The 72,089-nt window shown below is 37.7% G+C and overlaps 1 protein-coding gene across 1 annotated transcript; it reads right to left on the bottom strand.

Annotated features, from left to right (window-relative positions):
- Window positions 1–23,769: 23,769 nt before the first annotated feature.
- On the bottom strand, window positions 23,770–49,137 carry triqk (triple QxxK/R motif containing). Its single transcript, XM_028461303.1, has 4 exons — window positions 48,978–49,137; window positions 44,908–44,982; window positions 37,498–37,583; window positions 23,770–26,933 (listed from the first exon to the last, which is right to left on the bottom strand). The coding sequence occupies exons 2-4, from the start codon at window positions 44,966–44,968 to the stop codon at window positions 26,832–26,834; spliced, it is 249 nt and encodes an 82-aa protein (XP_028317104.1). The 5' UTR covers window positions 44,969–44,982; window positions 48,978–49,137; the 3' UTR covers window positions 23,770–26,831.
- Between the last annotated feature and the right edge of the window lie 22,952 nt (window positions 49,138–72,089).

Genomic DNA, 72,089 nt, shown 5'->3' with positions numbered 1-72,089 from the left:
GTGTTTCTGCACATCTTATGTGTGATTCTCAATATCAGTGTTTCTCAAATGAGGGTACGTGTACCCCTGGGGGTACTCGATGTCACTACAGGGGGTACTTGAGAGAGAGAAAAAGGAAAATTAACAAATGAAAACATTCAAATATAAGATTTTATAATGTTTATTTTAGTTAGAATCGATCATCGTACTAAATATTACCAGAAACTCACATAACGTCAACAAAAACACACAAAATAAGAGAAACATATACTGAACAATAAAAAGAACAAACAAACGACAACAAAATGACACCAAATACACGCACTAAGAAAGAAAAATAGTTTACTATTACCAGTAACTCACAAAACAACAACAAAGACACACTAAATGAGAGAAAATACACAAAAATCACAGAGAAACATACAAAACGACATAAGAAACAACCAAACGACACCAAAAACACACAGTGAGAGAGAATAATTTAAGTAATACCAACAACACCCAAAAATGACAACAAAAACACACAAAATAATAGAAAAATATACTGAATAATAGAACAGACAAACAACAACAACAAAATACATTAAATGACACTAAAAACACACAAAATTTCAATGGAAATAATCTTCATTAGAATCATATTTGTATGTAGTTTGTATATTTGTATTATCATTATTATTAATCTTATTTTATTTTTACTACTGTAATGTGTGTGTATCTGATCCTTATTTTTTTTTAACAGTTTTTTACTTATTTATACACTTATTTAAATATTCTTTCTTTCGTCTTTGTTAAACATTTTATTCTTTTATTTGTGATTTTTTTCTTAAGTGGCTGTAACAAAAGCAATTTCCCCCTGGGATTAATAAAGGAATTCTGATTCTGATAATGCTGTAGTTGGACACAGGGGGTACCTTGGTTTGAGAACCACTGCTCTATGTGACAACATACTGTACGTGTATCTGCCCACACACACGCACACACACAGTAGAATGAGGAGATCTAGCGCCCCACAATGTGCAGGCTCTTCACCAGCTGTGTGGGCCCAGTGGAGGAGGATGTATCAGGGGGTCACCAGTTGGCAGCTGGTAGGGAGGAAGGGAGACCAGCTCTGAGTCTGGAGGCACAGACATTAGGAGCCACTTAAACACACTGCCTGTGTGTGTGTGTGTGTGTGTGCACCTAAATGTTTTGATTATTACATCAGATAAGCACATTAACACATTACCAGCGATGAAACTTTACCCTTCCACCTTAGGGGAGCTTCTCCCAGCTGATAGTTCCCAGTTTGTGCACATGCCCAGAATCCAGTGTTGAGTTAGTGGTCTTTAACACCTCCTGAGTGTCTGCTTTTCCTCCCACGCTACTGATGGTTTTAACCTCTGGAGTGAGGAGGTCACATACACATAAGTCCCATGTGTTGTTTCCAAGGACCACAACAAATCACCACCACACATCTGACAACAGACCAAAGCTTTTCACTGACACGTCCAAGTCACGTGTACGGCCGCTCACACCCATGATAGGACGTCAGCTTATAGCAGCACAACACAGAGAACCATGATTACACAAGCATGGAATAGATTAGATACCACAGTTCATTTATGGACTTTAAACTTTAAACTAAAATTGCTCTATTATGGAAATTACATTACATCATTTAAACTATTAAAAATGAGGACTAATTTCTCATTCAAACTACAATTAAAGTAGAATCAAATCTATTTAAATCCTAAATGTAACAGGCGACTGATTTTACATTTCTGATAAACAGTATTTTTGCTTAAAATTCACAGAGACCATTCAATTTTGGTGAAGTTGATTTAATAATACAAAATATTGCAAAATTCCCTATTTTTAGCATGTGGCTACATTTCTAAAACTCATATCTCCGTTAGATCTTTGAAAGTTCAACATTTTGCAGGATGATGTAAAGCTATGACACGCAACATCTGACCAAACTGGATCCGGATCCGATCCAGATTGCTGACTCAGCGATTTTTGGAAATTAACATTGCAAAGCCCATTTTACGACTTTCAAAAATTCCTACACAGTTTAAATGAGCTTTGATTTCATTCAAATTTGGTGGATTGAGGTCGGGGTGTGACCTCTATCAAAATGTCAAAACAGCTAAGAACAAAATTGGGCGTTTTCGAAAAGTCTGCGCTGCACGAGCGCTAAAGTCTGTTTGTCTGTGAACAACAGTCTAACTCAGTCACTACATATTTTGGTGATTTTTTCAGGACAAATACGAAATGGGAAAAGGAAGAAGTGTTTAAACTTTGGAGGGGATCCGGATCAATATACTGATTCTAGATAAGTTTTAATCATCAGTGATTCCTTGTGTTCAGCTCTTTCAAATGGTTCTATAGCACCGCCTACGCAATCTCAAAAGCTTCCCTCATATTAGTGTTTCTCAAATGGGGGTACGTGTTATCCTAGGGGTACGCAAGGGGTACTTGAGGGAGAGAGAGTGAATAATGAACAAAGCATTAAAAAGACACACTCAAAGAGAGAAAAACACACAAGATCACTACAAAATACACAAAAATAACAGAGAAACATAATAAACAACCAAATGACACAAAAAAACACACATACAGAGAGAGAATAATTTGAGTAATACCAACAACACACAAAAACGACAACAAAAACACAAAATAAAACAAAAGTATACTGAATAATAAAAAAGAACAGAAAAACAAAAACAAAATGACAGAAAAAAAAAAACACAAAAAATGATAGAAATGATTAGAACATGAAGTGAAAATACGAGGGTCCGTCTTGGTCCCACATCTGGAGGGAGATGAGCGTAAATGAAGAAATAAATATATCCAGGAATAACTATATAGTTTCATTCCACTTAATTACAAAATGAGATTCTTTAAAATGTGTGTATTCACTACACATTCTATCATTATGCTCTATAGATGTTTTTCACAAAAATTTGAGCAAAATGTGGTAGTAGGACAAAGGGGGTACTTGGATTCAAAAGTAAGAGAAAGAGGGTACTTGAGTTTGAAAAAAGTTTGAGAACCACTGCCTTATATCATACCTAACATACTCCTGGCTTTGCTGTCAGTCCTCATAAGGACTTGGTGTCACTTTTGGACCAATAGCAAAGCTCTTCAAATCCAATTACTTCAACCACATTCTTCTGGGTTCCCTGTCTGTAATGAAAGTGATGAAAACAATGCGTTGTGTGTTACTCGCTGTGCATGATGAGAAACTGTAAATAGTAGTTTCATCAGTCTGTGAATAATAAACCAAATCCTACTTTGTATTTCAAAATGCTAACTAGAACAAGCCAGTCTAATTAGAGTGGACTACATCTGATGATTACTGTCAGCGACTTCCTGAGATTGATGTACAGTAATGTGTCTGTGTTGCTGATCAAATCTCCGTCAGCTAGCAGGTCTAGAAATATGCTGCAACATCTGTGAAGCTACTTGGGGTCCTAAAATTTCATTCTGCTCTCAGCTAAAGTAAACAAGGGGAAACATATTGAGAAGGAATTAGGAACAGATTTGAGACAAGCTTTATTGTTAAGCCTTCACCACTGGCATGTATGCTTCAATTAAGCGTCAATTGACAGCCCAACCTGGCAACCGTGTTATGTACATGGAAAACTCAGCCAAGATTGGGTCATTCACAAGTCAAAGTCTCATAATAACAACGTGGGAGATGTGAAGAGAAAAAGGACACGAGACCTGCCACTGTAGTTTAACATAGAGGAAGACGTTTCTAAAATCCAATCAAATAAAAGCTGGAATCACATCCACCCATTGGCTCACACACAAATACTTTCACACACTAAGACCAGCAGACAGATCAACACCCCCCTCATTTCTACAATTGCAAGCTGGAAAAAAAATAATCCAACAGACGCTGGCTTCTCCTTACGGCGTGTTTCAGGCCGTGGCGGCGGTCGCGGTGGTTGGCGGCAGCACCAAACACCCAGCCAGATGTCCCAGAGCCTGGAAGGCAGGTGGGCCACGATCTCCCCCCACCCTCTCCCGCACCACGAAGGTGCTGGCAGCTCTTCAGACCTGCTGGGTATAACCTTTAATTCACATGCCATTCCTGGCATGGTGGGCCATGGGGCTGCCATCTGCCTGGCCTGTTGTGGCACAGACCAAGAAAAAAGAGAGGAAGTAGAAATAAGAGCAGGATTAGAAGTTCGGAAGAGGAGGATGGTGCAGTGCGTCCAACTTTGTAGCCGACAAGGAACTTCATAACTGTGGTTGTCTTCATGTTTGAGTCGTCTATAGCACATCTGTCGTCTCACACATGCACATCTGAAAACAAACCTTCATTTCCAAATGATTGATTGTGTGTCTATCAAGATCACAAATGTTGAAACCTACAATCCAAACTAAGCAGATCAACCATCAAAAATAAAATAACAATTCCTACAATCAACAATGGCACCATGTGCAACTAGCAAACACATGCTGAACAGATGATTTGAATACAACTCTTGCAACATCATTTGTTCCCAATATCCTCCATCATTTCTAACAGCCGTACCCCTAACCCTTACAACCACTACACAGAGCAGAAACTAATATGGTGTAGGTGTCAAGTTCTAGTTCTAGCTGGTGAAATTAGAGTTTGTTGTGTCTTGCATTTCCTGGTGCTGTGATAGTGTGGTTTTAGCACAAGTGGCAAAAGTGCCAGGATATTTTATATTTTTAAAGAGAACACCTAGTGCAAAAAGAGACCTGCCCACTTAGGATCAATGCAAGTAAAAAGGTCAGAGGACCTTCAACAGGGCAACCTAATGTCAAGAAATGTCACCTGTGTGCAAAATTACTATAAAGGCATAACTCTATGGGGGAAAAAACAGAGATACAGTATGTCATCAACCAAAAACACTAACGGATTACATGTACTGACAATACATAATCAGATAATAATAATAATAATAATAATAATAATAATAATAATAATAATAATAATAATGCATTGGATTTATTATAGCGCTTTATCATAGACACTCAAAGCACTTCACAGAATTAAGGGATTATTCTTTCACTCCACACTCAGTGGTGGTAAGCTACTATTATAGCCACAGCTGCCACGGCAGACTGACGGAAGCGAGGTTGCCATAGTGCGCCATCGGTCCCTCCAACCCACCACCAACACTCACTCACTCACTCACTCCATTCATACTAGGCAATGTGGGTGAAGTGTGTTGCCCAAGGGCACAATGACAGATACCACTGGAGCCACTGACCCCCACTGTTGCACCTGGAATTCTCAGTGGTCTCCCATCCAACTACTAACCAGGCCCAGACCTGCTTAGTTTCAGAGATCTAATGACAGGCTGGTATGGCAAATAGTGAGTAACTGTAATCTGTTACAGTTACAATTTAAATAGTTGTTATTTCTCTTTGACAGGTTTATTCACTGTCTAAATGGCAACGCAATACATTTCCCACAAGTCCAATTGTAAAAAGGGGGTAAAAAAATAAATAGCCCAGTTACAAAGCTATTCAACTGTTTTGACCTGTGTACACCCTTTACATTTGTTTTAAATCATGTGTACCCCTTCTTCATATCCTAAATAACCCCACTATCATTTGTCTATAGTAGCGGTCTCTCCTTAACTCATTACTGTGTCTCAAAAACGGTTTCCCAAAGGCTTACCACAAACTCCAAATAATAAATGTATTTTTTTTAAATGCTACTTTAAAGTGATTACTTGATTAATACTGTCTCCTTTGTAAAAAAAAAAAAAAAAAATATATATATATATTGCTAACTAATTATTGTCTCCTATTGTCAGAAGTCTGATGAAGTGGTCTCTGGAGCATGAATTATTCCTGTTTAAATAAATTAAAAGAAAAGATTTTATTGAGCAACCGTTTTGTTCGTTTGTGGTAAATTTGTCAAAAAATAAATAAAAAAAATAGCCTAAAAAGGAACTAGGAATGCTTTCCTATTATTTTGAAATTAATTGAAAACTGTTTCCGAACACCCCCTGCAATGCAGACTTCACACATTGCATTTAAAACATGATTATTATGAGTACGTGTTATGATTACTGTGAAGTGTAATGTCACATCAACACCTAGAATGTTGTATTTACAATAGTCCTCTTTATTCTTCCCATTGATGGTGGTATTCCTACACTTATAGAATCCAGTTCAATGTGGAAGTAATCCAAGTATTCACATGGCTCATATCTGTATTCTGTAATAGATTACATTATGATAGTATCCTTTCCAAATCTGTGTATACAGTATGTTGTTCCAGTTTGAAGTTATTTTTTTCATGCAATTTTTCACTCTTAACAGAAAACATGGGATCATCCCAGAAGGCCCCCCAACTAAAAATAAAGAGAGACAATCAAAGACAAACAGAAAAAAGTTCTATCAAAGGAAAGTACAGATGAGCAATAAGAAGCAAATGTGAAAGATAATGAATAGAAGGAAAACCAAAACCCAAAATAGAAAAAGGAGGAGGAAGAAACCAATGTGTGTGTGTGTGTGAGAGTGAGGGTGTGTGTGTGTGTGTATGATGTGTGTGTGTGTGTGGGTGTGTGGGTGTGTGGGGGTGGGGGGGGGATAGACAGCCACAGGCCTGCTGTGTGGTGCATGGCGGAGACTCATCATTCAGCTAATTATGATCAGGCTTTTCCCTGCAGGCACAGCAGCACTGGAAAATGGAAAGTCTTTGTTCTCGCACACCCCAATGGAAGCGATGGGGCATGGCGCCGCACAAATGAGATTCACGTAGACACGCACGTATATACACACACACACCCCAAAATACTAGCAAGCAGGCAGTCCTCGTTAACACTACACACACGCGCGCACAGTGTGCTCACACCCACACAAAAGTTTTGTGCACAGCACTAGCAAGAACACACACAATCACTTTCTCTAGCACTCCCATGATGTCTTGTCTTTGCAACACACACACACACACACACACACACACACACACACACACACACACACACACACACACACACACACACACACACACACACACACACACACACACACACACACACACACACACACACACACACTGGCCAGCAAACCTTAACATGTGCAGCTAAGGTAATCAGGTAATGCACAACACCTTGTAGTGAACAGGAGTGAAGCAGCGCTAGCTAATTCAATGAAACCCGCATGCACACTGACAAACAGGAAGTGACAGGAAACTGACTAAGCTAAAGACCAATTAAAACTATGAATATGGTTAGCAGGGGCGTAGCGCCACATTTTAGGCCCTGGGTACAAACCATCTTGTTGGGTCCCTACTGTAAGTTATGTACACTTTTTGTTTTTTCCCGGAAACAATACTAGTCTTATTGAATTATTATATAAGCTTTCTTTTTTCTTCACAATAACCCAGAGGCTCCCAACCTTTTTCGGGTTGTGACCCCAGAGACATTTTATTTTTCTAGAATTATTTTTTGATCATGTTTATTAAAGTGTTACAAATACAGAGTCGCCAAGATTAGTGCACAACGTGACAATTGTGTCACCTCACCACAACAAAATTTAGTCTTCAAAATATATATTTTTTAAAATAATTTTATTTCCAACTAAGACTTGCACTGTTTTACAGGGGGAGGGTGGTACCTAGGACCCTGATGCAGCATGAATAATTGTTTTTAGTGCAAAACTGTGCTTAACAACCAGCTTATTTTCACACAGGACCCATTTCATGCCAACATAAATAATCTAAAAAATGTTTTTAATGCATTTTCATCTATAAAAAAACTGAATTCTGACGCCACCCGCCTTGGACCCTCGGTACCCTTTACCCGCCCAGTCCGACGCCCATGATGGTATGACAGTATTTTGTGATATTACAATATTAGTTCCAATCTGAAGAATGATTGGTTGATTTGGTATGTCATTTTCCAGTGTGAAATTTAGAACAATAGAGCTTGTCAATGCCACAATGTTCACATCATATTGAGTTGTGCTTTGATGCAGAGCATTGTTTCTGGACATATTTTGGTTTTTGGGGGTCTACCATTGCAGCCCCCTGGCAGCAGGCAAAGATCTCTTGGCAGAGCTGTTCACCACTTTCTGCCTTCCCTCTCTTGTTTACAGCACAAACACATCTGCCTTTCACGCATAAGTGGCTCCTCAGAACTGTGCGACGGTAAACGATATCCCCCTGCTCCCTCATAGAGGTGTGTAGCACAGAATAATATCCCCAAAGCTGAGAGGAATTGGCAAAACTATACAGACGTGTGCACGTGTGTGTGTGTGTGTGTTTTTTTTTTTTTACCATTGGTGTTTTTACTGTAACAGCCTTGGCAAATATGTAGTTTAGATAATTTCTACTAAATTATATAGCTTAGAAATGTTTGGTACAATATTAAAGGGTACCTGTAGTGAATGTTATTTACAAGCTCTATCAAAAGATGATGTGTATAATACAAGAGGTTTAGCAAGTTTGTCAAAAATGCTTGTGAAGCAGTACTTTCATACTTTCTGGGGTTCTTTTCTCTGTAGCGACACTAACATAGGATTGTGATTGGCTGAAGTGAAGTGATATTGTCTGATTGGTTGAGCTGCAGTGTTTCAGCTAAAACTAACTAAAAACAAAAGTTGGATTTGGTTTGAATATAAATATACAAAAAACACAAAAGTCATCATACAGATAAAGATAAAACCTTAAAGGTCCCATATCATGCTATTTTTAAACCATCTTCATTTGTTCTAAGAACCCCAAGAACATAGTATTTGAGGTTTATTTTCCCAAACTCGCCTGTTTTCCAGAGTTTTAACCTCTGAAAAGTCACTTTCTGAGCAACTCTACACAAACAGGCTGATTTGTGGCCTACTTATGCATATTCATGAGTGGGCGTGTCTAAAGCTGGACACTGACTTCCTCCTCCCCGCACAGTGACGTAGGGCCAGAGGATGGCCTGCCCTCCTCCCACCCACTCCGTAGCCGAGCACATGCTGCTTTATAAACACGGAACAGAGCGTGGGGGCGGGGCGTTCACCGGTACATACATAGACTGTAGAAAATACATACATAGCACTACGCGAAGCACTTAGGGCACATGTTTGAAGCCCATAGAGCACTGTATCATGTTTAAAGCACAGAAAAGTTAATTTAGCGTAACATGGGCCCTTTAAATAACTTACTGACTTCAGAACAGCCCATTGTCAGCTATACAGAAAACACAGAGGGAGTAAATGAAAACTTAAAAATTTTCAGTTGAGATTTAAAAAAAAAAAACAGAAAAAGATAAAATAAAATGTAAAACCGCAGCCCAGATTCTGAGGGAAACAGAGTACCCAGATTTATTAGCAGATTTCATCACTCCGCTTTTACCTAATTTAGCACTGCTGTTGGGAGCCCATATGTGCAAAACGTGTGTTGTCTTTGCAGATGGCTGCTCTAACAGAGACACCTATAATTTGTGTGCACGTGTGTGTGTGTGTGTGTGTGTGTGTGTTATATACAATTGGTCACCAAAGGCAACAATAGAAAATCCATGATACCCCATTGCCATAAAGTGTTTCTGAGCCCAGCAGTGGCTGCCAAAAGCGTGAAAAGAGCAGGCGATGGCCAAACTGTAAGCAGATAGATGATCTCAGAGCCGCAGAGCTTCCCCTTTATGCTGCCAGCTCTCCCAGTTACCTCCCAGTAGCAACAATGTGGGATTGTTTACAGCTCTTTTTATAGTCCAGTGAATAAGCCCTTATTTTCTCCCAATCAACCCCTGCTGGGAGAGCCAACCCAGACAGTGGGAAGAAGCCCTGGGAAGTCATAATTATACTTGGCAAAGTGTGCAAAGCACCGCGCACACACACGCGCACACACACACACACTTCCATATTCATACAAATGTACATACATAAAGGAGGACAGAGGAAAAGCTAAAAGGTGTTTAATGTTAACCACTGTGTCTAAGATGTGAGTGAGTGATTCTCAGCTCTCACAATTGTCTGCCTATGGTCCGACCCAGATAGCTTGTACGGATGTGATCCACATCAGGCAATGATCCAGCTTTTTGGCATTTTTTCTGGCCAGTACAAAACAGATGTGAGCCTTAAGTGGCCCATGTGGTAAATGCTCAATTTCAAATTCAAAAATCACAAAACAAATATGGCCTCACAGCTATGTGACACACATGACGCTACAAATGTGGGCCAGTTGTCTTCGAACATAGTTGGACCAGTTTTGGTTGAAATATGGCAAATTAGCATCGACTGATCTGGATATGAGCCAAAACTGGCCCACATATAAGGTAAGGAACGTGTCCCAGCTACCTTAGAAAATATACATCCTTGGTTAAAAAGGCAAGTTAACATTAGCATATTTGTTTTCTTAATCAATTAGCTTTATATTATGATTGTTACACATATTTTTAGAGTTTTTTTGTACCCTGAACACACTAAACATAACAGTATTTGTTATACCACCACTTTTGAACAATTGTCTAAAATACATACAAGCAGCTACACAACAATGATCATGGCCATGGTGGTTAAGGTTACGCTCACACTGTAGCAAATGGCGCCCATATCTGTTTTGTTATTGGTTTTTTTTTCCATATATTCAACCTGTATACGATCTGTTAAAGACATGTATGAACAGTACAAATCCAATTTTTTCAAATCCGTGGCCCTAAATTATTTTGCAAAACTGCCACAGGCTGAACAGTCAGGTCGCATTTATCCAATCTATACGTCATTGAAGCGCGATAAACGTCACAAATATGTGTCCCAGGCAGAGCGGCGAGGGATAAAACAGCCATGGCGGTGAACAGAGAGGAAAGTGGAAGGAGAGTGAGGTCTTAATACATATTTATATATTTTACAAATTATCAGCGCTGCACGTAAGGGTCGCGTTCAGTTCTTACTCTAAAGAGATAGAAGTCACGTTTAATGTGTAATGTGAACAACCAGACAAATTGTAATTTTTCTTTTATTTATTTTTTATCCAAATTGTGCATTACACTAGCACACCATTGAACAATCAATGCATTTATCCACCTTATATTGTAGCTATGCGCCATTTACATTCTCTAAAAGCCATTTGTTGTCATTAAAGGTTATTTTTCATTAAAAATGAAGCCAAAATAAATACTGTACACTTTTTAACAATGTCTTAAATACCATCGTGAACAATAACCTTATTCTATGTGGTTTTTTTTTTTCCTGGACAGTCAGGGGCATGAATGTAAGTTAGTAAAATAAGTATTTATCTCTCCAAGTTATGTGTGAGATACATTAAGGAAAGGAAAACATTCCCTTGGATAGCCTTTGTATAAATATTCCTACAGTTTGAACGGATACACCTGCACTGGGAGTGTGAATGAGTCCACTGCATGTTACAGCTCTTGCAGAATAAACTGGTTTGTTAGAAGTACTTCTTGTGTCAGATTCTCAAATGAGGGGTCACGGCAAAATAATAGGAACAGTTATTGAAATCATTTTGCTCTTCCCTGCAGCGGCAGTTTCAGGGGTCCTCTTAAGTGCTTTTTGTGTCTGTGCAGTACGTGTGAATATGCCATTATCCATTCCCTTTCACAAATGCAATTCCACCTTTCAGAGTAACAACGTTCAATGAGATGAATAGGCTATCAACTGAAGAAAATTTGCAATGGAGGGCAGTACACAGCACCAGCAGAAAATTATACAGAACTGCAACTGGGTGCAAATGGCTTGTATTCTGTCTTGGCGTTTTCAGTTCACTGTTGTATTTTTAACAAAGAGGCTGGAGTTAATGTCAAAGTATGGTAAATATACTAGAAGAAGCAAAAAAAAAAAAAACAATATAAAAAATAAAATAAAATGAAACATCCTACTGCTATTCTGTGGATGCTTTTCACAACACAATAGGCTTGAACAAGTCTGAATTGGATGATTGCTCTTCAAGGAAAGCATCAAAGCACTGCAGGAATCCTGCTTATCTGTATAAAGGAGAATTCCTTTCTCGCATTTAAATTTACATGGACAATCCAGGTTCAATAACTTATTTAAGTTGTTGCTAGTGCAGCAATTTCTCACAGTGCAGAAAAATAGAGCGTTAAATGAAAACAGCTATGTAACATGCTAAAGGGCTTGGTGTTGTGCATTGTGCAGCAATGTGCAGCCTGTTGAACTGCAACATAAAACATGTAGCGATTAGCTTTGCTTCATTATTAGCATACAAATAGTCTAGTATTCCCAAGTTAAGTTATCCAACAAGTGCCAAATATCTTCTTTGCCAAATATTCACAGTTATCTAGATCAGTAAAGGCTTGGAATAAATTTCTATCTCCATTAATAATAATACAGTAGGTCTAAATGTGTGCGAACACCCATACTTTGAAATGCGCAATTCTGATCCAATCCGGATGAAACTTGGTGGGTTAATTGAGCAACCAAGCCAACATAAATGAGCCAAATTTCATAAAGATTGGTCAGTTATGAATCGAGATATGATTTTATTTTTATTTTGCCAATAATGAGAAATGGAGATTTTTCATTTTTAACCTGATCCAGATTCATTATATTGATCTGGGTTTCTTCCATTATTTAATGGAATCTTTCATGGCGTAAGATCTTTCTTCGGTTAAAAATTTGACAAAATCCATTTAGTGCTTTTGTCATAATCCCGCTAAAAGACAAAAATAAATAAATAAAATAAATACAGGTGAAAATATTTTCTCGTAAGTAACGAACATTTATTTATTTTTATTTATTTATTTATTCAGTTTATTTTCGACATGGTTACATTCACTTTCACATTTACAATTTTTTTTTTTTTTTTTTTTTTGTACATCCCGAAAAAGGAGACGAGAGAAGCAAATTGCTTATCTAAGTCCCATCCCCTGTTTTGAACACAGAAAATTTACATGAAAGCTTGTCTCTCTGGTCAAACATTCTTAGGTTGTTCTGAACACAAAAACATTTTATTTTTTTTTTGTCCTTTTTTGAGTAGGATTTATTCTCATCTGTAGTCAGTGTTGTCTTTCTTTATTCCTCCTCCTCTCTATCGTTGTTCGTGTCGGCCTTGTTCCCTGCGGATTTCATTCCCAGACGTTGTTTGCGTTCCTCCAGTTCAAAAGAAAAGTTCATCTTCTCTAAGGTGGGATTTCTATATTTCACATCCAATGAACCAAATCCACAAAAGAAATACTGCTTTCCAGTTTCACTTCAGCTGCACATTGTGAGAAGTTCTTGTAAAATGTCATAAAAGGTATTGATCTCAGCATTTTTAAAAGACTATGAATCGGGCCAACAGTGGATTAATGCTTGCTGCATGTGGCCAATGAGTTTTCATTTGAAAACTCAAAAATCTAAGCAGCCCTTCACATGACCCTTAAAACCCTTTAGATTAAAGTAATCCTGCTAACAGACAAATTAAAACAAAAATAGTAATAAAGACAGGTGAAAATACTACCTTATATACTGTAAATAATAACTTCTTGACAGAGATTAATAGTATACATGAAGTGTTGATGGGGGACAAGAGGAGAAACAAATATCACAACTACGGTAATTAAAAATGTCACACAATGACCAAACTCGGATAGTGAAAACTAACCAAAAACCACCAAACTGGAAAAAAAAAGAACATAATGTGAGGAGAGCTGAGGAGAAGTGTGGAGCCCAACTCAGGCTCATGGATGAGTCAGGGGGCAAATATGTAAGGGATGTTCCCTGGTACTGCTTAGTGTCAAGGCCTGGGATCCATCTGACTCACTATATTTTACACTTATATCTGTTAAGGGAGGAGAGGTTGTGTCAAGGCTAAATGTGCGTAATGGGTGGGGGGCTTTGTGTTCTTTAGAGGTAATATATTCCATGTATGACGAGCAAAGTAAAGCATTAGTGTTGATCGTAAAATCAGACTTGATGGGATGAAACAGCCTTGTCGTTATTTGACAGGAAGAATTACTTCCAAATAATATCTAACACGCTCTCACATCTCTCACTTTAACATTAGGGCAGGTTGACAATGAGCTGTAATTGAAAACAAGCATTTACAATAACATTACAAAGTACCAGGAACCAAGATGGTAATGATGAGTAAAGCCAGTTAAAATACCATAAGGCTTATTTACCTGGAGCAGACAAAGATGGTGAAGTCATCAGATCCAGCGACATTCATTTTATCTTCTTTTTTAATAGTATGTTAAAGCTGATATCTGGAGTTTCTGAGAAATCTATGTTTATGTATCATTCTTTTAAAATGCGAAAAGACCTATACCAATGCTACCCGATGTGACCTTATTATGTTCCGCGATGCACGTGAAGAAAACTAGAGGCGTGGCTTCTGGTAGATTGCAGAGGCAGTGGGAGGAAGTGAGGCTGTTTAGGGTGGGACATCGAGACCTTTCTCAGAAACTCCAGATAGCAGCTTTAAGTTGAGGTTTCGTTGATTCAGACAGAGTTTTTCAGGAAACATTTTATCTCCTGTCATGTTTCGGCTGTCAACTGCCAGTCTTCGTCAGAGGAGTTCTGCTGATCGCCTTTGATAAACGAAACCTCAACTTAACATGCTATTCAAAAAGAAGACAAAATGAATATCGCTGGAACTATTACACGGAAGTCACGTAAACTTCAAAGGAACCATCAAAGGTGATCAGCAGAACTCCTCTGACAAAGACTGGCAGTTGACATTCGAAACATGTCAGTTTAACATGTTTCGACTTAACAAGCTATCAGGTTATTGTCGTTGGTCTGGCATAAAAAATTGACAACTCTTCCAGTCTCTCACAGTCACAAGGATGCGTTTAGGTTCTGAAACATGGTGCCATTTGATTTTACGCGAATCGCTACTCAGTAGTACAGAAGGTGTTCGGTCGGTACAGAATTTTTGTACCCATTCCTATCTTGCATAAGGCCCTGACCAAGTTAGAAACCACTCTGGTCTCACCTAATTTAAATTTTATCATCAGGCTTTATCCCCAAATAGCAGCTTTAGGACCCAGCTACAGGAAGGTACACTGCAGAGATATACTCATCACTTTGTACAGAAAAAAAAAAAACATTAAAATAAAAGCCTTCAGAGAATAACTCTAATTACAAATTACAGTAGCACTCATCCCTGCATTTATCTATACGTGTTCGCTCTCTGGTTAATGAATCACATGTGGCCGCTATCGTAGGAGGAATGTTTTCCATGGGCAGATGTGTGATGGATTCTACTGGGTTTCTCTACACTAAAGGATTTAGAGGATACAAAGTCCACACTCAATGTAAGCCTAGCAGTTCGTATTAGTGCATAGTAGATCACTGACCTAAGAATTATTCAGTCATTAACCCAAATGTTTACTGATATAAAGGTAGAGAAATAATTTCAAAAGGCAAAAACAAGTTCTTTCAACACAATTCAATGTCATAAAAGCAACATCACCTATATATATATATATATATATATATATATATATATATTATATCTGCAGAAGAAACCCAGCATCTTCCGAAAAACAACAACAACCCAACTATGGTTATATTTTTCCTTGTCATTTTGGACGTTTTTATGTTCAGAGAGAAGTTTCTGCTGAATGGCTCCCTTTCTTCCTCTGATGAACCCCCAGACCGAACAATATCTGCCCTGACCTTTGTTGACCCCAGGCTTAGAGGGACAACAGAGGGGAGAGAGAGAATGTGGACAGTGCCGTGCAAAAAGAGAGTTCTGTGTGAGTGTTTGTGGAAAACGAGAGGGAGAAAGGAAGGAGCCTGTTTCCCATTTGCCCTGGGGTTATTAGTCTTATGACTCTGCCTTCCCTAAATCAAAGTGAGGACACAGCTGAAGTCTTTGAAATATGATGACAATCCTCTTATTTACCTTTAGAATGCCCCAAGCAAGCCAAGCTGTCTTTCTTTTGCAACATTTAGGAGTGAAGAACAAATAATGGCTTTTAAAGACAGAAAAACATTAAGAAGTCAAGCAAAAAAATATCTACTTGATTCAGAAAGTCTCAGGTCACTTTAAAGCTCATTACCCTTGGGTCATGTGATATGTGTTCAGGTTTGTTTCATCCACAGTGGGAACAACAGAGGCAGGATGGAGAGGTGAATAGAGAGATTGATAGCCACTCTTTTCTTGGACCATGTATCATCTTTCATTGTTGCAGTTGCCAAAACACAGTGATGCTGCTTCAGCCCAGTGAAATACCAAAGCTAATGATGTGGGTTACGCTTCTAATGAAACTAATGAGTTGTTCCTCCGAGGCTTGGCACCCTGCAGAGGTCAACTCAGTGTTGCTAAAAAGAGACATAAGCGGGTGGCTAACTATGGCTGTCAATTATGCTCTGGTGGTTCAATTGATTGGTGGAAAATGTGAAAACACGCTTTTATATCAGTGATTTAAATGCTTTACTTTATTTTCACAGATTGTTTTACTGTTTCTGGGCAATATGGATTTTTTTTTTAAGGAACCCTCCATAGAAATGGGCTTGACTGAACAAAACAGCATTATACATTGTAATCTGGGAAAACAGTTTGCAATTTGAGTGCAAATAATAGGCATTAAAAGTTACAGAAAGAAAAAAAAGATGTACACATAACTTAATGCAGGGCTCACCAATTTTTTTGAACCAGTTTGATAAACACATCTTAGAAAATAATGAAAACGAAGTCTTTGTCTAATTAGAGGTCAAAATAATGAAGACTAGCAGTAACTTAATAATGTTAAGTTTAAGTTTAAACATGCAATCATTTTTTCTTAATTCATGCAATTGTTTTATTTCCATTACTTTTCAAAGAAAATCATCACATTCCTCTTTATTGAGCCATTAACTTACAACGTTTAACCAATCCTAAAACATGTAATATGTTTGTACAATTAAACAAATGTGTAATATTTTACAAAAATCTACTTTGCGTATTTTATTTTACTTTTTTAAACACATTAAAATCTAAACATCACATCTGCAGCATTTTTAACAAAATCACAAGCTCGGCTCTGATGACATCTGTATTTATCTTTGTGAGTTTAAAACCTGGCGAATAAATTAGATTTTAGACGGAGTTCATTGGTGATGAGAGCTCCTGTTAAAAAAAGGCAAGAGGGGTATAGGGGTCTATTTTTCTCCCGTCTGGATTTGAGCGCTTTTTACGCGCCTGCACTTACGTGCTTCTCTCCTGCCCGTATTCTCTGGTCCACGCTCCTGACACGACCACCGCGCTAAAGTATTCAATTCGACATTATTTATATGCACAAAATACAAACAAAGTCATCTCAAAGCGCTGAACACAAAAATATAAAGCCCATAGTAAGAAAGAAAGAACCCATCAAGATCCACATGAGCAAGCATTTAGCGACAGTGGGAAGAAACAACTCCCTCTGGCAGACCAAAGTAGACCAAAAGCGCGTAGTCTGTCAATGAAGGCGGTCTGAAGGAAAGGAGGCGGACTGGGCCATGATGTCATTTTTTTTGGGGCCGTCAAGAAATCATGGAACATGGAGTTTTCTCAACGCTTGTAAATCTCAATAAAATCCTTGAAAAAGATATAGTTCACTTTTATTTGAAACGCCTTCATTGGTAAACAATGTAACAGGTTGATTTGATAAGATTATTGATCAGATTATTGCAGTGTGACAAAGGATCGACAGCTTGTTTCACTTATTATTTACTCTGTAGTGGATCAAACTGTGGCTTTACGTTGGACATAGTATGAAGATAGTTGGATATCACTGTGACTAATGTGGACAGAAGTCTGACGTCTTAATCCAGCAGCAGCAGCCGAGGCGCAGGTGAGCACAGCTTATCAGCTCCACAACGCACAACCACCGCCTCTACAGAAAAAGAGTGGACGGCATGGATAAAATATAATGAAATGTAACACATTTTGTCCCGTCTAGAACTGGTAAATGTTAACATATCAGAAATGCTGATGGTCAATCCTTTGGCGTGCTTGTGTGACCCTCCCACCCCCGTGACAGTGTGACAGTGTTACTTTGGATAATTCTTTCCGGGAGTTTTGCAATAATATGAGTCTGTGTGGCTTAAATTGTAACTAAGTCCAAACTTCTAGTGCAATATAATGTTTCACCTTATCGGGGTACAGCACTTATACCAGGGATAGAAGCGCGTAAAAGGAAAAGAACTTAAGCAGACGGGAGAATGCGCGTAAGGCCAGATTGGAATGGGAACGCCCCTATTTCAGGGCCGCTCCACCCAGAGTACGTAACTGCGATGGATGCACACAGTCAAAAACAGCGCCGCTGCATGGCTTTTTTGACTTAACCGCATGGGAGAATAGACTCCATAGTCCTTGTGGGCCACCTGGTGCCCACGGGCCCCATTTTGGCGACCCCTGACTTAGTATAATTGGGTTTGTTAGGGTGAATTCAACTCAAGTTACTAAAAGCAACAGAAGTAGCAAAGTGAGAAAACTTTGCAGTACAGGTTTAATTATCAACAAGATAGACCTCAATATTATTCACTTGACTTATATTATTTAAATTAGTCTATGTTGTGTGTTGAATGTGTAGTCTGATGATGGCTGAGAAGCAATCAAGCAAGAAAGTACTTGCTACTTGAATGCACCTATCATCTTGCCCACTCTCTGGAACAGTGATACACTGAAGGAGAAGGCAGCCCATATTGCCTTACTTCTTTCTGTAAACACCACAGCTATCCCATAAGAAACAGAAGAGGATTTGTTGACGTTGCTCCCTCTGGTAATTCCATGCTCAATAGCGCATAACTAAGCAGAAAGTCAGCAACGCACCATTGCCGTTTTGCCTGATAGATTCAATGTTTACTTTCTTGGGGGGAGATGTTTGCAACATTCCAAAAAAATCTGTCAGATCTGGTTTCAAATGGTTCAAGATTAACAGTGAAGTGTTCAGTGACGAGAAAAAGGATCGGAAGTGATAATTTTAGCTTATGTTCATAATTACGACACTTCCTCTTGTAAACGCCAAATATACAAATGTTTTGATGATGCAGATGATAATGCAATAATGGTTATCTCAGGGAGCAAAGAAAAGGAATTGCAATGAAAAAAGCAGAAAAGAGATTTTGGCTGATTTGTTTCTGGGCTGAGGGTTCAAATAATGCCTTGATTATGGGCCGAGCTCCTGGGGCAGGTAAGACACACCCAGTCCAAACTATAAAACTTCCAAAGAATAATCTATGCTATGCTAGCTGCTCATTACCCACTATACCTCTTTCTATTCACAATTCTCTCAATCCAACCTACTCACCACAGATTGCAGTCGACAGGTGCCAGTTTTTATAGGAGGGGCGGGGCCAAGTTTGGTGGTTTGTGATGTAATAAGCCCCCAAAACTCACTAACCACCATTCTCAGCCAATAGCAAAATTAAATTGTAATAGCTGGGTTACAACCCATAGAGGGCAGTCACTCTAACATTTTTACAACAAAATACACCAAATTGAAATAGTTTGAGCAACACGACTTCACACCAAATGAATTTGTTTTTTTGGCTTTTGTTTTTTCATCTTTAAAGTAAAGTATTGCCTAATTGAAAAAAAATTTAAATCATGTTTTACTAGCAATAACAACCCGTAACTAACGCTCAGTGGGTGTAACCTGGGAGAACTCTGATGCATGGAGCAGCTTTTGTTGACATGGTTTGAACCAAACTTCAAACGAGGAAAAAAATGGAGGCTTTGAAAGATCAGCTATAGAGACCCCAGCCAAAGTACCCAATAGATGTCAACTTAATGTGCTTAGTGGAGTACTTAGTAAAAACATCACTCTTATTCTGCAGTTTGATTTCCATCCTCAAGTGGATCTGAGTTGGATGGTTTAATCAGGGTGTTGAGTGTCCTCTGGGAACTACAGAATCGGATGTAAGCTGTAGTTTCAGCCAGGAACAGGAGCTGGCTTGGTTCCAGAGCTTTTCCAATGTGCACTGTCAGACGGCGGACTGGGCAACAAGCCCAGGTGCGGCAAAGCGCAGGTGTTCTTCCTTGAAGAACACAATGAGTGTGTGCAAACATGGATGGACAGCCAGGCAAATGCAGAGGGATAGGTATCAGACAGGACACCTGTTGAGCACCTGCCCTTTGCTACGACATACCAAACATAGGACACAAACACACACGCAAACATGACCACAGCCAAAAACACAATCCCATCTCTTTGTCTTTGGGAAAGTATATAATCGTACAACCAGAGTCAGTCGCCTTGAACAAGTGATTCTATCAGCAGTCTCTTTGAGACGTACTCTTGAAACAACTTCTGAATCATTTGCAACTTTTCCATCACTTTATCCCTGACCTTGCTGGCTTTCTCATCTCCTGCCGAGTTCTTCAGTCTCTGTGTCATTAGGCAGCGCATCAGGGATTAAGAGGGCAATGGAAGGATGTGATTTGCAGCAGAATTCACTAAGTCTGGCATTACCACACACCTCACAGAGCACAGGGGAGCTTCTAATCCACCGTAAGGCACAATCCCGCTAATGCATTCATATCAGATTCACAGACAACTTAAGTCTGCTGAGAATCAAACACCAAGAGCATTTCTGTTAAGTCTAGGGGTGACCTGTGCTGAGTCCTGCATGGTGTTTGACCATTTTATCGCGGCTCTGCTTGAAGGTTAAAAATGATGTAAGCAATTGGTTAATAATTAATGGGTCAGTTTTTCTCATACCTACTGTTGACTATTGTTCTCTGTTTGAGTAACATCACTTAATCAAGACTTTTCTAACATTCCACACTACAAAATAAGTAATGTATTTTTTTTAATTAAAGAAAAGAAAGAAAGAGAAAAAAAAAACAAATTAAAAAAAAAACAATTCATGCTGATTTCGGATCAATATCGATATTGGCTGATACGCAAGGTTGCAATATCGGTATCATATCGGAAATGAAAAAGTTGTATTGGGACATCCCTAAGTATAATGCTAAGAAATGTCTCGTTCTCCCCTTCTGTCTACATGTACTGTGCCAGGATTTCTCTGAGAGAAGTGGTCATGTGACCATGTACAGTATGTCACGTTCTGTGACGTGTATTTATGAAAAAAGTGTTTTCTTAGTGCTTTTGCGACACTTTTCAATATCGAAACGTCTGAAATTCATCCTCATGAAAACTTTTTAGCAATATTTGAGCATTTTTTTTTTGTTTTTTTTAATTTGGGTGTTTCCATTACCAGTTTTTATTGCCCTATTTAGATTTTTGCACACTTCCAAGAGTAATGGAAACACCGCTTTTGAGAGTTAAACAATGTCTAGTGTTTAATTCATTAAATATTCTTGCATAGCATGAGGTCATCAGATTAAATCATCAAAATTTCCAACTTATTAGAGGAGGAAGAAGACGAGGAAGGTGAGAGAGATTCTAAACGTGGAAGAAACGAAACATTTGAAAGCTAAAGTCGTAGTTTGAGTTGCATTCTCAGTCTTGTCAACATCTCCCAAATAGTTTGTGTGCAAAGAATATAGACAAGTTGGTATTAGCCAATAACCCCCCCCACCCCCCCCAAAAATAAAAAAACATGACAGCAACTGCATTTCACAGAAAACCCACGGAGTGCATCTGTAAACCTGTTCACATGATGTAAGTGGTTAAAAAAATAGAGCGAGAGTCAAACGCCATGTGTTTATTGATGGCAAATGCAAACACATTCAAGCCAAAGCGAGCTTGAGCAGTCAGCGCACAGCGTCTGGTTCAACTGCAGGTATACAGTAATTATGATTCATTTCTCGGTAAACAGCCATACATGTACGATAACGGTCTCTGTTGCCTAATGTGTGGGAAAGTGTAGCAGCATTGGAACAAGTGAGAGTCGCCGCATTTGCAAGTTTCGGGCAGAGAATAATTACTCTTGGTGACATACCTTACATGACTAATGAGCAGAGTTTGGGCATTAGGTGCTGAGCTAATTTGTCACAGGATGGTGGGTATCTGTAGCTTATTCAGCTCCTGCACATCTCTACGAAGGTCACGCTAAACGCTCATACAAAGCTGCCACCTGATTAATATCCTCTGCTAATACAAGCCAGTGAGCACAGTCAATAGGCAGGGACATGTCACATGGTACAAACTGATATCACACACAGTCGTTTTGTTATTGGTGAAAAATGTGGCCCCCTCTGAGACTGCAGCCTTGTGTAAATAGTGTAAATAATGATTTACTCTACTCAAGTAGTACTGTTGCTTGATTGAAATTGTACTCAAGTAAAAGTAAGTCATACATAAAATACTCAAGTATAAGTAAAAGTACCTCTATTAAATAGTACTTAAAGTAAAAGTTACTAGTTACTTTCACCCCCCACCTTTATTATTGGTAATAAATCTTGCCACGGTTTCCTTGCATACAGTAAACATCTCATGTAGAAACTTAAAAAAAAAAAAAGAGAGAGAAACAAATCTACCCAAAATTGGAACCTAGTTTATGTAATGTACAATTATTTTGAAAGTAAAACAAAACCAATTCATTAAATTTAAAATAAATTGAAAAAAAATCTCAGGCTCTAATTATAGCTACATTTATTAACTCTAAAACGAGGAAGAAAAAAATCACCTCCATTCCATATAAAATAACCTCCATTTCATGTAAAATAAATAAATACAAACATATCAGGCTCTAAGTATAGCTACATTATTAACTCTAAAACAGTGCCATGTGAGTAACAACATAATAGGTAGAAACCACAACCTGTGCCATAGAACGTGGCTTTGATCAAAAATGGCCCAACGAAGAAAATATGAATTATGTGATTGTAGTTTCACAATGTCCGTTGATCATTTTAAAACCATGATGATTTACTCAGTAACGGTTGGGTGTAGAAATGTAATGAATTACGTCACTTTTTTTTCAAATGTACTTAAGTACAAATACCCATAAAAGTAACTCAATTACAGTAACGTCAGTACTTGTAACCCATTACTTTCACCTCTGCGTTTTAGTGTGAACATCGATCAATATAAAATACAAATCATGTTAGCCCAAAAAATGATAGACTATTGAAAACCCAGAACCGCTGAAAGTATAAATCATTGGACATTGTTGTGCATAGCTTGTTATTTATTTAACCAACACTTGCTTTTCAGCACTCAAGTTATAACCATACTTGTTTATTAAAATACTTATCCAAAGCTAAAGGAGAAATACCCAATGTGTTACTATGATATACACCACTTGAGGAGCTTTTTCACTTGAAAAATGATCAACTTTTCTTTCAATTATCATACTACATGCAGTGCTAATGCATACATAGACTTTTCTTTATGAACTACACCCTGATTGCACTCGAGACTATTTTCCTCTGAGTGCTGTAAATCAGACCTTTACAGAACTTGTTTTTATCCACACGCAAGGAGCAATTACCCCAGAACGTGTAGGAACCATTTTATTTCTACAACTATAAAAGGTTAGAAACATTATCCAGTCAGCACCTTAAAGTTTGCTTTACCTTTTAATATCCTATATGAACACAGGGGCTCATTAAAACGGAACATTTCCTTCCAAATATCAGCAGCGAAGCAGTAAAATTATGTCTGATCCCTTTAAATTGTCAGGTTTTAAAGGGATTTTACAAATAAAAACTGATAAAATGAAACAATTAGACAAAGATAGATTACGATAAATATCACAAAGACAAAGCACAAGCCGTGACACTATTGTAACAATGATATTACATTTATTTTGACGAGTACAAAACTGCTTAAAGTATGAAGACATACATCTGTCACTTTCAACCCATTCAGAACTAGAAACGTTGGATTTATGCGAGATAAAATGAGAAATTATACATTACATTCATATTCAACCCTATAGAATATCACAGTGGAACTGGTTGTCATTAAAGTTTATGTGCAAGAATATAAAGATGTCTCAATACCAATGACAACCAATGAGTGGAATGTAAGACTTTTTCTATTGTGCTGATGTCAAGGCCCTCATAGTTGTTAATGTTGACCTTTGAGATAACAGGTGTCATGTATGAAGCTCTATTAGGCTGAGCCATCTTTTGTTTCACATGTGAGTGACTCCAGGGACTGAGGAGGGGGCCTGGACGTGCCGAGGTGAGATGAAAGCCACTGGGTGAGGGTGCGGTAGTGCACGCTAGTTATAATGGTTTCTTTGACATATAGTCTTTTACGAGAGGTTGTGAGGTCATGGGAGAAATGGGGAGCAAACGCAGAAACCGAAATCTTCGATGGGGAATAGAACAAGGTCAGGGTACGCCCAAGAGATGCTTTTAAAACAAACTAGATACAACAAAACTAGTGGGAATTACATGTTATTGAGAGAAGAAGTTCTAGAGAAAGTGAAAAGATTGATTTATATTTAAAAATCACACGATCAAAACAAAAAAAAAAACAACAACAACTGGATGTTCGTCCTATAAGCAATCACAGCATTTCATATGAATTCTTTCTAAGGAATCAGTTGAACTGTAAGATTAACTGAAGGTCAGTCTAAGCACCGTGAAAAGAAATGCTGATCAAACCAAAACCTTTGTCTCATCCCTCGCCTTTAATATTTAAGTGAACAGAAATTCAAACAAAATAGAACTAAAAAGTTTCTCATGTGAAACATTAAGGCTCATCACTATTCATCTCCATTACTTCCATTCAAAGGAAGCATTAGATCATATTTACAACGCCTACCCCGAGGACGCCGGTCTATATGCAGCAGGTGCAATGTGTTGTTTTGTATTCTGCACACATTTTCCATCAGGATGAGGGGCTTTGTGGATTGTAATCTCACACTTTGCGATCTCCAGATATCTATCGGAAAGGTTTGTGCACTGGAATGTGAGGCAAGGGTTTGTCTCAATTGTGGCAAGAGAGATTTATATTTTTATGTTGGAAGAAAACAGTGGGACGTGACTGTGCAGAGTGGGATCAGCAGAGCTCGGACTTGAAAGTGAATAGTTTCTTTGAATGCATGCAAGCAGTTTTCTTATGTACAATTTGCAGTAGATCGCAAAAATATCAGTCAAATCCAGCTATTCGGCCTGCTTAGTGCTACTGTTAACAGATTTTAAATAACAAATCACTTTAAGGAACTTAGGCCGCGTTTACAAGAGACGGTATTCTCGTGAAAACGCAAAAGTTCTGTTGCCGTGTAAATAAACCACCAAAATGCAATGACATTTTGGTGGTTTATTTACAGCATTTACGGCATTTTTGGTGCTTGAAAACTGAACTTTTTTAAAAAGGGGCTTCAAAATGGAAGTTCTTGAAAACGCTTCCCCCTCCGTCTTCGTGTAAACAGGGGAACTAAACTTTCTGTGTTGTGGGCATGCGCACTGAGGCTGCAGAGCCTCAGATGTTAGCTTTCATCAAACCTACAATGTCAGACCCGGCCCGTAGCCGTCAGAATATGGCCCGAACCCGAATAAACCCGATCTCTCAATATTCACATCTGTGTGTGGCATGCACATGTAAGCAAGTTTCTTTAATAACTCAGCTCTATTTACTAGTCATTCGTTCTGCATACATTACAACTGTAAACATCTTCATGTGATGCTACAGACGCTACGTAGCGGTTTACGTTGCAGCAACACAAGTTATTTATGCATTTTATAACAATTTATTCATATACCAGAGGACAGCCTCCATTCACCTCCTCAGCAAACATTTGTGCGTCATCTTGCGCTTATTCAAACACGTCACCTGATCCGAGTCCAACCAGAGTCCGTGTTAAAAAGATAGAAATTAAGCGGGACCCCGGGTTTGGGCAAATAGCTCTCAGTAGGAGAAAAGCTCTGTGATTGTGGTCAGAATCTGGTGCAGGCACAAAATACGTCTCCTCTGATCCAAGTGACAGTAAAGTAAATCAACGCTTTGTTGGAGAAGTTCAGTTACAGTCCAAAGACTGCACACGACTGCGCTTCTTTTGGTTCATTGCAAAATCATACTGCCATCTATTGGCCCGGCATGAATACTACATCGTTTTTTGATGCTTCCCGCAGTCTCGTGTAAACCGAGATTGTTTTGAAAACGTTGCCATGTGAATGCGGAACCTTTTGGAAACAAAAATGGAAACAAACAAATCGTTGTCACGTAAACCAGGTGTTTGAGGTAGATTTGAATGTACCACAGTGAGAGATTGTCATCAGCTTTACAATGAGTTAATCGTGAAAGTTTTAATGGTAAGAAATTGTGTCCAACTCTACATAGTAGTAGTATAACAGCAGGAACAAAAGCAACTCTACAACAAAGTGTTATGGGTCATAAAAATGCTGAAAGAAAGGTTTATAAATGTTGAGTCAAACAGAGCAGAGAATAGAGAGACTTTAGAAATTCTAATCTGCCAGATTAGAAGGATCTACAGAGCTTTATGGAAAGTTTCCCAAAGTCGAGCAGTTGATTCCAAACTTTACATAGAAACAGCTTGAACTTCAGATGCATCCCTAATTCTAGATAGCTTTTCTGAGGTTAAAAGGCCATTTGGTGCATTTGTGGATGCCATCAGTTGAATTGGTTTAGGTACAATGTGTAAATTTGTGGTTGAAAAACTTGGTTGTCCTGCACAGAATCCTGAATTTAGGCTGGAATGACTGTTTGTAATTAAATAAATAGGAAACAGTGAGGCACAACTTTTTTATCCAGCTTCAGTGCCTGTCCTTACAAATGCATTCAGGATGAGCAATAGTCAATAAATCCCAACAAGTCATTTTTTGTCACTTTTTTACTATTTACTCAATGACTCACTTGACCATATGAAGTTGTAGTTTTTTTTGTCAGCATAATTTATTAGGCTTTACTATTTGTAAAAAAAAAAAACCCATGGGCGCCTTATATTGTGCAAAATAATTTCTAGTGTCTGCACAGCATTAAAAACATACAAAACCAACTATTTATAAAAACAGACTAGCTGATTGTATTGAGCTGTCCAAAAGTGAAAATCTTCATCTCTGTGGTCCGTATCCAGAGGATCTCAGTTCTCCCTCTTCTCATTTGAGCTGTGAGTGTTCAGCACACTGATTAGTCCGCATCCAGATTGAGTTCTGTGCTCAGATTGAGGTAGAAAAAGGCGTAAACACAGAGCACAAACAAAGCGATTGCTGCGATGACCAGCAATGCGTCCTGAAAGAGAAAAAGAAATGTTTACATTACATTTTATTCCAATAAAAGCTCACAAAATATTATATATGGTGAAATTCAAGGTGAATAATCTTACATCTAATCTAGAAGTTGTTTCGTGGTTAGATTCAGCACCTGGTGTTACAAACGGACAATAACTGCAGGATCGGTAATCCTGCACTGACGCACAAAGTATGTGAGGAACAAATTTGGATTTAAAATTGAAAAGAAATGTGTGCAAAAAGGAAAAACCCATTTAGTTTTACATCCCAGTTCAAGGTTTATGTTCATTTGTGCTCCAACTTGCTGGAGAATTCAACATGGTAATGCAGCAAGCCTTGGCGTAACCCTTCCTCTATCTATTGAAAAGATACAATTACATGAATATGTAATGGTAGTTTAATTTGGGTTTTTTTGTCCCCCAAAAAACATTCAGATGTCGTATAAAATGCACTTTGAGCACGTCCCTCTTTAGCGAGTACTGCACCATTAATATCTGTAATTACCAAAAAGCATGAACAATGATTCAGGGTCAAATGCGAACTCTGCTTTTATATATTCATAATGCTCTGTTCACATCTGAATGATGGATTTTGATTATTTTCCACACTACGGCAGGTAAACAAACTATATTTCTAAATACATGTTTTATGTTTAGCATGGCATTTTGTAATCCCAACTCTGTACTTATATCCTTTGGGTATACTGAAAATGAACAACAACAAAAAAAATAACCTGTGTTTATAAAAACAAAATGTGTAAAAACTACTTCTCACATGTAGAGAAATGGTCAATTAAACAAATGTGTTTACTTCGAAGGCTTTTCAAAAGTAGCAGCATTTCATAATTTTCTGTTAGCACAAACAGAAATACTAATTAGTTTGGTCATGGGTTTTTTTTCCTTTTTAAAAAATAAAAACTGGTCCCAATAGAGTGGACTATTTGTTTATTAATGACACAAACACAGCTGCACAGAGACATTTATAAAGGGAAACGTGATACATGCTAAAAGGAAGGTTTAGCTGTGACAGAAATAATGAACATTTTTTGTTTAACATAACTTTAATCCTGTAAAATCATTTGTTTTTTTTAAAAAAATTCCATAACTTATTTTTAAAACAGTCGACTCATCCCCACCACTTCCATTTTTCTACCCTGACTCACTCTTCCCTTTTTTACTCTTCCTTAGGGAGGGCTGGTGATGGTCACAATTATTACGCAATAAAATAAATTCCTTAATTCTGTCGCAAAAACACTGCACTACATATGGAGTTGTGCAGACAAGGTAAAAAAAACAAAGTTCTAATTAAAACCCAGCTTGATTTAAGAATGTATGATATGCTAATATGGGATTTTTAAGGCCTGAGTTATGGTTATTAAATGCCCTCAATAATATTAATGACAATGTTTGTGTAATCCAGTCGTTATCTAACTTTTTGGGCCCAAGTGCCCCCTTTCTTTTATTTCTGAATCCAAGCATCCCCTTTGTCCGACTACAATATTTTTGCTTAGAAAACTATTTAAAAACAACTATAGAGCATAAACGAGTGATAACACACATTTTAAAGAATAACATTTTCTAAATAAGTGGGGAAAAAAACAATATTTGATTCAGTGGTTCCCAACCTTTTTTAGATCGTGACCCCATTTCGAGATTAAAAATTTCTGACGACCCCAAAGACAATTTTTTTTCGAGAATTCGTTTTTGATCATGTTTGAGCTCAGATTTTATTTTATTTTTTTTACTGCATTTTAGTTGAACCAGATGTATAGAAATACAGCTGTTTAATGTCTTATTTTTTAAATATTTAAAAAATTGCAAAAAGCTATTTCAATTTTTCTGAAATTTCAGGCGACCCCTTTTAAACTCCAGGTGACCCGACATGGGGTTCCGACCCCAAGGTTGAAAAACCCATATTTAGTGACTCTTGAATAGATTTATTTTGCCTGGTGGTCCACTGTGGTCTGGCGGTGCCATCGTGCAGCATGTATTGCAGCGTAGATGACCATGGCTCAATAAGTCGTCCAATAACCGAAGGGTTGGGGGTTCGAATCCCGCTCTATCCAAGTCATTGTTGTTGTTGTATCCTTGGGCAAGGCACTTCACCCACATTGCCTCGTATGAATGTGGTGTGTGTGTGAGTGCCGTGGGTGGTCGGAGGGACCGATGGCGCATTATGGCAGCCTCGCTTCTGTCAGTCTGCCCCAGGGCAGCTGTGGCTACAATAGTAGCTTACCACCACCGTGTGTGGAGTGAAAGAATAATGCACATCAATGTAAAGTGCTTTGGGTGTCTATGAAAAAGCGCGATATAAAATCCAATGCATGTACGTATTAGTTGGCTGCCTGTTCCAACACACCTGAAACTAATGAATTCATCATGCAGCTCTGTGGAAGGCCTGATAACGAGCTGTGTTTACTATCAGGTGTGCTGGATCAGGGGACACTTTCTTTAAAAAGTAATCATGCTTGTGAATTTGGTTCAAAAGTCACACGCTTCAAATTTAAATACATGTGTGTGTTTTACTTGTTGTTGTAAGAATCTGTTTAATTGAACCAGATCAGATCAGATCAGGTTCAATAAACACTTTCAGTGCCTTTCAGGTTTTAACTCTGCAATCAAGTTTTATACATTTCTTACCCAATTTTTTTTCCAAGGACTAACATTTTCTGGCCCTTTTAAAAGATTTCACATTAGTTCATTGTCAAACAAATTGAGGCTTTCCATTGGAGTGGTATTCAAGTTGAAAATGGGGAGTTTGGAGCTGGTTCATTATGTGGTGCTCATACGATTACAATCTTCATCAGCTGGAGTTTCATTAGGGGCACTCAGAGTATTGAACAATGCCAGTTATTCTTTATCAAGAGAACTCATTAGCAAGAAAACTTTCTAATCAACACTGGAGAGCTTGGAGGGCTTTAAAAGGGTGCAGAGTACAGTCTGATTGGAGGGTATTCAAAAGGAAATATTTGATTTGAATGGGGGGAAATTAGGTTTACAATGCAAACTGGGCCACAGCAGCAAAAAGTGACAAATACATTCAGGATTTAGGGATTGTCATATTGTACAAATTAATTTAAAATGGCTTTTCATCTTTATTAAAATATTGATATACCATACAACATAAACCTAAGCAAACTTTTAAACAGTAGAACAACCAGTGTAGATAACTGAGTATTTTTAGAGTATTTCGCAGAGGAAATACCACATTCAGCTCGGGGGCTAAACTGTAGCGAGAAAATTAAAAACATGAGTGCGAATGAAAGAGAAAACAAGTTGGAGATAAGGCTTGTTGCAAATGAGGGGCGGTGAGGGGCTAATATTAATTCTTCTCTGACAAAGAGGATGGGGGTTGTGACAATTAAAAGGCTTCACAGCATCCGCTGCTATCTGTGAACACGTTGGAGTGCGCAGTCATCATTAGCATTGGTCTTCATTAGCCGTGCACTGCGTTTATCTACATCCCAGCAGCCTCCAAACAGCTTAAAGTCGCTGCTTATTTGGAAAACTTTTAAATTTCATGCACTTTAGTTTCATATATTAACCGCCAGGCGTGAAAAGGCTTGATTTGCTTTTCTATTTTGCAGAAGCCTCAGAGAAAAGGAAACTTATCAAATCATGGAGGCTTGATTGTTTTCTGCTTTTTACAAATGTCCTTTGGTTGCTTTGGATAAACAAAAACTAAAAAAAATAAAGACATGTTTGTAACTTATAAATACGTGGAGCCTTTGTTCTTTGGTTATTCAATTTTAAAACCAAATCAAAATAACAAATAAAAAATATATATTTATGATACCACTAGCAACTAAAGGCAACCGTCAACACACACAGAAGTTCATCACAAGAAACGAGGAGCACCAGTAGATTCACTACAACACCTCTGGTTCCTTTAATCACATATATGCATGTTTTACGTAACATCCATTGTTTTATTTTTATTTTATGTATTACTAACATTTCAATTCACCAGTTCATCAGTAATGTGACTTATGTGTTGCTAGTTTTTTGTGTCAGGAAGTAAAAGTCCTCCCCATCTGTGGGTCCACTGTGTGATGAGAATCCGTGTACCCTTCTTTCTTTGGTGATTCCGTTTTAAAACCAAATCAAAGTAACAAATAAACAGTGTGGTTATTTTGTTTTACTGACTTAAAACCAAAACAGAAAAAAACAAACAAGCAGCATTTTTCTGTTTTTAAATTAAATCTTGTTCCATTTGTGTGATATTTGGATATTTACGAGGAAACTAGGACAAGAGCTTCATGTTTTAATCTAACCACCACACGGAGGGGACCGACAGACAGACTTTTACTACGTTTGATAAAAAATGATCTTGTATCATGTTGTCCACCTCACACCAATGGCAGAGGCGTAATTTGTGCGTCAATGATGTTTCGTTAAAGAGTTATTGATGCTGGAAGTCTGAATCTGTCAATAATGTGCCTACTTTACCGGACAGTGTTACGGTCCAAATAGTATCCAATTACACTGGTGACTGGGCGGACTTTTGCTCCCAGACAAAAAAAAAAAAAAAGCAATGCATAAGTCACATTTCTGGTGAATTGAAACGTTATTAATACATAAATAAATCCAAAAAAAAAAAAGGATGTTACGTAAAACATGCGCATATGTGATTAAAGGAACCAGACGTGGTGTATGAATCTACTGGTGCTTCTTGTTTCTTGTGATCAACTTCCGTGTGAGTGTTGACAGCTGTCGTTAGCGGTATTATAACGTGCAAAATAAATATTTTTACTGCCCTCAAAAAAGCTGTAATTGTTTTTGCAAAAGTGTCAAATTGTAGAAGTTCTAACATCTATTGTTCCTCACACCAGCCTCACAGTCAATAGTCAGTCACCAGAATATTTGGATACTATTTGGACCATAACACTGTTAAGATCGCCTACACCGTAAAACAATTAAAGTCCGTGTAAAACAGAAATAAATTTGTGTTAGGAGTTTGTCACACCACAGAAACGTGTCACTGACCACTGAGCCAAATTTGAAAGATGAAAAAAAAATTGCTAAGTACATAAAATTAAGTCTAAAAATCATAGAAAAACAAGCACTTCTCTCTGATCTGAGATGCTGAGGACGTGTCAGTTAGAGGCACTGGAACCACGCCCACACACGGGAAGGGAGTCGCCTCCTTAATATGTCTAGGGGAGAGGGAAACCAGGTGCAGCGGACTTCAGCTGTAATTTCCAATTAAATACCCAAATATCACACAAACAGCAAAAATGCTGCTTATTTGGTTTTTCTGTATTTCTGTTTTGGTTTGAAGTCAGTAAAACAAAATTATCACACTGTTTATTTGTTGTTTTGATTTGATTTTAAAAAGGAATAACCAAAGAACAAAGGGTTCACGGATTCTCAAACAACGTGCTAAAGAAACGTTGCTGCATACACAGACGAGTAATCCACTGACTCACGGGAAAAACTGAATGACACAGAAAATTACAAACCACATGATTCCCTTTTTCCTTCCTCTTCCTTACTGGCATTAGGTTTCAGAAAAAGAAAACAGCTGGTTCTAGTGAATTGTCTGTGAAAACAAGCTGAAGGGGTTTCACTGAAAACACTTGAGTTTTAGAAAGCACCTGCACTTGATTGAGATCATTGTTTTGGAGGAGAGTAGCCCACTGCGTTGACTCTCGCCTCCCCTCACAAACGCATTTTTTGTGCACCCACACACGCACTCAAACACAAACACAGCCTCTCTCTGCCCACATTTTGATGGAGACCTTTGGATTGGGCCCAAACACATCATCATCATCTTCATCATGTGGCTCTCAGTGCAGGCGACAGCTGCAGCACACTCAGCATGGTGAGAGCCTGGTCTCTGTCACCCTGGCGCCAAGCCACAGCTCAGCAGACATCCCCTCATTTGGTCCCATTTTTATTCCTTCTGGGCCCGTTTGTGTTTGCACATGGAAGTCAATCTGTGCGCAACCTATTAGACTCAGTGTTTCTGAGGCTGTAGGTGGGTGGCAGACAATGTATGATGTACGTACCGTATTTTTCAGACTATAAGGCGCATCGGATTATAAGGCGCACTATCAATGAATGGGTATGACTGGGTCTATTTTCATACATAAGGCGCACCGGACTATAAGGCACACCGGTTTGTTATTATTATTATTATTATTATTATTATTATTATTAAGACGCATTAAGCGAAACAAAATAGTCAGATAAGTCAAACTTTATTCAACTCATTAACAATAACTCTCAACATTGTTCAGGTTTAACACATAAAATACAGAACAATACACTCTTTCAGTTCAGTATGTTGAAGCACAGTACTGGTACATATCACTCCACGAGGCGTCTGACTACGGTAGCCCTAAAGCGCCAAAAATCCATCAAGTGGTGCAGCTTCATAGTTTATCAAAGTTGTACTAAACCATTTTGACATATTAATTTCATACATAAAGCGCACCTGATTATAAGGCGCACTGTCAATTTTTTAGAAAATTAAAGGATTTTAAGTGCGCCTTATAGTCCGAAAAATACGGTAAACTTCTGGGAAGTGTCCTTTGAAAACAAGCCACTCCAGTAAATGTTGGGATGATCACTGAATTAACATTTATGACCAGGCCAATCTAAAACAGTGGGTGCATGGATTCAACAGAATATAAAATTACTAACTATCTTAAACGGTTTCTCAGAAAAGCTGTCACCTTTGAATATACCTGGAACAGAGTAAAGAAAAACAAAACAAGGGCAATAACTCCGGAAAAAATAATTGCGCGCTTCTCATTTTCAAACTCCATCAAGGTATTGATACCCTGAAGCCACACAACGATTTTGGTTATCCTATTTTAAAAGATTTCTGAGAAAAGCTGTGCCCTTTAAATATACCCAAAAAGGAATCCAAAAAACAAAACAAGGGCAATAACGCTGGAAAAAATTATTTTGTGCTTCTCATTTTCTAACTCCATCAAGGTATTTATACCCTGAAGTCACACACCGATTAAACGGTTTCTAAGAAAAGCTGTTCCCTTTGGAGATACCTCAAACAGAGTAAAAAAAAAAAACGTAACAAGGGCAATAACTGAAAAAAAAAAAAAAAAAGTGCACTTTTTCGAACTCCAACAAGGTATTGATACCCTGAAGCCACACACCAAATTTGGTTATCCTATCTTAAACAGTTTCTGAAAAAAGCTGTCCCCTTTAACTCGGAAGGACAAACGGAGCTCAAACCTATATCCCCCTTTGTGGCAGGGGATAATAAAAACTAGAATAATAAAAACATAAAGGCAGAAACCTCTGCCAAGCACCAAATATCCTATCAAGCCAGATAATGAAACTTGGTGGGGTAGTTCAGGAACCAATCCAACATAATTGTCAAACTTCATAACAATCGGTCAATTGTGACTCAAGATAAGAATATTTTTAATTTCCCCCAACAATGAGAGTTAAGGATTTTTCTAACTGATCCAGAATCAGTATATTGATCTGGATCCCTTCCACAATTTAATGGAATCTTCCATGGTGTAAGGTCTATCTTTGGTTGAAATTTTGCCAAAATCCGTGAAGTACCTTTGATCCAGACAAACAAACTAATGCTGGTGAATGACCTCCTTGGCGGAGGTAGCAAATACAAATACCGAACAATTCTTTTTGATTTACCAACGCAAGTCCTTGATATTGTTAAATGGATTTGACGGTTATTGAGATTATTTTCATGTCTAGAAGTTGGCTGTTGTGTGTATTTAGAACCATTTTTACACCAAACGTGTCCCATTTTCCTTTTGACATCTATGGTAGAGAAAGTAAGCATGTCGGAATCTGAAAAAGAAAACGGCAGAAAACGTGCCTCCCTGCCCCCCACCCCATGTGATACAGGTATTAGTCTTTGAATGAGCATTACTAAACCACATGTGTCACTAAGCCTTTTAAACCTCAAGGCTAGAATAATAAACACACATCCAACAATATGCTTTAGTCACCGACTATAGCAGAAGCTGTTACTTTTATCTCGGCTTTACGCACTTGATTGCTCTATTGTATATGAATGCATCTCTCTGGCTTTGTAGTTTATTGACAAAGAGCGTAGATGTTGCTAAAGAAACAGAACTTCCCCTAGTTTCAACGATGGCAGATACTTTATGAGTCAAGCACAGCATACAATACAAACCACCTACGAATAGGCTGTAATTAATGGAGAAATTTGATCAATAAAGAAAAAAAAAGAATGCTACTGTCAGAAATACTTCAAAATACAGTGAAATGATGTGGTAACAAAAGTTACACTCTTACATGCCATATGATGCACCAGTCAAGGTTGGGGTCAATTATAATTCTTATTGGTTAATTATATTTTTGGTGTAATTATAATTGTATTTGTAATTTCAAAAATCTGCTGCTGTCACAAAACCATGTTACAGTTCTATGTACAGTTCTACTCATATGTAGTTAACAATTATTAAGTTAACTTTTATTAGGTTATTTATTTCAGACTCAGTAATTGTGAGTCATTGTTATTGAACTTTAGTAACTGAGAACATAATTGCAATTGACTTTCTGATGATAAAAAATTATTGGAATTGAATTGGAATTGCACAAAATGCTGGTCAATATGATCATAATTGAATTGTAATTATAAACGTAACTGAAAAAATGTAATTGACCCTAACCCTGCTGGGAGCGAACTGCATCCTCTGCCAATCCCATGCACAGTTTCTCCTTTTCATATTTTGGGAAACCGTTGCAGAAGTGAACAGAAGGCTAGTGCTCTAATTAGAAAAGGAAGCAGCCTTGTTTGCTGAGCCACAGGATAATGGGCTGAAGATACTTTGAAGATCACAATTTTTCTCCAGGCAACGTGAAGAGGGAAGACGGGCTAAACTTCCTGCTAGTTTCCTCCTCTCGTACCCTCTGCTAACAACAACACGTTATTTCCAGAAACATGGTTACTCAAGTCAAATATAAAGTACAGTAGTTACGCTTGGAAAAAAAGAGATGTAAAGCATGTTTAAACATTTATTTCCAAGAAGAGAAACTCCATGCACACAGCGTGTTCCACGTCAAAGCCAAGCTCATAAAATGCACAGCCAAATCTTTGCTGTCGACCCAAAGGCTCGCCAACAACGAGGAGGCTTTCAACTCATCACAAGGCAGTGGAAAAAAAAAAAAAAATAAATCACTCAACTTGTTACGCTAAAAAGAACTCGATGGGAAAGCAAGTGTAACCAAATATCCATTACATTTGGACTGAATTTCAATCGAACATCAGGCCAAAAGGTCCAAGTCGGTTTAATATCCTCGTCCCAGAGGTATTTTTAATCCGACCCCTGAAAATTTCTCTCGTCTTGGGCATGAAAAGCATGAATAATTCATGACCAGTATCAATATTTCAAGATATGGACTAATCTAATTGGATTAAAGACATGTTTAATGAGGCCTTGCATGTCTAAGAGATGCATATTTTAAAATTTGACCATTTCACCCAGTGTTTAATCCTCACTCTGATCCTTCCATTTCTGTGCACTATAAGACAAATAGAGCCAAATATGGATTTGGCTTTGATGGAAACCCACTATACAATTCATATCTATAAACAATGTAAAAAAAAATAATAATTCAAGATTTAAAACAGTTGTTGCATTTTCATACTAATATACCACGGGATGACATTCACCCTTTACTTTATGAAATCTGGATAAGGGACAGAGGTGGCAAAAGTACTAGTCTTCAGTACTCAAGTAAAAGTATAGATACTCAAATAAAAGATGACTGGTAAAAGTTGAGGTATTGAAGTAAAAAGTAAAACAAATGTCCCTTCAATAATAAGACAGGGTTTTTAAACCAGAAAATTCCATATCTTTTATTTTACAGAACTTGTAAAATACTGGTACATGGAAACAAGTTAAATCCATTACCTGTGAACACCTGGAGAATTTAGCAATCAATAACTAAAGTTTGTTCATAAAATGTGTCAAGAAAAAAAAAGTGCAAATGCTCAAGAAAAACAAGAGCAGCTTTGAGTTTAACAATTTTAAAGACTTGTAAAAAAACTGGTACATGGATCCTCCAGCTTCACGGTTGTTGGTCATCGTCTTTTCACGTTGTGAGGTCAACTTTGAAGGTCTTAAAAGTAACAAGCTTATTTTTTAAAATGTAAGGAGTAGAAAGTACAGATTTGTTTAAAAAAGAAAGGAGTAAAATTAAAAAGTGGCAAAAAAAAAAAAAAAGAAATACTCAAGTAAAGTACAGACACCAGAAAAAACTACTTAAGTATACTGTAGTTGAGGGAAGGGGGAGCATCTGCTATGAACAGCCAACCATGGGCACCATTGGAAGTGCGGCAGGCCAAGGCCTAACATCACCGTAGTGAATAAATAATTAATAAAAACATGTTTTTTATATTCTTATGAATAAACAGGTTTTTGATGGACTCAATAACCAATTATCAACTCCATATATCTGGTGAAATACCACTATTTGCCTCGGAAAAGGACCAGCAGCACAATCCATCAGTAAGACAGGTGTTATAAAAAGGTGGAACAAATGTAAGAAATAGACACAGAAGAAACAATAGTAGCCTAAGGCCAGGTGTCTCACCCTGATTCCAGAGGAATTTTTCTTTGCTTCAGCTTGCAGTCGTGTTGCTTTTAAAGCCGACTTTGTCTTTTTATAATCTTGTTTACCTGAAAAAGAAAATAATACATGTTTCACCAGGCTTTACTAATCATACATACAAAACAAAAACTTCCTTCAGACCTCAAGCATCACTGAAAGGTGCGGTGACCTTGGAAATGCATAAAATCAAAGTCACGCAATAAAAACTGGTGATGGAAACACCTGAATTTCGAAAAAAAAAAGCACTCAAATATCGCTAAAGTTTTTATGCTTTTATGAGGAGGAATTTCAGACGTTTCGATATTGAAATGTCGCAAAAGCGCTATGGAAATTTTTTTTCCGCAAATACACGTCACAGTACCTGGTCACATGACCACTTCTCTCTGAGAAAACATGTACATGTAAACAGAAGGAGACCGGGACATTTCTGAGTAATATACTTAAAAATTATTACTGCCACATTAGACGTGAAACAACAAAGGAATGTGGAGTGTTATATGGAGGTTTGGAGCGTCCATCTTCCTGCAGTGAAGTTTTGCGGGATGAGATTTCACTGGAGTTACGAGGCTCCTGCCCAAAACAACCTTCAATGGAAACACATTCAAAACGCCTTGTCTACATTCTGAAATGTCGCTTTTAATGAGTGAAAATCTGTAAAGGAAAACCCAGCTAGAGACACAGCTGAGACAAGTAAAGCTAAATGTAGCAATGAAATGTTGCACTTTAATTCAACACGTTGCCATTCCCAGTATACAATAAATCTTTTTCCAAGCCTCGGCTGGGCTCAGTTCACCTGTACTTCCTTGAATTCCCCTGGGCTCAACTCTCTAGAGTGGGGCTTGTGGGCAAAGCAGCCACCTGGCAAAATGTGTGTGAGCTTCACTATGGCAGAGCCGGCTGTCTTTGGTCTAATTAGAAACAAAGCGCTGCAGGAGAAGGAACTTTCCTAACAACAGGGTGAAACTGCAACAGCATTCTGAAGCGTGCGTGTGGGATGTTTGCCTGCGTGTGTGCAGGAGAAATGAGGGAAGATAGCGGACTGGAGCAAGTATAACGAGAGTCAAAGTTTGATGGCTCAAATGAGTCAGAAAACTGCAGTGTGATGTTGCCTGTCTACAGTTGGTCATATAAAGAAAAGGAAGCAAGATACATGAATGATACCTGGAGTTTACTCAAAAATGCTTCACAATTTGAATATATTCAAAGTATGTATAAGCATTTGTGATTTTAACTCATTTAACAAAAGACAAAATTAAAAATTGGCTTGCAAGAGGGGCCTCTGCATGCTTTCACAAAGTGTATTATTCCTTGAAAAGTCTTAGTGCTGCAAAACTAAAACTTAAAGGTGCAGTTTGCAACTCTTATAAAAGCGAGTCCCCCCTGCTGCTCCTGCAGCCTTTGGCAGATTGCCAGAATGCACCACGACCGAGCAAAAAGGACCAATCAGAGCCAGGATTTTGTTTGATGGACTATCTGACAGCTGTTGCTCACAGTCCCCGCCCCTTTCCCGCTTGAGTGCTGTCTTTTTTACAGTATATGGTCTGGACGAGTAGAAGATGGAATTGGTGACTTTTCTGTTTGAAAGGTAATTACTGCTGCTTGATTTACATTATGTTTGATGTGTAATTGTTACACTAGAACTCTGTAGTGCATGTGTTGTTTGTGTGCACGCAGCAGCCTCCGTGTGGGCTGCTGTAAGTGGCACTGTGTTGTTGCTGCTGCTGCTACTGAGGTGTGTGCACATTGAGAGAGAGAAGCACTGCAGTAATATGCTTTTAACAGAGCATGTTATATCACTGTGATGTTGCTGTCGGAATAACGTTAGCTTGTTAACTCCTCTGAGGGAGGGACTTTGGAAACTTTGGAGGCAGAGCAAGAGAGCAGCGGGGAGGGAGGGGGAGAGAGGGATCTGAGAGTTGCGGACTGCACCTTTAAGGCAGGCATACACTGTGCAATTTTTTGCACATTTTGAGTCAATTTTTTACTCGTGCGTCTATTTGTGGGGTTCGGGCTGAGTCTCGGCTAAATCGTGTGTCATGCATCGTGTAGTATACACGGGGTCACAAGAAGCGATTAACACCTCATGACCAGCTCCCGATCAGCAATCATGTGGTCGAAAATCAAACCTCTTTGAAATCCTGGTCACCCCTCGTGAGGTTATTGCACTGTTGAAGCAGTGCCACGAACCAGCTTACCTCAAACTCTCACACTGCGCATGCGCGAACACCGTAGGACCGCTGTAGAATTGACGGACCGTACTGCCCACGTCTGTCCAGCCAATTCCTGGTCCACACACATCACCGCCATTTCTTTTTTAAAGGTCTTTTTGCTGAGATTCCCATGTGTCTTTCCACTTCTGGGTTCTTCTTCTTCTTTTGTTTTAATGGTGACGCTTCATAGCTCTTTTTCTTTCTAATTACTACGTTGCATTTGCGGAAACAAGAACCCGACGTGTCGTGAATGAACGTACAGTGTGAGCAGTCAGGTTGCGTCAGAGTGTCTGTATAGTGTGAGTTGAAAACATTGCACAATTTGAGCTGGAGCTGAGTAAAACAATTGAAGAAAGAAAAAAAAAAATTCACAGTGTCTGCCCACCTTTAAACATCTCTGGAGTTAAAAAATTAACACCATGATAGTCTGTTTTCCTTTCAATGTAGTGTGTGTGTGTGTGTGTGTGTGTGTGTGTGTGTGTGTGTGTGTGTGTGTGTGTGTGTGTGTGTAAAAGAAGGCAGGGACAATCAGGGGAAAAGTAGGTCAGCCAAGTGCTTTGTCACGTTGATTAGTTCAGGTGTGGCAACTATCTAATTAACCCCCTCTGCCTTATATTTCAGCAAGTTGCTGGAATCAGGGCCAGATGAATATAGAAAAAAATGAAAAATACAAGAGACTAACCTTCAAAATAATAAAATAAGAAGAGGTAGTCATCAACATTTTTCGCCAGATTGGTTGTCATTATGACTATCAGCTTCTTCCTAAATGTCCAAAATCTAAAAGCGTAGATGTATACAGAATAAAATATCACATCAAAATAGAAAAATACTAACTATCTTAAATGGTTTCTAAGAAAAGCTGTCCCCTTTAAGGATGCCTCGAACAGAGTAAAAAAATGGGGAAAAGGCAATAACTCTGGAAAAAATAATTGCACACCTCTCATTTTCGAACTCAATCAAGATATTGATACTCTAAAGCCACACACCAAAGTTGGTTATCTTCAACGGTTTCTGAGAAAAGCTGTCCCCATAGAAGATGCTTCAAATAGAGTTAAAAAAACAGAAAAAGGGCAATAACTCCAGAAAAAAATATTTGCGCACTTCTCATTTTCGAACTCCAAGGTATTGATATCCTGAAGCGACACACCAAATTTGGTTATCCCTTTAACTCGGATGAACGGACACAGAACGGAACTCAAACCTATATCTCCTTCACACTTTGTGGCGGGGGATAATTAACATTAACAGAGAAACAAATGACAGAATGTAAAGAAGCAAATTTTAATCGTGATCACGATTTCAGTTACCATGATTAAAACCTGATTGTCTGCATTATTTACATTAATAATATGGGCTCTACACTCTGTAATAGTGTATTTATTCAGTTAGCTTTCGGTACATTTTAAATTCCTGCTCGTTTGTTTTTTTAGTATACTGATAATTCCATTTTAAAGCTTAATTTTGCACTGTAAACTGAATATATATTGTTTGTTCAAACTTATTGTAATAAAAACACACATTTTTACCTAACTTGATAAATAATTGTAATTAAAACCGTGATTACAATGTTGATCAAAATAATCATGATTTTCATTTTGGCCATAATCTTGCAGCCCTAATATAAAGTCAAAGACTTCTCCTATACACGTATTGACAAATGCAGAATGTGGTGGGTGAGGAAAATTATTTCCTCTCAACATTCTTTTTGGTCTTTCATTTTAAAAGCCGATATTGAGCCCTTGTTACTTCTCCATTTCCCTCTTGCTCCTAAATGACTCCTTCGCCGCGCCCTGAGTGTGTGGAGGACTAATAGAAATGTGTAGCATGTTGCCAGGATCAGACAGCGGCAAGTGGGAATTCATTAGGTAGGTCACTGGATGTCTCCTTTACTTTTCAGAAAGTGAAAAAAGAGGAAAACTCCAACAAATATGCCAATCATCAGTATGCAAATGATTGAATGTGTTACAGCTACAACAAACAACAGCATATACAACAAAAATGATAGAAATCGTTCCTGCAGCCACACCGACCATTTTGTTGGATTTTGTCATTTGAAAAGGGAAGGAAGAGAGCTGTCAAACTATGCTTTTAAGGCTTTGTCTAATAGATATAGCCATTGCCTAATGACTGAGGGATACTGCTATACTTGTGTGATAGAAATTGTAGCCTAGCTACAAAATAGAGAAGTGAATTACACCAGCAGGAAGGGCAAACTGACAGGACCAAGTGTCTTTAGAACATGAAATGACCTTTCCCCAAGGTAATAATTTGCAACTTGCCATTCTGTGCTTAACAATCTAAGTGGCTATATCTGCGAGCACAATTTTCCTCTAGTTTTTAGAAGTAACAATTACTAGAATAAAGGGAACAATTTCACTTCAGGCTTAGAATGATTAGCTTTACTTATTTTTACCTATTCTTAGAGCAGTCAATTATAACTGGCTTATTATTGTATACAAAGAGTGTCAATGGTAGCCGTTTGATAGCCAGCTGACATGCAAAGGCACCCCAGCAGAGTTGATGGTACTAAGCAACAACCAGTCCGACTACTATAGATATATATACACAATCAAAAAGCCTACTACCACAATCAATTCCAGCTCTCCAATGCCTCATGGTATATTTATTAATATTCTTTCTTTTTTAATGCATCTGTGATGTTTAAGCAGCAGTTCAACAAAAAAATATATATATATATATATTTTCTAAATACAAGAAAATGAAAGCAATTCAGCAGTTAGAGAAATCACCCTTAAGTGTGCTACATGTACAACAATAGATAATTGTTTATTTATTCTTTAAAAGAAATTGATTTTTTTTATTCTAAATGGCCTTAAAAATGTATGATTCAGTGGAGTGCTTCACAAATGGGGGTACACGATGGCACGACAGGTGGGAGAAAGTGGTAAATTACCAAACAAAAGCATTAAACAAATGGGGTTTTATAATGTGTATTTTTAGTTAAAAATGATAATCATAATAATGATGATGGAAATGATTAGAACATGAATTGAAAATACAAAGTTCAGCCTTGGAGATTAACAGAAATTATAAAAACTGTAGAAATAAATCCATTCAGGAGGCACTAAATACTGTTTAATTCCACTTCTTTACAATGGGATTCTCATTCATTACATCATTATGCTCTATACTGTATCTGTTTTTTTAAAGAATTCTGAGCAAAATTTTGTAGTTGGACGATGGTAGTTGGATTCAGAAGTAAGAGAAAAGGGGGAACTTGGGCCAAAAAAGTTTGAGAACCACTAATTTAGTGCATACCGAGTGATGGAAGTTACAGATGGAGACAAGTTTGTGTTAAGTTTTTTCAGGCACTTGGTAACTTTAAATAAAAAGGAAACTAGTAGCTGAAACTGCTTGGATTTTCTCAAGGGACTCCACTTTTCCCTACAGCAACAAGATAGTAGCACTGCATTTGTTAGAGTCTTTCCATTTCCAAATGTGTGTGCGCTTGTGATTGTCAGATTATTTTGGGCCTGTGATGCACTATTCAGGGTCACACTGACCCACACTCTAAGCTACAACTAAACAAATAAATCAGTGCGCAAACAAACCGTGTACCCTTCATTCTTTGGTTATTCCATTTTAAAACCAAATCAAAATAACAAATAATCTGTGTGGTAATTTAGTTTTACTGATTTAAAAACAAAACAGAAAAACCAGATAAGCAGCGTATCACACAATAGGACTGTTAAGGGTTTAGTTCAGCAGTTTTCTGGTCCTGCTCATGTTTTTATTCAGTCTGTGGATGTTTTAGCTCATATAAAGCTGCTCACGTTTATGTTTTGTTTTGCGGTTTTACGGTCCAAATAGTATCCAACTATTCTGGTGACTGACTATTGACTGTGAGGCTGGTGGGAGGAACAATATAGATGTTAGAACTTCTACAATTTGACACTTTTTCAAAAACAATTACAGCTTTTTTGAGGACAGTAACATTTATTATTTTTGCACGTTATACACATATGGAAGTTGATCACCAGAAACAAGGACCACCAGTAGAATCATTACACCACCTCTGGTTCCTTTAATCACATATCATGTGCATGTTTTATGTAACATCCATTTCTTGGTTTTGATTTACGTATTAATAACATTTCGATTCACCAGTAGTGTGACTTATGCGTTGCTTCTTTTTATGCTCGGATCAGGATCAAAAGTCCGCCCAGTAACCAGTTTATCTGGATACTATTCGGACCGTAACACAGTTCGGTAAAGCTGGCAGATATTCACAGATTCGGACTTCCAGCATCAATAACTCTTTAACAAAACTTCATTGACACACAAATTATGACTGACATTGGTGTGAGGTGGACAACATGATACAAGAACATTTTATCAAACATAGCAGAGTAAAAGTCTGTCTGTCAGTTCTCTCTGTGTGGTGAGATTAAAACATGAAGCTCTCGTCCTAGTTTCCCCGTAAATATCCAAATAGCACACAAATGGAAGAATTTTAACACTGAAAAACGCTGCTTGTTTGGTTTTTCTGTATTTCTGTTTCGGTTTTAAGTCAGAAAAACAAAATAACCACATTGTATATTTGTTATTTTGATTTGGTTTTAAAACGGAATAACTGGTACACGGATTACAAACCTTGGTCAAATCGCCTCTTTGCCAGATATTCTGAGTTTTCTGGATCAGTGATCCTGATCAGTCAATGAAGTTTTGCTACTGAAAGCACCATGATCCAATTTAACAAACTTGTTGAATTGATATGAATCTCATAAATCAGTTGAAGTACTATTAAATTAACAGTCAATTTGTGTATACAAACTGCTATGTGTATGACTTGAAAACCTGAATAGCACTTTCAAATTTAAGTAGTGGCTATTCGTACGGATATACCGACATTCTATCCGTATGCAGCACCCCTATTTGGCCAGTTTAGGTCTAACCCTGACTGAGACTAAACCTAACCCTAAACCTAAGACGCTACGTACCAATAGCACCGGAGGTTGTCCGTACGGCAACCGTACAGATAGACACTTTCTTCAAATTATGCAATAAAAAATTATCTGAAAAAAACCTGAGTAAAGTGGCAGTAAAATAAGAAAAATCCTTACGGGAACAATAGGGCCTTCGGTGCTAGGGCCCTAAAAATGTAATTTGATTACTTAACTTAGTTACTGGGATTCAGCAAACCGATTAACCAGAAACTCACCAATTTGCTTTCTGTACTGATCCACTGGTAAGTTGGTTGCAGAGGCGTCTTTCCTCCCCATCTTCTTTCAAAAACCTGACAGCAAAATATTGAAAACAAAAAAAAAACAATTTGAGTTTTACTCTAATATCGTATCATTTATTTGAATCTGATAAAGCTTCATCATCATTAGCACCGTAACTAAAAAAATGCAGAGAATCCCTTTTAAGATAATCCTATACTTTGAGGAGTCACTTTTGATCAAGCAGATGGTTTATCTTTGCCCACATCTGGTAGACATAATTAAATTAATTCTCACCACCTTCTAAAGTGTGTTACGTTCTCAGCGTGTGCACTTTCTATTCATCTCATTAGGGCGAACACCATTTTCCTTCCCACCATGACTTCTCTCTGATTCCCCTGACAGCTCAAAGGAAAGTTACAAAGAAAAAAAAGTGAGAAATATATGAATAGTATCCTTCGGCACTTCACGCATCTTTGCCAACCTGTGACTATAGTTGTGTTGTGTTACCATTTAATCACCAAGAACAGGGTTCCTAACTTCCTACAGCTTCAGTCAAATTAAATTCAAGAATTTTTAAGACTTTTTATTGACATTTGAAATTAAATTTAAGACCAACTTCACAGTAAGCACAACAACTGGTGGCCCCCAAACTAAACGCACCCAAATACACAAAATGACAGTAAAATACACACAAAAAACACTCCAAAAACACACAAGATGACTACAAAAATAGCCATGAATCTCTAAAACAACATAAATACAAAATATAAAAATCATTAACAAAAATTTTCGTTTGACAGGCCATTTTTGTTAAATTTCCCCATGTTGTTGAAATTGCTATAAGCATGACACGCATTTGCACAGAGTCCCGCTGCAATGTTAGACTAATTACAATCATAAAATTATACTTGTGTAAAAAACATTGATTTAAGACATTGTGTCTTAAATCAAATTATTTTTAGATTAATGAATTTAAAACCTTTTAAGGATCCACGGGAACCCTTAAGAACATTAGCCGTGTTTCCATTACCCTTGGAAATGCACAAAATCTAAATTGCGCAATAAAAACTGGTAATGGAAACACCTGAATTTCAAAAAAAAAAAAAACACTAATATCGCAAAAAATGTTTTAATGCTTTCATGAGGAGGAATTTCAGACGTTTCGATATTTAAATGTGTCACACAAGTGCCATGGAAACACTTTTTAAGCAAATACAAGTCACATAACATGAGGTACCTGGTCACATGACCACTTCTCTCAGAGAAAACATGACGCGGCATGTGTAAAGAGAAGAAGAGACGAGGGGTGAGTATTGGCAAGGATGTTGCAATGCGATACGTATCACGATACTTGGGTCACAAAACAATATTATCGCAATATCACAAGATATATATATATATATAAAAATCAAGTTGGTGTATATGTTCATCAGAAGATAGTGATCATTCAGAGGACAAATTGAGTCAAAACTATTTGCTGCAAAACATCCTATTTATTATTATTATTATTATTACTAATAATAATACATCGACGGCGCCATCTACTGGAGTGGAGGTGCGGAAGTAGCACAATTTTCAAGGTTTTTATGTAGGAACAGGAGCTGGTCAACATGCCCAGTAGTTAGGCTAAAAGTGACAATGTCTACAGCAGTAGAAAACACACATTTACAAAAATGTGAAAAATACAAGAAAAATATTGATTAAAAAAAAAAAAATCGATTAAAAAAAAATTATCTATTTAAAATCGGTACGCAAAAAAAAAAAAAATCGCGATGTATCGTGAAATCAATTTTTTTTTCACACCCCTAGAAGAGACCGGGACATTTCTAAGCATTATACTTGAAAATGATTAGTGCCACATTAGACATGAAACAACAAAGGAATACAGATTGTTATAAGGAGGTTCTGAGCGACCGTCTTCCTGCAGCAAAGTCTCACGGGATGAGATTTCACAGGAGTTACGAGGCTCCTGCCCAAAACAGCCTTCCATGGAAACACGTTCAAAGAGCAATTATAATTTGTCGAAATTTAGAAATATCACTTTTATTTTGCGAAAATCTTTAATGGAAACCCAGCGATTGTGTTTATGTCAAGGCGTGTGTATATAGAATAACTTTTTACACAGTGTTGAAAGTCAGTGTGCTTGTTTCCTGCATTCCTCCCATCCTACAACCTAAAATCTTGTCTCACAGCGAGCTTTCTGCTGTGAATTCCAGACATACAGCCTCACACCACACAGAGCCATTCAATAGTGTGGCCCTTTGTATAAAAAGCTTAGTGAAGCCAGGGTGAGTTGATGTCAGTATCTGTGTGTGTGTTTTTTTTTTTATTTATTTATTTTTTTTAACAACAACTCAGATGTGATATGCCGTGCTCTTCAAGAGACAAATAACGTTTTGCTGCAATATTTTAAGGACACATTTGTATGCAGCTGAGGTCTTGGTAAACAGAGGTGAATTGAAAAAGTATCTGAGGGTAACCAAGAAGAACGTGAGTGGTGGAGAGTCTTGAGAAGCAACGAGGGAAAAAGAGGAAAGAGACTGAATTAGCATGTTCACAGAGCGTGGCTGGCTGCCAGTGCTGACTGATGCCTTCTCAGGGGAGAATACTGCTGCCTGGAGACCTGGATCTCACTAGATACTAAAGAAACACAGTCTTAAGCTACATTTCAAACAATGTTAGTGCTGGCAAATGAGGAAAAAAGGGTGTATAGACTATAGCTATTGTTCTCCAACGACGGAAAACTAGAGTCAGCAGATGAAAGGACAAAAAAAAATAAAAGGAAAATGTCTAAATGACATATTTGCAGTCGGACCTAGTTGGTAGTAGTTCAGAGCGACCAGGCATGGTGCACTATATAACATTACTAATATAATACTTGGATTGCAGAAGAACTATTTGACTGCACAACAGGAAGTCTAAAAGTACATTACATGTTATCAATTTGTTCAGAGCAGACATGAGTCACTCACCATGCACTGCGTTTTCATATTCATACTAGGGATGTAATGATTCACTCAACTCCCGATACGATTCGATTCATGATACGATTCTCTCACAATTTATTTTACAAAATGAGACTGTAGACTAACAATGACAGTACAGTATTTTTTATTTTTGAAGAAAAAAAAAAGAATATTGTTCAATTTTCTTCTATCTTTGATTGTCAAAAGAATTCCTTGATAAACTATGCAAAACAATGCAAGTTAATTAAAAATAAATCCCGAATTAAATAAATAAATAAATAAATAAATAAATAGTACAAATGAAGAAGAAGCCTATTCATTTAAATTCTGAATACATTTTCATATGTTTTGTGAGCATGTTAGGTCTTTGGTGACTAAAACGAAGCTTGTTAAAATTAAAATCAATACGAATTTCCCACAATCACTGTTTGGTACTACACTAGCACAGGACTTTTAATATCTATAGAAAACAGGTGAGTTGTTTGTTCACGTTATTCTTTGACTGAAATGTAAAAAGTGGGACTACAGTTCAATAAACTACATCACTTTTCACCTAATCATATGTATTCAGGAGACATAAATGGTATTTTGGGGCATATTTACATTTTAAACATTTGCTGTTCTAGTCTTTTATATAATATAAAATGTGTTTAATGTACTACCAATAAACAAAATAAGTGTATATTTGAATATATATATATATATTTCAAAGACCCTAAAACTACGGTTCGTCCTCGAACCCCAGGTTGAGAACCACTGTTTTCAATAATATTTTTAACATTTATATTTAAGAAGAATGATTGTCTGAATCCAACTAACTGTATAATCACATATTTAGCATTAGCCCACGTATTTCATAAGTCTAACTTTAGTTTAAATCAATTATTTAGGTAAAAGCAAAAATATCAGCCCACATTGTGTAAAACACCTGTAATTATTAGCTTATAAATGGAGATGACATAAAACAAAACAGATACATATTTATTAATGTGTGTAAATTATAGGTCTATAGATATATATCCCTGCAGAAACTAGAAAACTATAAGACGATATTATAACTTTAGACAGGTTTAATTCAATACAATCACACGGGTACTCACACTGTGGCTCAGAGTGGAAATAGTGAAGGAGACTGTGCACCATAAACTGCTCGGCTGCAGCAATAGGACACGTAGGACGACGAAATCGACCGTTTTTGTGGGACTTTGAGTTGAATTTCAGCGGAATGCCAACACATCACTTCATCTACCGATTTCCGGATTTTAGAGCAACGCGTATGACAGGCATCTTTTCTGTCCAATCAGAGGGGAGCAGTTTATGGTACTGACCAATAAGAGTAGAAGAAGGCGGGGCAAGCAGACGAAAATAATGGCAAGAAGAAATAGATCCGTGGGATAAAGTCGGATTTATGATATTTGTTTAGGATTTGTCATATAATTCACACGCACACGCACACGCACACATATATATCAAAAGTTTTAAAAAGTCGTGGAAAGAATCACAACAATAAAATTACAAACACAAGCGGCTATAAAAATGGAAGAGTATATGGATGGAAATTCCAAACATATTTTTGCATAGTTGGATTTGCTTTGAAAAAAAAAAAATCATGCAGCAAAGTGTACTGTTTTTTAATATTTGTTTTTTAATGTTGCTCTAAAAAAATAATAAAATATTTGAAAATCATCTGTAAAATATTTCTTTTGCTAAAATATTTTAACAATGCAATCTTTGCGGGGACAGTAGAGGAATTTTATTTTTATTTATTTATTTCGAATGAACGAAAATAAATGGATGAAAACGAAAACAAACAAATGTCAACAGAATAATCTATGAAATAAAAATATTAAAAAAGTAAAGTTCAATATAATACCTTTGATTGGAATGCAAGCTTCTGTCTAAAGCAGAAAAAAAATCTCAGCATTTTTTTTTAAGAGAATAGTTCAATAGATTCAATCACACTTTACAATGTTCATCATTCTTTCATTAGGCTTTTTTGCTTTATACATTTTTTTCTTTGTTTACCGTGTTGAATTTTATTCCTCATAAATTGTATTGAGCATCATTGCTGCCTGGGGGCTTTGTGCAGATTATGGAAAGACTTGCTATATGCATGCTGCTCAGCAGTGCCTAATAGATGTAATCTTTGTATGATGTGAACCTATAATGCGTCACTTCACGTAAAAGTTGCCATTCATAAAGAGCACTTTTATTCTGCCTCTTTGATGGAGAATCATTGAATCGAACGCATTTAGTGCAGATTAAGTGTCTATCCTGAAAAACTCTGCCTTGAAGTTTTCTGACCTATGTATAGCTTCATTCATCGTCCGTACATTCACACTCCATGGTAAATCTGCTCTGATCTACAAATGTACTTCTCTTAAGGCTTTTCTGACTGTTAAGTTAAACCTGTTATTGCTTCAATAAGATGCCTTAATCTATTGTCTTAATATGGCCATTAAAAACAGTACTGTAGTTAATGCAGAGCTTAAATGTTCTCCTGTTATACTAAATGTGTGTGATTAATTTCTCCCGTTGAGTGAAACAAACCAACGTGCTGTGCCTGTCACTCTGATATATATTGAAAGCATTAGCATCAGCAGCTACTGTGAAGGAAAACTAGGCAGGATGGATTAGCCTGATGAACAACTGTGGCGTTTGTTCGGTGCACGCCACTACAAATAGTATGTATCAGTGGTTAACAGGGGTACGTGTAGCCCTGGGGGTACATGAGCACATTGTAGGGGGTACTCAAAAATATTTAGCAATAAATTTAAAAATAATTAGGAAATGCTCCTAGTTTCTTTTTAGGCTATTTTTTTTAGACAAATTCACCACAAACTAACAGCACTATTGCTCAATGAAATACTATATTTTTTTGTAAGTCATTAAAGCAGGATTATTTTATGCTGTAGAGGTCATTTTATCAAACTTCTGACAATAGGAGACAATAATTAGCTAGATTTTACATAAGAAACCATATTTACTTATTATTGAAGTATTCACATACAATGTACAAATCTAAATAAATAAATTACACTTATTGTTTTGAATTTGTATATTTAGCCTTAAGGAACCAATGTTCAAGTCACAGTTAGAGGTTTAGGAAATCCCGCTGTTCCAAAAATGAAAAAGTATATGAAATTATGGAGACGGTACTTACTGTATAATATAAAGAGGGGGTACACATGATTTGACAAAAATGCAAAAGGGGTGCACGGGATTTTAAAGAACCACTGGTGTATATAACAAGGATGAGGGGGATCAGGGATTGTGAGGTTAAAAACAATCACCCACGCAGTGATTGTAGCTACATTACTTGCTGTTGGTGCTACACTGAATGACTGTGCCTAATAAAAGCAATTATTAGATGTGTGCTCAAACGATGTACATGTTGTTAACTTTGAATTTGAATATGCATTAAAGTTTCCCTCTCCTTTTGTTTCTCACGCCATCTTTTTTCTTTGAACTTCACTCTTTCACACCAAGTCATCTCCACCCTCCACCCCTCCATCTCTCCTCCTCTCCAGCAGCTAGACGGCCTTTAATTGCCAGACATTAAAAAGATTTCTCGCAAAGAAGAATCCCCCAGGGGCCATCGGCGGGCTAAATGGCAGCTCAGCTATCATCGGCCCCTCCTACGTGCAGCAATGAATGAAGGCATGTCAACATAATCTTGGGTAATTTACAGTCATCATGGAGGCGACTGATTAATTTTCTGTCTACCAGTTGTAAACAGCCCTATAGTCTCTGCATTTTTATTGCTCAGTGTAAAAATGTGGCAAAATAGTGATTAACAAGCACGGAAAAACGGTCACGTCAACATGTACATTAATATACATGCAAAAATGCTGATACAAATACGCTTGGGTGATAAATTCTCTGATAACATCAAAATCATTAATAGGGATCATCAAGGGACACTGAATACTACTAGTCAGGGGTGGACAGGCCATCTGGCATACCAGGCATTGTCTCAGTGGGTCATCGACCCAAAGTGGGCCGGTCCGGTCCGCTACTTTTTTTCCGCTACGAGCGAGTGGAGGCATAGTAACAGGTGGCCAAAAATGGTCCAGAAGTGGCAAAACGTGGCAAGAAAAGAGTGAAAAGTGACTAAAATTGGCCAAAAGCAGTCAAGAATGGACAAAAAATGGGCAAATAAAGAGGAACCAGTGGTATGTAAAGTAAAAAGGTAGCTTAAATGGACAAAATGTGGCAAACAATAGTGAAAAAGGGCAAAGATTTGGAACAAAAAGAGGCAAAATTTAGGGAAAAAAGGAAACAAGTTGTATCTATTGGGCAAAAGTTAGCTTTTTTGGATGAAAAATTCCCAAAAATATTAAAAGAATCAAAAAGAACTTGCAAAAAAATGGACAAAAAATATGAAAAAGGGATATTTATTGTCAAAAGGTAGCTAAAGTCTGAAATAAAAAGTGTCAAAAGGGGAAAACATGGGACAAAGGAAGTTGCAAAATGGCCAAAAGAAATAGGAAAAAAGCAGTTAAAGAGTTTCCCCTTTTTAAGATTTTCTGGGGGAATAATAATTAAAATCAAGACATAAAAAGCCACATGTTGAGCATTACTGACTTAATAACGATGACGTAAAATGTGGTGTCCTCTGATAATGTGGTGGGCTAGTCTGACACAAAATGCCTGGGCTGAATTTTTGTCCCAGTCCACCCCTGCTACTGGTTCATAGATCATTTAGTTAAAAATATCCAGAATTATTTCATTAAATGTAGTATAAGGAATTAAACCCTGAATTAAAATACTCTAACTTTTCCATTTAACATTGGTAGCAGTCGTACTCCAAAAAAACATTTTGCTATATTCACTGATCTTTGTTTCCAGTGACATTTATAACAAAAGTGTCTAAAATGAAATGGTTTCAGATCACCTTTACAGGCTAAGGATCAGTTGTTGTTCAAAGATGTGCAACTCAACCACATTGTGTGAAAAAAAGACACTCATAATCGCACCTTGCCCTTTACCAGTTGTTATAAGAATTCTTTGAGACCAGATTTACGCTTTCTCTTTTCTTTCCAGTCTTGTTATTGGTTTGGAAGACATGACAATTTTTTCTCCCATTTAATATTCTTGTCTCAGTGTTCCTGCCGTGTCTGCAGTGAGCGCTGAACTCTCCTCCCTCTCTATCTCCCAGCTGCAGAGTTCCCTCTCATTGATGAAGAACTCTATCTGCACTGATACACAGTGAAATGAATTTGGGGGTTTATGAAATGTGGAGCCTTATAAGGGGGGGAAAAGTCTCACAGACCTAGAAAGATAAGTTATCGTACAATGGATTTATTCCCATTTCGCTCCAGTCATTACCCTTTATCGGAGCACAGCGACTCTGATTCCTGAGAGTTGTCTTCTCGTGAGGGAAGGTGGTTGAGATGTGGACGCTCTCGCAGTAGAACTTGTGAGCTACAGCTTCTGTCTTAGACTGATCTCAATTATTTCAGTATCATAGAACACAAACTGATTTAAGTTATGTTTGTAACAAAATTCATGTCAGATGAGAAACATTGTGTCCAGTGTGGTGTGTGTGTGTGTGTGTGTGTAATCTTTTCCATTCTTTTGTATTAAGAAGGTTGTAGAATCCTTGGTACATTAACAACTGTATTAATATTCTGTTTAAAGGCCAATTTAACTCTGAATGGGAGAATTTGTCACTCGAGTCCTAATGCTTTTACACAGAGGGTCTTATTAAAGTGCCAAACATTGTCCGCAACCCTTTAAAGTAATAACAAAAAGGTTTTTCCACATGTAGATTTAATGTAGGTTAAGCAAAGCTTCTTCAGATCAACTTTTTAAGTGATAGGGTTGAAGAAGAAGAAAAAAACAACCCTGCATATTTGTATTCAAAATATAGAGCCAAGAGAAGCTGTACTCTTTCTAGCCAAAAACCATCAATTAATCTTACAAAGATAAAATTGTACATTGTGTGTGTGCCTACATTAGCACCAGGATGTTTCTCGGTTTGTGTTGCCAACCTTTTTAGACACTCGCGATGCATCATGACTCGCAACAAGCTCCAATTACAAAGTAAACAAAGTTCATTCTCTCCAACCCACTGTTGACCTTTTTCTAATGCAAACACTGTGTCCAGGAGAGCTCTCCTTGCTCGTACAGATGCTAAAGCCGGATTGAGGGTGCTTTCACATATACGTCTCTCTTTGGTCCGCGCCAGGCTTCATTTCCCCAGATAGCCTGGTTCATTTGCAGAAGTGTGAAAGCTAATTCAAAGTCTGGTGTGGACCAAAAATGCGAGAGTGGGTCTCGGTTCGCCTCAAGTGAAGCTTGGTGCGTTTTCATGACGTGAGAAAGCAAGTGGGATTAAAAACAAGACATGACATTGAAACGCAAACATTATAGGGACAAGGAAACGCAAACTAAATTGTGCGTGTGCAGTAAATAAAAATAACACAAGGACATACATGGACGGACAAACTATAATCACAAAGATTTGGCACTGCCCAATTTGTTCTGCCCGAAGTGTTGTTTTCTTCTTCTTTGACTGAATGTTGACAGTGTTTCACTCATGCGAAGAGGAAGAAGAAGATGAAGAAGAAAGCCGGAAATATTCCGTCCAATAGGAGAGTTTGGTGCACTTGGCAAAAAAGTATTGTGAACGCTAACCAGACCAAATTGAAATGCAACAATGGCTGTGTTTCCATGACCTTTGGAAATGCACAAAATCTAAATAGCACAGCAAATAACGCTAATGGAAACACCTGAATTTAGAAAAAAACACTCAAATATCGCTAAAAGGTTTTTACGCTTTCATTAGGAATTTCAGACATTTCAATATTGAAATGTGTCGTAAAAGCCCTATGGAAACAATTTTTCCGCAAATATACGTCACAGAACGTGACATACCTGGTCACATGACCACTTCTCTCCGAGAAAACATGACGCGCTACGTGTAAACAGAGGAGGAGACCGGGACATTTCTTAGCATTATACTTTAAAATGATTGCTGCCACATTAGACGTGAAACAACAATACTGAGTGTTATAAGGAGGTTTGGAGCGTCCATCTTCCTGCAGCAAAGTCTCGCAGAGATGAAATTTCACGAGAGTTACGAGGCTCGTGCCCAAAACAACCTTCAATGGAAACACGTTCAAAGCGCAATTACACTTTGTCAACATTTAGAAATATCACTTTTATTTTGCGAATATCGATAATGGAAACTTAGCAAATGTTGCAGAGTCATCGCCTGAGAATGTAAAAGCACCCTAAACAGTCCCTCCAGGATTTTGCAATGTTGCGATTGCAACTATTAACGCAAAGTTAAACAAACACCTCAAAATCAATGCGGCATTTAAATTTTTCCAAAAGCCCGCAACTTCGCTAAAAAAAAAACAACTATGCGCCACTGACATATATACGTAGATGCCGCATCGACTGCTGCCACCCATTAGAGTGGTGCGTTTACATATATTATGTCTATGCTTTGCGCTGCTTACAAGGAACCTACGAAGAAGAAAATGCCTACGTTACATCCTGTTTTCAACCAGTGCCGGGAGAAAGCATTCATAGGAGTCATGTGCAATAGAAATACCTCGCATTTGCTAACAAAAGTATCGGCTAAGGGCAGTGTGAACAGGAAGCACACAATATCATTACATACAGTATGTTCATTAATGCTTTGCATTTTTAATTTTTTTCGTATGCCTTGAGAAATATGTTTTTGTGACAGCTTCATGTTATGCACTTTAAGATTCCTTAAGTTCAATATTGTTTACTGACTTGCACTTCTGATTATCATTTTGATTAAAAACTGTTTCACCTTTTGCATTCAGGGTTTGCTCAGTGTATAAGCTAAAATAAATTATGTTGGTGTTTGCTTTACAACAATAAAGCACATTTTTTTCTAGAAAATGTCTGGTCAAATTTGCAACTTTTTCCCGCAACTTTTGGAAAAATGGCCCACAAAAATCAAGCATTTCAGCCCGCAACAATCACAAAAAACGCCCGTGAAATCCTGGGGGAACTGCCTAACAGCTACTTACTTTTTACCACCTTGACACATAGATCTAGCCTGCACTAGCTATTCAGTTTTAATTTTCTCACGACATGAACTTTAATGTATGTGAACGTTCACATCACGTACACACACAAGAGCACAATCAAAACCTCCTACGCTGCCCCGCCGACAAAATTTGGGGCACCCTACCAACGCCCCGCCTAGTTGTCAGCAGCCAGCTGTAGACTTCTGACATGTTAATTTCAGCCCAGAGTTGACCCCAGATAATTACCCTTCAACTCTGTAAACACTAGTAGCACCAGTTAACACCAATTAATGGCCACTAATCACAGCCAGATGCTGCACCTTGAGTAATTTGCCTACACTTGCACTTGTGATTTCCCACAGAATGTGATTCTGAACGTCTCTGCTTTGTTGACCCGTCAAACAGAGAAGCCAGTCATGAAGGATTGAGCACCAATGACTTGTTTCATCGAGTTTCACTGTATCTACATGGGTGAGACATTCATATTGTTGCACCATTTTCCTTCACGAAAGCTAAATCACTTAAAGCTGCTGGGCACTTAATATGTTTATCATAAATCCATAGTACAGACCTCATAGTCAATGAATCAAAGATCATTTGCTCGGCAAAGATTTGACGCTGCTCACTGTTGTTCTGTCCGGAGTGTTGTTTCCTTCTTCTTCGACTGAATGTTGATAGTGTTTCATTCAGGCGTAGAAAATTGATCATCTTTTACAAACTAATGTTTTCACCACACCTGAATCAAAGTTTAGGGGCAGTATTATGAAAAAAAAGCCATGAAAGGGCTGAAACTCTGGAAAACAGGCGAGTTTGGGAAAATAAACCTCAAATACTTTGTTGCTGGGGTTCTTAGAACAATTGAAGATGGGTGAAAAATTACACAATACTACACCTTTAATATCCATAATTTCCTTTGATCCTCATATCTATGTGCTGTTGATTTGCTTGTGCATTGTTTGTATTGATTATTCTAAAGCGTGCCGGCTGCTGTACTGTTGCCAGGGTAAAGCAGGAACAAACCTCTGCCAGCGTCAGCCTCCTCTAGCAACAGCTGTGCCACATATGCCGCTGATCAATATAAACAAACACGGGCGCGCGGCGCCGGGGAGGAGGATTGACAGGTATGATTCATCTTCTGTGCCGCGAGTGAGAGGTGCAAGTAATAAAAAGCACGGATAGATCTTTTCCATCGTTGGACAAGTAAAGCAGGTGTGCAGGGGTCGCAGAGATCATTCGCCCCCTAAGGAAAACCGATGGGGTTCCCTACATAAATGCTCACAGTTTTGCTAAGGATTAGAGCAGTGTGCGGCAGTCGTTTGTTTCATTCTGTACACACAGAGAGCTGCAAAGATGAATATGAAACAGACATGGATCATTGGTGCCGTGCCAGTCGCACAGCAACTAAGTATATTCAGCTCAGACAGTGGGGGAGATCACAGCACCTAAACGATTTATGACGCTCTGCTGTTTAATAAATAGTTTGTGAGCCGAGCCATTCAGATCATCCCATCAGGGTAACGTGTTTGATGTATCACACTCCTTGAAATAATGATGAAATTTATGTGCAAGGACCGTTTAAGGATTTTGATCAGTGCGTTGTGATCCTCTGTGTATTTCGCTGCTTGTACATCACACGTGCCATTTTCTCAGCGGGAAAACCCAGGCCACAGAGGACAATAGCTCTAGTGTGACGTCTTTTTTTTTTTTTTTTTTTTTTGATGATGAAGAGTAATGGCTTGAAAAAGTATTTCCCATAGGCATAGAAATGGAAATCTGAACACTTTGATATTGTTTCATTGCCATGCAATTTGGAGATGTCACATCTGTTTTGCTATGGCTAGCATTTTATGATGGAACCGAGCAGAATCAGAAGAGAAAGATAGTAACGTACACAAACCAATGAGGCTTTTACAAGTGGCATCGCAACAGGAAACTGATGGATGAATAAATGCGGACACTCTCAGGATACCAACAGCCGTTTAGCAAAGACAATAACAAATCTGTAGCATTTTCAGTATATTCAGTTTGACGTGTTGCAATTATCTTTCAAAAACAATTGTGACTTTCAGAATAAAAGCACGGTCACATTTCTTGTTAATAATTAAACTGTGTTTTTCAATCAGAGGTGTAAAGAGTACATATATATTCCGCTAAAGTAGAAATACTGTTACTTGATTAAAATTATACTCAAGTACAAGTAAGTCATACATAAAATACTTAAGTATAAGTAAAAAGTAGCTCAATTAAATAGTACTCAAGGTAAAAGTTTAACTAGTTATTTTCACCCTCCGCTTTTATTTTTGGTAATAAATTTTGCCACAGTTCCCTTCCATACAGTAAACATCTCATGTATAAACTTAAAAACTAACAGACCAAATAATGCACAAATGGAACTTAATTTATTTTCCACAAAGGCATCTGTTTAAAATAAAAATTTTGACAAAATTAACAATTCTTTAAAAAAAAAAAAATAACACCAATTAATTAAATTCAAAATGAAATTTAAAAAAAAGGATTGCAAATGGCACAACTAAGAACATATGGATCATTTGATTGTTGTCTGGTGATTTTACATTTTTGTAGTTTCACAACGTGAATTTTAAAATCAAAAAATAATAATTTACCCAGTAATGGTTTGGTGTATAAATTTAACAAAATACTCTACTTCTTACTCAATTATTTTGGTTTTAAGTGCAAATGTATCATTAGATTAAGCCTACACAGTCGCCCAGTCAACAAATTGGATGCTTTTTTATTCAAACTGTTCAAAAGAGTAAATAAAGTGTCACGTTTTTGTCAAAACTAACAAAAAAAACCAATTCCAAAAACAGAAGGTGACACAAGGAAAACTGGGAGCAGAAGACAAAAAAAACCCACTGTAGCACATAAGGAAGGTACGTGACACTGATAATGAACTGGTACCAAACACTCATAGCTAAATAGTGAGGGAGGCTTCATTGGGAACGGGCCACACCTGAGTGCAAAACATGAGGCAGCGAATCACTCACAACCAAACACACTGATCTTATAGGGAGAAGGAGACTTTAAACTTTAAATGATTGTGTGATCTTAAGTTCCTAAATGTAATGTCATGTTTTAGTCTTTGGGAATCACCAAAGTTGTGGTTTCAGTACAAAGATAATAAAAAGTTAAGTTTGACAAGAGTATCAAGAAATCTTTAACCACAATTTCATAAAGAGCAGTCATTACGAACCGAGATATGAATTTTTGCAAATGTTGCCATGGTAGGCCTTGGTGTTTTTTGCTTTTTGAAGCTGATCCAAAGTCAGTATATTGATCCAGATCCCCTCCAAAAATGTAATGGAGTCTTCCATGGCATGAAGTCCATCTTTGTCAAAATCACTTTAGTGCTTTTGATGTAATCCTTCTAACATACAAATAAACAAATAAATAAACGGCGGTGAATATATTCCCTCCTTGGTGTCAACAGTTTTCTGTTGCCATTGTTAGTTTAATGTAATTTCATGTTCTAAAGTTCTCCATTTTCTTTAAAACATTGTTACTCACAGCCTAAACAAAAACACTAAAAGGGAAAATAATATCCCTCAAAAAGACAATGAAAATAATGTCTCTGTGAGCTCAGACTATTGGAATAATTAATGACTAATCAGAGCAGCTAATATAGAGCTACTTAATAATCAGGTTTGATATTTAGATCGGGGCTGATTAGTGCTTTAAAATCAGGCCCTTTGTGTGGTGCATTCATTACCAAGACTGTGACTCTGTTGGGAGCCTCCATCACCCTGGCTGTCAAAAGTCACTGCTGACACTTTTCATTGGCAACCTCTTTGCTCCCACCCTGACATCCCCTTTGGCTCCGTCTGTAGTGAATTATGTTATTTTATCTGTTGCTTTACAAAAACTCAAACACTGATATATGTAAAAGAAGAAGAAGAAGAAAAAAAAAAATGTCAAAAGAAGCAGCAAATCTTTTGGAAAATGATAAGAAACTATCTTAAGAAATGAGCTTTAAATGCAAACAGCTCATTCCCAAACACACATCAAAACCCAACACTTTAATTTCTGCTGTCAAGGCCTTAGCAACAGTCTTTTTCTTGCCTATTCTTTGACTGAAGCTGCACAGCTGTGAAGATAATTTATTTGTTTACTTTACTCACCAGTCAATTGCATTTTAATGTGACTTGCCTAATGTCCACATTCTGTCTTCAGATGTGGTCTATGTAATGACTGTGATAGATAAAAGACTGTTTAATTATACCAGGCTCTAATTGTCTGCATGCAACGCCTTCATTACACAAACGCGTGAATCTATACGGTCCATCACTGCGTGAGAATGCATCATTTGAAGCCTTAGTTTTGTTGTTTCGTGTTGCAGATGGTAAGGCGTCCAAACACTGTGAGGTAAACATCGCTCTGAGGACACATTGACAAATTAAATTTAGAATCTGAATGCATGGAAAGAGTGGAAAGTTCAAGAAAGAGGATTCAAAATGAAATTATTGATTTTGATGCTAAGTACAGTGCTAATTATGACGAATAATTTTGTTTATTACGTTGATGATTCGTTTCTTCAGACAAGGTTTTATAGGAAATGTTTATCTACTGACAATACATCAAAGGAACAATCAAAGGCAATCAGCAGAACTCATCTGACTAAGACTGGAAGTTGACAGTTGAAACATGTCAGGAGATAAAAATGGAAAGTGTCTCTTCATACAGTTGCCATACAGACAACCCCCGGTGCAACTGGAACGCTAACCGAAGTACACGTACGTAGCGTGTTAGGGTTAGGTTTAGAGTTAGGTTCTAACCCTAGATTACAGCGATTAGGGTTAGGTTTACAGTTAGGTTTAGTCTTAGTCACGTGACCTTAACTGGCCAATCTGGGGCGCTGCGTACAGATAGAAAATCGTTGTATTGATACGGCAGCCGTACAGATAGCCACTGCCATAAAAATATCCTGGACACCGTGTCTGAATAAACAAAACTTAAAGCTGCTATCCGGAGTTCCTGAGAAACGTCTTGATGTCCCGCCCCAAACAGCTTCACTTCCTCTCACTGCCTCTGCCAATCTACCAGAAGCCACGCCTCTACTTTTGTGCACGTGCATCGCGGAACATAACAAGGTCACATCAAGTCGCATTGATATATGTCTATGGGTCAGGAAAGAGCCAAAATCATATTTACCTGTTTGCTGTTGTGACGCGTGGCCTTGTTTCCGTGCACAGTTCCTCATTCACTTTGATTGACAGTCTCAAAAACAGGAAGTCGAAGCCTATTGGTTGGACGCACTCTGCGATTGGTTCCATTTGTATAGGGGTCTATAGGCTGAAGGCGGGACTTATATACATTAATGTATATGAATGACCACCGACAGTAGACCATAGTAAAAGACTAGTTAGGTATTTTTATGAATTTCAAAAGAATCATAAACAGATTTCTCAGAAACTCCAGATATTAGCTCTAACATATCAAAAAGAAGATAAAATGAATCACGCTGGAACTAATTTAAATTTAGTTTGAGTCATAGTCTTTTGACTAAAATACAACTTAGTCATTTAGCCAATTTAGTCATCAGGTCTATTTTAGTTCTAGTCTAGTTTTAGTCGGATATAATTGACTAAAATACAGGATAAGAATTTATGCATTTTCTGAAGATTCAATGAGCATTTATCAAGCTCATATTAATGTTTGTAAATACACAGATTTGACCTGATCAATGCATGATCATGAGTTCTGACTAGATTTTGTCCCATGTGATGAAACTATAGCTTTATTTTTAATTAGTCAACAAAAACAGTACAATAGTTTTTCGTCAGCATACATTCTTTTTTTGAGTCATAGGCTAGTTATTGTCACTTAAAAAACAAGTGTTGAACGAAAACAATGACGGATGGTTTAAGTTGACAAAATTAGCGCTGGCTTATAAGTACAGTCTGTTCTAATACACAGCAACAAACGCTGAAATGTGTTATCCTTCTGACCTCCACACAGCCACCTGGGTAGAAAGTTAAGGAGAAATGGAATATTCTAGTCAGTCACCTCAGTTGCTGTGACGTCTGAAAGTTCTAATGTGATGCCATTCATTACAGCCCTGTCAGAGCTCCAGAGACTCAAGGCTCAAACACTAATTGAGATGACATTATCAAATGCACACACTGCTGTCAGCTGCAAGCAGTTATTGCCCCACGCATTAACTCAGAGTTACATATAAACCCACAGAATGACCTCAAATCAGGAGTTGCGGTGACGTCAACTTCTCTCTTTCCCATGACTTTATTTTTAAACCTATAATTCTTTGACTTTTTTTTTTTTTTAATTTTCCCAATATACTGTATATTTCTCAACTCCCTAGATGTGTGTAGATGTTGCCAAGGGTGCCACAAGGTGCCCTTCACCTCCCCAGAGGTCAGTCCTTACAGCACTGGTCTGTGTTAACTGCTTCATTTATTATAGGCACTTTATTAGGAGAGGCAGTTTCCTGTTCTTTGTTTGCTCCCGGGGCCATTAGAGATTATTATTATTATTTATGTTTTTTTCAAGCTAGAATTTAAACTTGCTTAAAATTCCTGTCATGCATCCCCCGTAAACATTTTGCCACAAACCCTAAAACTGGTAGAAAAATACAAGACAGTCGCGGCATCTCATTGGGGCATTTACATAAAGTTGATGACAAATGTGCCCGCGCTGACAAATACACTAAAACACACAGTACATTTTACACCCATTGTCCATAAATCGGTGTCCTGCTTTGGAGGCCACGTGATGATACACATTTTTGAATTAATAATCGTTTTTAATCAATGCAACAGTCAGGTTTCAAGCACTTTTTTGGGAGAAAAACAACAATGTTAAGACAATTGAACACTTAAAAACAGAAACCTACTTCCTTCCATGAGTTTTTGTTCATTGTTTTTAAATATAACTCAGTGTAGATCAGCTTATCCAGTGTAAAAATAAAATGGCATGCCAGTAATGAATATCATCCTGATTTCCAAACACTCGTCCCTATTTAACATAAAGTAAATGTAATCAGCAGTAGTAAATGTCTCAAAAAGTGTTGCATGTAATGTAACTAAAAATCAAAAAGTTTTAAAATCCATGTTGAAAACCCTATTTTTTGTTTTTGTTTTTTTTTCACTGCTCCATTTTTACTGGTTTGACTGTTGATATTTACACTCTTGCATATTGTCTGTGTTAATGTTTTAAATCATGCATGGTGTTGTGTGACTTCATAATTATTTTGTAATCATGTAAAGTATAGTATATTGACTTGCCTTGTGTATGAAATATGCCTTAAAATTAAATTTGCCTTTGCATTTTCATTTTCATCAACACTACTTGCTCCTAAAAAAAAAAAAAAAATCATCAGTCTATTATGTGACAACATAATACGCATCACATCTGTACTGCAGCTTGATTGGCTATTACACATGAATATGGGCATTTATTATAGTATTTTACCGTCTAAATCCATCACTGCCATTCATTCAACTTTTCTACATTGTATTGATTACATTTAATTTCTATGAACTTTCCCATTGATTGATGATAAGCTTTTACAAACAGCAAAACTCTTACATTGTTTATTTCTACAATGAAAACATATATTTTGATCTCTTGGTTTTTTGTGTAAATGTTCAGTCAACCAGAAGCAGAGAGAGAATATTTTTAAATTAATTGCCTAAGGGGGATGAATAACAATGTGAGCATCACGCACGCACGCACGCACGCACACACACACACACACACACACACACACACACACACACACACACACACACACACACACACACACACACACACACACACACACACACACACACACACACACACACACACACACACACACACACACACACACACACACACACACACACACACACACACACACACACACACACACACACACACACACACACACACTTAAGAGCACACAGACGTGCACAAACCCAGGGTCTTTAAAACCAGAGAGACATGGCACATGAAAGGTGCTCAGCATCAGAGGGAATCAAATTGGCCTTGGTTGGAAGGATTGGTCCAATCAAGCTCGAACCGTATAATTAGTAATTAGATTGGGATTAGAGTCAACTCAGAGTGGTGAAGCGTGGCCAATTCAAATCAGCATATAAAATGTGATTAAATTAATAAGAGAAAAATTGAAATATTAATGTCCTCTTTTTCGGCATCAGTATGATTGGATGGAACTTTGGTTCAGATTTGGGCTCGTGGAAAGTAAAAAATATGACTATTTTGTTAAATTGTGTTTTTGTTTTGTAGTTGCCTCCCAACACTGAACATTAAAAGTGATACAAAACAAAGTTATACACTATTTATATGTAGTCATCCATATCTGCTGATCTTTGAGTTCTTGGCTTTGTTAAAGCTAGGGTAGGTGATTTTCTTCAGATAGACTTTTTAAATGGTTGAAATTGTCTATGTCCTGACAGAAATTAAAATCTTATGTGCTCTGAAAAAGGAACGAAGAAAATCTGTAAACTGTAGCAGCTGTAAATCTGTAGTAACTTCAACCAATGGAAAAATATAAATCGTTTCTTTTTTAACCAATCACGTCTCCCTGTCTCCCTGCTCGTTCTCGATCTCTCGCATGCATGAGCTCACACTGAAAGTTAAAGTTAAAACAGAGTTTTTAGTCACGTTTTTTAGCATATATAATGATAACGTTCATTGTTTTCTTACTGCTGAATGAGACATGAGACAACAAAGTATCTACACAACACAAGTGATGAGCTGAGCTCCTCTTCTGCAGCAGCTGAGCCCATGCATGTGAGTGAGACGGAGCACAGGGGGGAGGGGGCAGGGGGTTAAAGGGCAAAGCTACATTCAAAATCATGCTAGCTTTCGAAAATCACCTACCCTACCTTTAAAGTCCTTTTTTGAATATTCATTCATCAATCCATTTTCTGACCTGCTTGCTCCTTTTTAAAGGTTCACGAGGGTCTGCTGGTGCCTATCATCAGCTCTCATCGGGCGTTAAGCGGGGGTACACCCTGGACAGAGCGCCAGTCCATCGCAGGGCAACACGTAGACTAATTTAGGGCCAATTTAGGGACTTCAATCAACCTATCCAAATACATTCAAATCAGCGTTAATTTTGTTGCCTAAACATTTTTTTAAGTGACGACTAGACAATGACTCATTTAGAAATAAAATAAAACGTGAACGAAACCTTAAATAAATAATTTTTTTCACATGGGACTGAATCCAATCACAACTATTTATTTATTTTTTGGAAGGTATCCAATCAAAACTACTTCTATACGTGGAAGGAGGGACAAGCCTTAGTACCACCCCAAATCACATTGATAAAGGTAATTAAAGCTTTAAATTAAAAAAAAACTAAACTAAAATTTGGCTAAAGCAAAGTTGCATTTTAGTCAAAAGACTACGACTAAAAATAAATCAACATTTGCTCAAAGTAAAAACTAATCTACTGCAAACTGAAGAATGGAAGTTCTAACCAATGGTGACAAAGAGCCACTGCTCCACACGTCATGCTATGTCTGTTCTTTTCACTAAACATGACAGGAAGTATATACAGTAACTATACAAAAATTCAGTAATTTCCACTACACACCTGAGAAAAAACCCCCTCATCAGTAGATTATTGTGGAGAAGCAGTGCTACCAGTGCTACCTCAAGCCCCTGACAAAGTGCTTTTCTCCATGAAGGTTCACCAATTAGTTTCCTTAAGTTTTCACAGGGTGGAGGAGCTCCAGGCACATTTCTGTAGCTAATAGCCTTGGAGAGTTGATGCAGTGGACATGAATAGATGTGCGGCTTGAGTCCCTTTTTACTGAAGTTATAGTAGCCGCAGATAATTCACAATCAGCTCTTATTTCCAGTTTTCCAATAACCATTGTGTCAAGAGAGTGACCATTTGTGTCAAAAGTTTCCTGCGTGATTAGAGCTTAGGCATTAAAGGGATTAGTTCTTAACAATGAGCCTGTCATCATGACCTGATTTTTTTTTTTGAAAAGATTTAATAACCGTGGTGATCAAAAGGGTCCTTAGGAGAAGTTGACAACCTTTCATTTGCAAAGGGTACGTATTTCTCCTCACTTATTAAGATCTAATTTAAAAATGGTCCAAATTCCTTTATTCAAACCTTCACTTTTCAAACGAGTCCAGCAAAACAAAACGTATCAGACTTTACTTTGTGCATTTTTTGAGACTGAATAATTGATCTCATGTCATGTGACTCGACCATATTGGGATGTAAACCTGTGTTCGACAATGTGGTGTGAGCCTTTGAGCGTCAATAAAAGATTGAGCTCGAACACGACGTGTACAAAGGAAATGAGTTAAATATTGACGTGATGTTGGAACATGTGCTCGTGGTGTATCAGGTGTATTTCCTAGAAGATAACGCGCATTTCCTTGGTGAATGAGCAAAAGATGGATGAGGAAGACGAGAAAAGGAGAATGTTCTTTTGCCCCTTTTTTTTTTTTTTTTAATGTGCAACGATTTGGTCCCTCGGGAAAAAGATTTCCAATTACAGCCTTAAATTGAATTGAAACATATAATCCATATTTAGTGGTATTAATATGAATTAGAGATTAGATCTTGATATTTCCACGTACTTCCCACCACCCATCATCTGATCATTATGTCATTATGAGGTGAAATTGCAACTGCAGAGGTAATAACTCCTTTGTCGTTTTATCGTCTTGCTTTTAGATGGATAAGATCGCAAGAAAATGCAAAACTTGATTTTTTTTTTACCCATATTTTTCTCCATCGAGTACCATTAAAGTAGAAATAAGAGCCTAGCTATGAAGGCAGAATATTCACCCATATTTTATTCAACAGTTATTGGATCAAACATATGTTAGAGGTTATAACAAACACCAACCCTTTTTTTTTTTTTTTTTGCTGTAACCAAATTTTAAAGGAGTAAGAGCAGTCATTTGTGCTAATTTTGAGCTAAAATGCTATACCTAAATATGACTGTGAATATGATTTTAATGCCATCATTATTGTTAACATTACATTATCAATGGATTACTCCACAATTTGTTATGCGAGTATTTTTAAAAAAAATATTATTAAAGTTAAAACCTGTTGATTTCCCTTGCTATGTCTTTGACCTTTGCGACGAGAGACTCAAACCCTTTTTGATTAGTTAATTATGAAAACTAAAAATGAATGCAAAACCTGGGAGCGTTAATGCTTTTCTTATTGTTTATTCTATTCAGTGAAATCGAGGGTTTCTTGGCAGTGCCGTCTATTATGTTTTATTAATGAAGAGCCTTGTACTACAGAGGGAGGGGGAGAGAGAAACTCCACCACTTGCGGGACAATATTGCTCGGTGTATTAAAATGTATGATACAAGGGAATTGAAGAGACGGTTAGCTATATGGAGAAGGAGGAAGGATGAATAAATATTCAAACACTTTTATGAAATATTAACGCCAACACAAACAGTAAAAGTAACTAAGGGATTTAAGAGTGGCCAAAAAGCCAATAGGGAAATCTCCTCCAATGCAGCAAGTGGTAGCAAATATAGTTTTCTTTTTTTTTTTTCATCTCCGAGCCATTTTTCACTTTGGGTGAATACAAGCCAATTTTTTCAAAGCATTTCAATAAACTGCTTCACAGCATGAGAAAATAAATATTTCTTTGAGATCACACTAGGTTTTCCCTTAGAGAATAGTTTGTGTTTTAAAGCATCACTGGAAGTCTGAGGGGCAGGAAGAAAAAAAATAGCTGTGTGTAAAAAATGGCTCCCGAGACGTTTCCTTTACGATGGGTATATCTTTTGAATAAATATTTACTTTAACTCTGTTTTGTATGTAAGTAGTGAATAAGCTGTATATCTGCCTCATCAAGGTGCGACTGTATCTTTACAGTTTAAACGGTGAAAGTAATTGTTTACATGGGGTGTAAAACTCCTTTTACCTCAGCACAATTTGATCTTAAGTGGGCCTGGCCCTTAAAGGTGCAGTCTGCAACTCTTATAAAAGTAACTTTTTGTCATATTTGCTAAAGCTGTCACTATGTAAGGACAGCTTTACATCAAACTAGTAGTTTGTGTGAAAAAAACAGACTCCTTGAGTCCCCTCTGCCTCTCCTGCAGCCTTTGGCAGATTGTCAAAATGCACCGCGACCGAGCAAAAAGAACCAATCAGAGCCAGGATTGTGTTTGATGGGCTGTCTGACAGCTGTTGCTCACAGGCCCCGCCCCTTTCCCGGGGCTGTTTTTCTGTATGGTCTGGAGGAGTTGAACATGGAATTAGCAACTTTTCTGCTTGAAAGGTAGTTCATGCTGCTTGATTTACATTATGTTTGATTTGTAATTGTTACACTAGAACTCTGTGGTGCATGTGTTGTTTGTTCATGTGCGCACAGCAGCCTCCATATGAGCTGCTGTTAGTGACACTGTGTTGCTGCTGCTGAGGTGTGTGCACATTGAGAGAGAGAAGCGCTGCAGTAATATGCTTTTAACAGTGCATGTTATATTACTGTGATGTTGCTGTTGGGCTAACATTAGCTTGTGGACTTTGGAAAGTTTGGAGGCAGGGCAAGAGAGCAGCGGGGAGGGAGGGGGAGAGAGGGATTTGAAAGTCACGGACTGCACCTTTAAAGTAATGATCTATAAACAAATAGAACTACAAATTATATGTTTTTGTTTTACTGCAAAGAAGTACTGATACATTATAGAGATTATAAGAGATTATAGTGACCACATACTGTGGGAAAAACTACAAAACTTAAGATTTAATGAATATCACATGCACATTACAACTGACTGACTGTACCCCTACTCTATAATTCCATCAAGTTCATTTTGTCTTCTTTTTTTGAAATATATGTTAAAGGTATAGAGGATGATTTTCCCGAAGTCGAGAAAAGAAAAGCCCTTTTAAGTTTTTTAAAACATGCACATGCACAACACTACCTGTTTCCAAGAGGGAACGCCGATTAAACGCTCTGTTTACAAGTTGTTGTTGGTTGCTCATACAAGCTTACTTTCCAAAAGAAGATTTGCACCCGGTGAGAACGGCGAGCTTCAATGAATGGCTGAAACCGTAGCTCACAAGACACAAACACTTGAAAGTGTGCATGCGCAGTAAGCGAAAACGAGCTAGGGATGAGCACGTACGATGGCCTTACGTCAGAATGACTGACAATTACGAGGACCAATAGTCTAGATGATCCACCCAGAATTTGAAGCCAAAATAATGTCCTCCACAATACCTTTAATGTTTTGTTTATTCAGATAAGTTTTTGTCAGGAAATTTTTATCTCCCGACATGTTTCGACTGTCAACTGCTAGTTTTCCTCAGAGATGATTGCCATGATGTAACCCAAAGAGTTCTCTCATAAGGAAAGCATCAAAGCATCTTCTGATGGCTTTCATGTGTCCTACATATAAAAAGTAATCATAAAATCTTAAAATCAACCCTAAAACACACTAGGAGCCAGTGTAAAAACGCTAAAACAGGGGTAACATGGAAATATTTCCTGGTTTTTGTTAAAAGCCTAGAAGCTCATGCAGGTAAAAAAGGCTGTTGCAGTAATCTAAACGAGAAGAAAAAAATAAAAAATAAATAAATAAATAAATAAACGAGAAGAAATAAAAGCATGTCAAATTGTTTCTATATCTTTAAATGTTTAAACAGAGTGTATTCTAAAAATGTTCCTCAGGTGATAATTCTAACTTTGTGGTGTGATGTTCCAAACTGAGATCACTGTCGAACCAGATGCCAAGGTTGAGTGAAAAGTGAACCGGCTAATGTAGGAGAGTTTTGTGGTGTGATAAGAAGATATTCTGTTTTTTCTGGATTCACCTGTAAAACATTTTGGGACATCCAGTTTGTAACGTCAGTGATCGTCAATTAGTGAACTCAGCATACCAGGTTGACAGGGCTTAAAAGGCAGATACAACGGTGTATCATCAGCATAAACATGAAAGGAAACACCATGTCTCTGGATGATGTGCCCCAGGGGAAGCATATAAAGAAAATAAAATTGGTCCTCAGATCAACCTCTGAGGCATACTGTAGTAAATAAAGGAAAACGATGACCTGTAGCCATTTGCTGAATCGCAGAACCTCCTATAAATCCTGATAAATAGGATGGACACCATCTTAAAAAAAAGCCCCCCCCCCAACTCGAGTTCTCCACATCGATCTGGGTCTGTGTCTGACGAATCATTTCGGGAGAGACATGAACAGAATGCTTGAAGCTGATTGGGCGAAGCACCTGTCCACCATGATTTGTTTTAGCCAATTACACGGTAACAAATGATGTCGTCATCAGCATGCACCGCAGAGACGCTGCTACAACAACAACAACAAGGCTCCGCTTTACCGTCTTTACCGTTCAAAAAATGCACAAAGCGTCTCTCGCTGTTGCTCGTTCAAAATGCTGGATTCTTCTAAAACTGAGTTTATAGCAGCTTCCACATGTTCATCCTCCTGCGTCGACATTTTTCTATTTTGATTCGGAGTTATGCTAATAGCTGTTTTGCTCCGGCGCTTCTGCTTTCATCACACCTGGATATCCCGCCCTAAACCACAACACTGCCTCATGATTGGTTCGAACCGGTTCGGTTCGGTTTTGAAAGGCAAAGGTGGGAACAGCACAAGATGGATTCTGGTGTTTGTGAACACCAGGAGAAAACATCTTGCAGACAAGGTTAACCTCAACCCACTGTCTCAATCATGTACTGTATGTCTGAGGCCAGAGGTGAAAGTCTAAAAGATGCGATAAGGTGTGGGAGTTCAGAGCGGCATGGAGCGTCTGCTTCCCCTTCCATTCATTGCCTCATTACCGTGAAGGAAACAGCCGTGGTTAGCTGAAGGTAGCGTAGCTGCACAGACCATTTTCATGCAATGCTTTTAAATCGTGCGTGCTTCAGAAGCCACAGTTGTCACCTTGAGCTGACGGCTCAGAGGCAGCTAGTTGGACAGGTAGGACACATTAATTGCTAATTGCAAATTCAATATCAATTTCCTGTTACTTTGGATAATTGTGTGTCACGTATGCTCACAGGATCTTTGCCATTCGCCGACACGTGTCCCTCAAACAGCAACAACGTTGTCTGTGTTGGATGGCGGAGTGCTTCATTATGCAGCTCAGCTCAATCAGGGCTGCTCCGACAGATTTGTATACAAACAAATTGATATTCAAATATAAAAACATCCATATATAAGCTATGAGTTGTCAAACCAAGACATGCACTACACAAGAAATAATTTTGTTTGTCACTCGCTCGTTTGTTGACATACGCTGTCTTGGATGGATTTTAAAGCACACCAGCTAAGCAAATAATGTAACAAGATAGATTTTCATATCAAGGCGCCTCCTGTGTTTCAGAGCTATTTAAAGTTTGGCCATAAATTAAAGAATCATGTATTATTCATAACACCATTTCTACACACTGAGGGAGAGGGATGCGCAGGAAGCAGAATGAGAATCCTTCTCCTCTCCTCATTTACATGAATTTTTCTCCCAAATTCACTGCTTCCATTGTTGAAAACTTCTCACAACTAGTCTGATTTAATACATGAATATTACCTTTGCGTTTGCCAAAGCTTCATAAAAATGTTGCTAAAGCTAGTTTCACAGGTAGAAAGGTCAGCAGGCTACAATTAGCTCTATGGGGAAAAAATAAATAAAGGCAAACCCAAAGAAAACCGGCATGCTATTAAACAACTGGGAGCACATTGTAGAAAACTTATTAAAAAGTTTTAAACTTGTACCATTTTCTATAGACAAAGTGACTGCATCATCAAATTCACCACATGATGATGGGGATTGGTTAGTTACACGTGCCACATGTGGCCCCTAAAGTACACATGACCACAAAAATAAATAACATATACAGAATAAGAACAAAGACTCACAAATCCTTTCTTCTTTTCTGCATTAATACTCAGATTGGTCATTTTACTAAATTCTGACATGATTGTTAATAATGTGGCTCTCGGATCAGATCACATTTTTGCAGTCCCTGCTGTGGTAAAAGTCGCCCATCTCTGTACTATGTATTTCTTATTTACACGTGGGTTTCCATTTTTTTGTTCCTTGCAAACATAAATTGGCTTGTAAATCTATTTTTCTCTCAGACTTTGGAGTTTTGCACGGCACAGTTAAACCAAGTGTGACCAGAAATGTTATTAGAGAGCGAGAGTGAATAGCATAAAGGGCACCACAGCAGGTTTTTACGCTGGTATAGCTG

This window comes from Gouania willdenowi, chromosome 11 (assembly GCF_900634775.1).
Source record: "Gouania willdenowi chromosome 11, fGouWil2.1, whole genome shotgun sequence".
NCBI lineage: Eukaryota > Metazoa > Chordata > Actinopteri > Blenniiformes > Gobiesocidae > Gouania > Gouania willdenowi.
This window is presented reverse-complemented; position numbering and strand designations above follow the sequence as displayed.

Coding starts and splice junctions, on each gene's coding strand:
- triqk (XM_028461303.1), bottom strand. CDS start 44,968: ATGGGGAGGAAAGACGCCTCTGCAACCAACTTACCAGTGGATCAGTAC. Junction 37,584..44,907: donor TCAGTACAGAAAGCAAATTG/GTGAGTTTCTGG, acceptor TTTCTTTTTCAG/GTAAACAAGATTATAAAAAG. Junction 26,934..37,497: donor AAAATTCCTCTGGAATCAGG/GTGAGACACCTG, acceptor TTTCTCTTTCAG/GACGCATTGCTGGTCATCGC.